Genomic DNA, 72,089 nt, shown 5'->3' with positions numbered 1-72,089 from the left:
TCAACTGTAGGGCTATCCGCAGAATGGTCAGAGTTTGGACTCCTATGTTTAGTGTGTTCCTCAGACTTTTTTTGTCTTTGGAAAATCAGTAGCATACTCTGGGGGTTGCAGTCAGTAACTGCTAACATCCATTTGTGTTTCTGACCTCATATCCCTCAGAAAAGATATGTTACAACTAACCCTGTTACACCAGCAACTTTCTCAGTTTATAACAGCAATATTTCAAATATGCCCCTGTTTTTTGGGCATCTGTCATACAATTATGTCAGGCTTTGTCCAGATGTCATGCAGTAAGAGGTTGATAGGTATGGTATATGATTATTTAGTGCCTACATTCCTGACATCATCCTAGTGATGTATCAGACTGTCAGACATGTTATGTGGAAGAGGCCTTATATGTGAGGGGAAAGCCTGGACATTCTGTGGTACAGTTGAGAGGTCTGTGTATTTCTGGCAATTTTTGACAGACTGTCAGGATTGTGTAGCACTGTACTGTGTCAATGTTATTTGGCCTGTGTAGGTAGAAAGCAAAGAATTGAACTGGATTATTAGAATGAAAGCTAATACGGGGAAAGGCCTTAATGATAAATTTTCTATTAAACCGGTTTTAATGAATATGCCCTTAGCCAGATAGATATTAATTATGTTCAGTATTTTTATAATGTTTTTTATGAATGAAATGTTCCATATGCTTTTTTGTATGAAATGTTTTCATGTTTATATAATAAGTTCTGCGCTGCATTTTTTGGGTGTTGAATGAAATGCTTTATATGTTTTTATGAATGAAATGTTTTTGTGTTTATACAATGAGCTTTGAGCTGCATTTTTTGGTGTGGCTTTAAGGGTTCTTTTTAATTCCTAATTGTTTTTGCATGCTAATTGGCAGCTTTGCTGTTTAAAAGTACTACAGTTTGGATCTTTATTTGTCTGATGAAGCAGCTGCTGCTGCGAAAGCGCTTACTGTTTGTTCTACTGTTTGTTCTGAGATTAAATTCTTGAATTTTACTGCTGTGTTCCGCTGCCTCCTTTGACTGTGATATTGTAGATATATATATATATATATATATATATATATATATATATATATATATATATATGGGTCTACTGCTCTACATCGAAAGAACACTTCGAAATAGAGCAGGAGACCCACACTTCAGTGAAGGTTCACTTCAACGAAAGTGCACTTTCGCTGAAGTCTAGTTCGCTGGACGACCCAAAAAAAACCCCACTAAAACATGTTTTTGCAAGCCCCCCTGCACCCCCATGTGGAAAGGCTATGCCCCCAACACTCCCCTACTTAAATATACCAACTCCAAGATCACACTACAGTGGGGAAAAGGGAATATTCCCATCCCGTGCTGTAGTGTGACTGCCAAAGTCAATATTTGAAGTTTCACTACTTCGAACAAGTGGACTCTGTGAAGGGAGTTCGAAGAACATCTGCACGGATCCCATATTTATATATATATATATATATATATATATATATATATATATATATATATATATATGTGTGTATAAATACAAAACCTGACTGAGTCTATGGAATCTTTTCCTTACTGTTGAATGACCCTACTGCATGATATGTTTGGAAAAAAGCATTAGCAGTCTTTACGACTCAAATGGTGTAGTGGTACATTGCTCTGACTATGGTATACAGGGCCCTGGGTTCAAGTCTTGACAGGGCTGGTTATTTTGTTATTAGGCAGAACAGTGGATGATGCAAACAGAGTGATTAAAGCAGTTTTAAGCAGTTGTAAGCAGGTTTGCGTGGGTTTGTGTGACGCTAAGCAATGCCAACACACGGTTAAACATACAGATGCTTAATTTGTGTTGGCTTCACTTAGTGACATTTACCAGTGCGCAAATCGCTTAGCTGAGCTACCTGCTGCTTAGCATCCACTTTACTTTTTCTTTTCCCTCTTATTATTCTTTACCATCGAGCAGTCCCCGTAATTTGTCTTGTATTTCCGTACTTTGTTGTAGTGTTTTCATTTACACGGGAAAATTTCACCTTATAAGTTGTATTTTTAAATACGAGTATTTGTGTGGAACTTTTCATCTAGATCTTTGAATATCTGTTTTTCATTTATCGTTATCATACAGTTTTGTTGCTCATTGGCATTAGCTTCCTCGGTCACTTTCTCTCACCCAAAACAATCATGACTCTCCGCACACCCCTAGGAACAAAAGATATAAACGTTATGTCTGCAGACCCCACTGATGAAAATACACCTCCTTTTATGAGTATGACATGAACACTTGCCCTGAAAATGTCCTGTTGGATTCTAAAAGAAGCGGACTCTCCTAAAAAAAAAACAAAAAGAGTTAGCTGAAAAGAAAAAGGAAGTAAATGGTGTGCAGGATGAGCCGCTGTTGCAGGACAACCCTCGTCATTTTGTCATCTTCCCCATCCAGTATGAAGATATTTGACAGATGTACAAGAAAGCAGAGGCATCCTTTTGGACGGCAGAAGAGGTTGATTTGTCCAAGGATATCCAGCACTGGGAGACTCTGAAAGACGAACGTTATTTGCTGTCACATGTTTTGGCTTTCTTCGCTGCTAGTGATGGCATAGTAAATGAGAACCTGTTATGTTATGGTGAAGTGTGTCATTGCCCAGATAAATGGACTTCTAGGCTTTCACTTTTTTTTTCCAGCATAAATTAGATTTGGTGATGGTGAGCTCAAGTTTCTAGTGTTTGCTTGGGGTCACTTGTGACCCTTGATGACAAAAATTTGTGAAGCAGGCTGTGTGATTTTTCTTTTGTAGAATACATGAGTATGAAAGTAGACTATAGCAGGGAGTGGTATAATTAACTGCTAAAGTCCTAAACGCCTGTTGAGGATCTTGCTAATACTTTGAAAGATCACTGAGAGTTAAAACCGGGGGCATTGGCAAACAAGCCAAACTTGCAATCTTTTTACCCAGTTGCCTTCATAGGCTGCACAATGTGCTGTGAAGCCACAACTATGATGATGATGCTTTCAGATCAGTCCTATCCATGTCCATGCTACCTTTTTCAGCCTTGTACCACTAAAAATGTCTAAGTTCGAACAAGAAAACTACAATGTTAAGTTTAAGTATGTATGTAATCCAAGTATGCATATAATCCTATAATTCTGTACTGATATCTATATGTGACTGTATAAAACTGCTACTGTTTAACTCTTATGTAACTATCGACATGTGGAGCTTTTCTCCCCGGGCCTCCGGTGAAAATCGACCTGCATCCAGTCGGACTATCCCGGTTAACAAATGTAAAATAAATAAAAATAAAAATCCACATTTAAGCAATGCTTAAACCTACTCAGCATAGCTGAGCACTGCTAACCATTGCTCACAGTTCATTCTCATAAAATATATTTTATATATATATATATATATATATATATATATATATATATATATATATTATATTATCATAATTACATTATGTCATTATAATATTATTATAAAATTATATTGTATTATATATTTTTGTATATATATTTTTATATATTTCTCATAAAATATAAAACGTGCCTTCATTACAGTAGCAAGGGGTGTAACTATACTGTATGGGACACATGTATACATGGGTAGTTTTGCATGTTATATGCATTCACACTTACACCAGCTACACTACCCTGGGTGACAAAAATAACTTACCACATATTTTAATATGAAAATAGTACTTGTAACACTGCTTTGCTATGTAAAATTGGACTGCCTGTTGTAGTACTCAAACCGTGCACACCTGCATGCAAAGCTGGGACTCTGACCACTACACTACCTTGGTTTGGGGATTTGAGTTGTATATTTTTATCTCCTATTGCATATTAATATTATATTATTATATTAAATGGGCAGTATTGAGGTTTTCGGCCATGTCATTGAGGACTGCTGTCATGATATAATAGCATGCATTTCAGTTTCAGACTTGCAACCTTCAGAACATTCATGCTAATGTATAACCTGTTTTCTATCAACTTTTTGTCTATCCTTTGTGCAGATGAGATAACACCGGTGATCAGGCTGTGGTTGACTACACTGCAGAATGGGTCTGAGAGCACATGTCTGTGTTCATGTAGGATGCAGCCAGGAATTGTATCAGGCCTATGGAGACCTCTATGTGTGGCCTTTGAGAGGGCATTACAAACCTCCTTCCTGATCTTGAGGGGAGGGGGGCAGGTGCTGTACATGTACATGTGTACCTATGGGGGACAGGGGGTGAAGTTTACACTTCACCTGTTTGTGCCGGTTGCCTATATCTATGGCATATGTGTATGTGGTGTTATTGACCACCACTACAGAGCAGATATGTGTGTTGCCTCTGGAATTGCAGACACATGTCTGGAGGTCTAGTGACTGGCCTTGGTGGATGTATCCAGTTTTCACTCAAAGACAGCTTTAGTGTACATCACCTATGACCTTATTTGCTTGTGCAAAACAAGGTGACATGGCTACCAATGATGCACCTCTTCCTTCTTGGCCTGTCCTGCGATTATTTCCATCTATGATGGTAGTTTTGTGTTGCTGCTGTCCACCACAGGCATTCAGCCTACCTTGAGGGGGTTGATGTCCTGTCAAGTATTGCTGAAGCCATACAGCTATGTAGGTACCCACATAGTATTGTGTTGTGGGTGTGGACACTGCTGCTAGTTCCAACATATTGGGCATCCTTCATGTGGGCCTTGACCCTTCTCCTTGCCCATGCAGGGGAAATTATGGAGGTGTGGGGGCTACAGCTTCACAGACAGTAGGTGAGAATACCTCACAGGACAGGACATGTGGAGACAGCCCAACAACATGGGGGACAAAGCTCCAGAAATGGGTACAGATTGTATGTCATTAGTGCTGTTATACACATGGAGGGTTGCTAGATTGACAGGGTTCATCTGGACATGCATTTATGAGTGACTTGACATCTGACAGTGATATGCCTCTGACATACCTCTCAACTGGCATGTTGCCCACAGAATGGCCAGAGGTTTGCCTTTATATTTGGTCAGTTCCTCAAACAACATCTGTTTTTGTGGGGTTGGTAGGATAATGTGAGGATTGTAGTCACTAACTGTTGACATCCATTGGTGTTCCAGATTTCATATCCTTCAAAGATGTTATGTTACAAGAACACATGTAACACTAGCTACTGTTTCAGTCTGTAACACCATTATGTGTGATATGGCCCTCTTTCTGGCCCCCTGTCCCCCAAGTACATTGTCCAGATGTCCTGCACTATGAGGTGTAGAGGTATGGTATATCATTAATTACCAACTGCACTTCAGTTATCATCCCAGTGACCTAGCAGACTCCTGGCTGTGATATGCAGCAGTGACACGGATTATGGTTCCAAACCCTGGAAATTCTGTGGAAATCTGTATATATGACAGTTATGTATGTCTGTCCATTGTGAGCAGACTGCCAAGATTGTATAGCAGTGTTGTGTGTAGATGTTTGTTGAGCTGAGTAGGAAGTGTAGCAGATGTGAGTGCCATACATCCTTTACCTATCTGACTGCGCATCCTCCTATGGCTGCTGGTGGTCTGTCAGGTCTGTATGCTTGTAGGGGCAGAATGTGAAATGTCCTGTAACACCTCATGATTTCTGATACAATGTGATTTTGGCCAGTATATGTCAGTGTAGTGTGTGACTGGCTATCAGGATATGTTTGTTCAGTCATTCTACTCTAGAGTTCATTTTGGGTACTGGTATGTTGCTGTGACTGTGGTGCAAATGTTTTTTGGGTGGACATTTTTGCATCACTATCTGCTTTTCCCTACAGTTCTATCCCTGTAGTGCATGCTATATTTGAATATATATGGGTAATTGCCCAGAGCTGATGTGGGGGAGTGTCATGTTGGTCTTACTGTGCTTCATAAGGTGCTGGGTGATATGTTTGGCAGCTGTCAGGGGATTTTCATTCTGTTACATGACTGCAGTCATACCTCTACACTGTCCAGAGGCCCATAAACTGTCCAGAGGCATGGCTCATATGTTTGGTCTGTCTCCCAGACAGTTGCTGTCTTTGGCTAATCAGTAGGATACTCTGGGGAATGCAGTCAGTAAATGCTAACATCCATTGGTGTTACTGACTTCATATCCCTCAAAAAATATGTGACAACAAACCCAGTAACACCAGCAACTGTCTAAATTTATAACAGCAATATATCCAATATACCCCTGTGTTTGGGCCTCTGTCCCCCAGTTATGTCAGGCTTTGTCCAGATGTCATGCACTAAGAGGTTCAGAGGTATGTAGTATTATTATTTATTGCCTTCATTCCTGCTACCATCTCAGTGATGTCATAGACAACCAGACATGTAACAAGGAAGCAGCCATAGATATGAGTCCTGTGCCTATACATTCTGTGGGAAATTGCTCATTTGAGAAGTCTGTGTATGTCTGGCCATTATTAACAGACTGTCAGGAATGTGTAACAGTGTAGAGTGTACTTGTTGGTTGGGCTGTGTAGGGAGGGGGTACATGTGAGTGTCATGGGTCCTTTCTATCTGACTGTGCATGCTGCTCTGGTTTCTGGTTCCCTATCACCTGTACATGTTTGTACGGGCAGACCATGGCATGTCCTGTAACACCTCAAGATTTCCACTACACTGGGACTTGGGGCAGTATATGTGGTGGTAATGTGTGAGTAGTAAATGGGATATTGTTGCTCACACAGTCATTATACTGTAGTGTTCAGTTTGTTTACTGGTATGTGATTGTGACTATGGTGCAATTGGTTGTGGGTATGCACTTTCACCCCAGTGTCTGTTTTCCACTAGTGTTGCATCCCTGTAGTGCCTGTTATATTTGCAAATGCATCTGTACAGTCCCAGAGCTGGATTTGGGTAGTGTTATGTCAGTCTGATTCTAATTTGGATGTTGCTTGGTAGCTGAGTGTAGTTTCCCTAATGTTGTGATGTCCACACATCCGTAGGATGTCTAGTTGTCTGGCTGATATCTTTAGTCTGGTCCCCATAACTGTTGTGTATTTCTGGCACATCAGTAGGATGATGTGGGGATTGAGGTCACTAACTAATGAGAAGCAATTGGGTCCCAGACTTGTGATATTTCAGTCAATATATGTTAGGATATACAGTGTGCTACATCAGCTTTCTCAGCTTATCTACTCACTTATTTTGGATATGTCCCTACTTTCATGCATTTGTCCCCCCACATTGTCAGGCTTGGTCCAGATTCATTGCACTAAGGGGTTCTGAGCATATCTCTCCACTAAAACAAACTGAACTACTAAAAAGAAAAACAATCAAGAATGCTCAGGTAAAGCCTCAAAGTATTATTGCTTTTTAATCCAATGTGTGATGGTGTTGAGGTTTTACAAAATATGTTGGTTAGTCATGAACAAAACATTTCAAAATTAGCTTTAACAGCATGCATGGGTGTTCCAATTAACCCAAAATAACAGATTTGAAACAGTTGCAAACAGAACACATGCATAAATGGAACAACAGCAGGCATCATAATGGCATGCAAGTTACATTGATAGCAACAAGCCACCAATGACAGTATTTGAACAGGGCACATTAATAATCAAACGATTCAATATTTGTAGAACAATAGGACACATGTCCCAACAGTAGCTTTGGAGAAAAACATACCCATTGACTATGTGTAGGAATTATTGGTGCAGATAGGGTGGGGGAGAGAGAGAGATGTCAATTAACAACTGTATAGGCTTCAATTGTTCACAATTGCACTGATCATTACTCTACTCATTAATCTCCAGGTATGACCTCACTTTACATCTACCTATGGCCTGGGGTTGGACAGTGGAAGTGTTGTACACAGTGTATTAGTACAGCCTTCTTACAGCTAATAGAAACATTTCCTTACCTGGCAGACCTGTGGAGGAAATTTCTGTTAACACTACCTGACTGTTTCTACACATATTCTTGGGTGAAATTAATCATGCAGCTTACTACCACTCCTAGGATTTGAACTGTGCCTGTTTGTGCAAAAAAGGTACAACAAGCCTGTGTTTCAACACAATGAGCTATTGAGAAACTGCTGCCAATTGTTTGACTGTTTTCTCTCTAATACTCTCTTGGTTGGACAATCTGACATTCATGCATGGCAGATAGTTCTTGTACTGTGTAATAATACTTTGACATATTACAATCTGGAAAGCAATGGTTAACACAAAGCACTGCTATAGGGATACAGTATAAAAGTTTACACATTACTCTTCAGGAATCAGATCTTGGTGCATGGAACATTTCATATAGTTGATCTCCTGTTTTACAGCTCCACAATCTTTGTCAGATGAGCCTCAATTAATTCATGCTGTCAGAGCCACAGATGGTGTGCAGAATTAGACTCATACCACCCCATACCAAAGTAAACACAGCAGTCTGGGGATTTTAGTTTTTTTGAAGGGTGCTGGCACTTTTATTGATAGATATCCTGTACATCAGCATTACTCTGCTAATGTCTGATTTATTCATTACACACAGTACACATTTTAACCTACTGGCAGTTGACATTCTACTCCTTTCTATTTATTTTCCCTGAATACTGCATGCTAGATTTGTACTCACCAGCCTCCTGGCACAGCCTTAGCAACCTGCTGGCATGGGCATCTATGTTTGCAGCCCTCTCATATGCAGCTGTACAGGAGATAAAGAAAGCTTTATGCATACCTATCAATCACATACGCAGGTTGGACTTTGGTAAACACTAACTGATACTGATACTTACACACTTCTGGGACATTCTGTGCCCATGCATCTTGGGTCCACTGGTCCAAGACCTCCCTCTTCCTATGCTTGAAGTCAGTGAAATGGTGCCAGACCTGCTCACCAGTTCGAGGGATGCCAGTAGCACTGGTGAGATTACTTGTGTGACAGTCCCAGGCCTCTGCTTTGTATTGTAAGCACTGGTACTGGCCCTGCAGCAGTCTCTCCTCATGGTCTTTCACTAGGAGTCCAACCATGACCCTGGACTCCTGAATGCACCAGCGTTGCACCTAAAAGCGTGATGCCTCTTCTACACCAGCCATAGTGCCTGCAAAGATGAGCTACAACTGGTTATGGCTGTATTCCCACTTGTGAGGTTTAAATAGAGCCAAATTCCCACCCTTTGCTGTCATTGGACTATTTTGAATATGCTGAGCTAAGCTAAGCGATGCACAAACCCATTTAGATAAGGTTGGCAGTGCGTAAAGGGATAGACATTGAACAGTGCTTACCAGTGCGCAAATCCACTTAGCTGGGTTACTTATTGCTTAGCATTTACATTTAAGCAATGCTTACACCAGCTTAGCACAGCTGAGCACTACTTAGTATTGCTCAGATTTAATTTTTTTGAGTATCAGGATTGTGGGATTGATTCATCATTACTGACATATAATTTTATGTTTACTTTCCATGACATCCCCCTATGTGCTTTCATTAAGTTATATTCTCGTGTGACTATACTGTATGATGCATTTGTGTTTATATGCGGGTTTCATATATTTTCTAGACTGACATCTCACTTTTGGACCTGCTACACTACCCTGGTTGACAAAAAACAGTTGCTACATAATTTAAGCTTACAAAAATAATTTTAACACTACCCTCCCATAGGAAAATAAGCTGCCTGTTTTGGAACTCGAACCGTGAATGCCTGCATGCAAAACCAGGACTCTAACCACTACAATATCTCAGCTTGGAGTTTTCATATCTATATTTGCATTTATCTCCTATGGGATGTTTAAGCTATGGTAAGTGAAGGGTTATAATGTGCACACACACTTAGCTCTCTTAAACATTTCTTAGCCTAGAAAAAAAGTATATATTATTATTATATTATTGTGTTATATAAGTAAGTCTTCTGGTGTTCTGACAACTCATTGAGGACTGCAATCATGAAATAATGGCATTCATTTGGATTTCAGGCTTCTATCCTTCAGGGACTCCTGCTAATACATATCCTGTTTTCTATCAACTTTCCAAGTGTGTGAGGGCAATTTTTCAGACGTGTCCCTGCTTTATTATTTATTCCCCCCATTATTTGTGCCTTTGTTAACATGCACTGCTGTAAGGGAATACTGGCATACATTTGCTTTCACACTTCTACCCTTCAGTAATTCATGCTAATGCATGACCTGTTTTCTATCAACTTTCTAAGTTTCATGGCCAATATCTGTGTTGTGTGCCTTTTGAGGGATTTATCCTCAATTATTTGTGCATTTGCACTCATTTCCTGCTATAGCAGGTTGCGGAGGTGTCGTACGGCACTTTGGCAATGCAGGGGGTGTGTCACAGAACCTGTCACACATCCCTTGCATTGCTTTCTTGCTGCAATGTTTATTTCAGTGTCTGCAGACACTGAAATGATCATTATTTCATTTCAGTGTCCATGGACACTGAAATACTGGCACAATATTAGAGTAAATCTCTAATATTATGCCAGATCAATTAGAAAGTGCTGTATGGCACTTTCTGTGTGCAGGGGGTGTGTTCAGTGTCTGTGCACTACTTGGACACACCTCCTCCACTCGTTCACAGTTCATGTCTGTATAGGTAGTACAGCAGCGCGCCTTCATGAATATGCAAGGCACGCTGCTGTGCTATACGGACATGAACCATTCCATGCAAGAATAGTCTTATTCTTGCATGGAATTTATTGACTCCCAGGGAATGTGAGTGGGACAGTTAATGGTTTGGAAGCAGTTGGCGTTAACTTAAATTGCTTTAATACTGGTACAAATGGATTTTCAAAAAGGGATCGCTCTCGGAATACAAGTGTTTTGATACTGCAAATTATATTGTGAATGATTTTGATATTGGTAGAAGAGATTTAGGCTGTTCAATGGACAATTATGTGAGTGGGGATGACAGTAGTGAACATGGTCATCCTAATAGGGCAGAAGATTTTGATTATAAAACCTGCATTAATAGGGCTTACACTTTCTCTGATTTTGTTAAACTAAAGTGGCAAGCCTTCTTTTGACAAAGTATCAATGAATAGCAATAATAGTTTAAAGGAATGTATTTCTGAATTTAAGAAAAAACAGCCAAAAGAGAAAGGACTGCAAATGGACAATGGTTATTTATGAGAATATATTATTAAAAAGATTGTGTCCTTAAAGCTTCAGATATACAAATTTCCAAATGGCTTGGAGGGTACAGACTCTGTTTCCTGAACTTGTTTCACTGTTTAATCAGCATGGTCTTGAGCTAATGGAATTAATTAATACCTGGAACTCTAAGCTTATTAATGAATTGTTGAAAGACATTTACTGTCAAAATGAATTAATTCAAAATATTTATTTTTTGATAATTACAGGTCATTGTTTTTTAATGTTTTTTCAAGAGCAGATAAAAAATGTGAAGTGATAGTGAAAAGAAAACACAAGAATCCGGTTCATGACTTAGACCAGTATTCTAAGAATACAGCCTACCTACCATTAAGAGGGAGGAGAAATATTAATAATAATAGAGTCAGTTATGAATATTACAAGCAACTGGGGGTGAGTGATGATCAAGAGGAAGTGGACAACAATTGTGATGCATTAGAACAGGTTGATGAGTATGAGATTAGTGTTGGGGATAGAGCTAGTAATAATGACACTGGTAAGGATTTTCCCCCCATCAAAGGTCAGAGAGGCTGGTGAACTGGGGAGGAAACATATGGACACGGGACCAATAAATTATTTCAGGGAAGGATATTACAGTCCCAAGGACAATGTTATCAAGTGGAACAAGAATTACAGGCCCAGAGGGAGGGGGCTGAGATATTAGGGTATGATAATAAAGTTGACCATGGGGAATTTTACTAACTAAAAATGGTTTTAATATTTTTAATTATAGTAGTTTAGCCATTGATAACTTTTTTTTTCACTTTTTGAAAAAGGGTTGAAATATATCCCCAGTAGACAGTTAGACATTGGTGATGTTTTAATAGAATTTAAGATGTGTATATAAGAACATTGAATTTGATATTGTTTTTTAATGAAGGTGGGATGGAAGTGAAGAAGTGACCTAAAGGTTTTATGAAAAGAAAGAGTGTTTTTAATCCATCATTGCACTCAGTTTTAGCATCCTTTAAAATAGTTTGCATGGGTGATATTTATAAAATATTTGTGGAAAATAATAAAATCAAGAAGAGTAATCTAAGCAAAGCAGAAGTAGAACTATTAAGTGCCCTGGTTAATAATAAACCTAGCAGAGTGATGAAACATTATAAAGGTGGGCTCTAATGATTTGTGACACTATTGATTATGTTGCTAGTATGATAGAAATGTTGATAATTGTGATTTTTATCACCCAGTTTCAAGAAACAAAGCTATTGTGACATATAAACGGATTGATCTTTATTTGGATGACTTATAGCTAGATGAATGAATTTCTATTGAATTGCATCAGTTTTTGTTGGTATGTAAGCCTGTTATTCCCACTATATTTGGGATTTACAAGGTATATACAAATAGTATTAAGCATCCCTTTAGGCCTATTGTTGCTGCTCCAAGACTCAGCCTTTATTGCTGCAGGTGGATCCAAGACTCAACTCTTTGGTATCTATATAGACAAGATGTTGAAATCTATCTACAATTCTGAAAGGCAGTTGTTGAAGGATCCTTGGGACTTCTTGGAAAGGATGACTCTAGAAGTCTGGGATAGATCTGCAGTTTTTTTTAACTGTGGATGTAGTTGATCTTTTTAATTTAATTCTAGAGGAGGCGGGGTTTGCTTTATTTTTGGACACAGTAATTGAATGTGAATTCCCCAATGTTGAAAATATTAGGTTGTTATTAGAATTTGTTAAAATTGTACTTGACAGCAACTATATATTTTTTGATGGAAAGGTTTTCCAACAGATCAAGGGGGTGGCAATGGGTACAGCGTGCAGTTTGCGTATCCATTTATGCTAACATTGTAGTATTGGCTTCAGAAAAAAAGTAGGATATTCCCATCAGAATTTTTGAAATACATGAAGATTTTTTGAGATTTTTAGATTATATATATTTTTTATGGGTAGGACCTGATGAAAAAATTATAGAATTTATTATTTTTTACATGAATCTATTGTTTTTTTTAAATTCACATTTAATTATAATAGGGATTTTTTTAATTATCTGGACATCCAGGTTGAACGTACGGACATTGGATTTAAAAACAGGGTATATAGAAAGCCAACATTCAGTAACCCTTTTTTACATTTTAACAGTTTACATCCTTTTCACTCAAGCATAGTTTAGTCAAAGGACAATGTATAAGACTGACTAGAATGACTTCTAGTTTACAAGATCTAGACATTGAAATGGAAATGTTAAGGTGTATGTTTAGGGAATACAGTATCTTGACAAAATGGTAATACAGAATACCAGAGAAGTTATGAATGAGAGGGAAAATAGGTATACCCCCATTACTGGAGAAAAGGAAAGATGGTTTATTGAAAGATAAAAGGCATGATATAGCTTGTGCAGTGATGTACAATGCAATGTCAAAGGATATAAAACATGTCATAAAAGGGAATTGAAAATTTCTTGAAGGAAATCCTGACATGGTAGGAGTTATTGGGAGTGAGCCACTATTCATAAATAAGACCATGGAGAATCTTAAACATTAATTATTCCTGTGTTGTTTAAATTTGGAGGCTTTTGCAGTTGCCCGCCCCCACTGTAGATTTGATCTGGGACACTCCCCCCAGTCCCATCTCTTTACCTCATTCTACCTAATAGACTCCTTCTGCACTTGTTTTTAGTAATTTTTAATTTAATTACATTTTTTAAACTGTTTGGTCTAACATTGCTACATACTCAAGTGTGCTAGCTTGCACTGCATTTGAATTGTTTTTACTGCTGTTTTAGTTACTTTTCTGTTCTGTATATCTATATCTATATCTATATATATCTATATCTATATATATATATATATATATATATATATATATATATATATATATATATATACCTTTCCTGTAACTAGTGTAGTCCAGATTCAGATTTGCTGTATCCAGGACTGTATGTAAGCTTCTGAGCCCCCCAAAGCTTTCTGTGTTGGAGGGAAGCCTTCTAGCTTATCAGTGGGAGTGGTAAGCACTAGGTAACCTATCTACCACATAAGGAATGGTTCTGACCCAGAAATTGTAGTTATTGGCCGTTTGGGCAGTTTTTCCATCTTTCTCAACTTTCTGATTTAAAAGCCCGCATTTGCACTTGTTTCCCCCCTTTCCTGTAACTAGTTTAGTCCAGATACAGATTCTTAGTTTTAGCACTTGAATTTGCTTATTCGTGATCAGCACTTGTTCAGAACTTGTAAGCACTAAATAACCTGCTAATTACTACAGCACTCAACCTTCCTCATTACCTAGAGGAAAATAGTTTTGGTACTTACTTTCCTCACTTGCTTAGAGAAAAACAGCTCTTGTACTCACTTTCCTCACTTATCTAGAGGAAAATAGTTTTATTTAGGCATGTCCAAGGGTCAGCTCCCAGTGTTTTCTCCTATCTGTTGAATCTGGGCATCTTGGGGCAATGTAGAAATTGCCTCATGTACACAGACAACCCTCTCCTCCTACCACCCAACACTACAACCTGTGAGAGATGCACTTATCTAGCCAAACTGGAGGTATCTCTGCTACCTTTAAACTAAAACAAAAAAGAAAAAAAAAACAAAAAAAAAACATTGCTTTTTTCCCACTTTCTGAAATTTAAGAAAGTTCAGTTACAGATTTGCTGTTCTGAACTGTTTGTAAGTTTCTTGGAGGCCATTGCTTGCTTGGACTAAAGGGAAGTCTCTGTGTTCACCAGTGGCAGTGGTTAACACTGAACAGCCTGCCTGTCCCTGTAGGAGTGGTTACTGTCTAGAAGCTGTAGTTTTATTGGCCATTTTGGGTCAATTCTAAACTCCTTGATCTCTATCTCTTAAAACCCTGCAACCCTGTTTTAGCGTGGTCTTGCGCACAGAGCAGCATTGGGCAGCGCCGCTTAAACAAGCTTAAACTATTCACGGCTCCACAAAGTTTACTCTTCACTTTTTCCCTTAGAACTACTCTAAATCTCAAATTAAGCACTCTATTCTCATTCTAAAGCCCTGCACTTGCTCGTATAAGTAATCTCATAGGTAAACACAAACTAAAGCACTACATCCTCTTATACTCCTTCAAAGCATTTGCTCCATATTGGTTCTTTCTGATCAGTCAATAAGTAGTTCCCTATATTATTCAGGCATGTCCAAAGGTCAGTTTTGAGTTTACTCTCCAGTCCAGCTGGTGAATCTGGGAATCTTGAGACAATGTTACAACTGCCTTATGTATACAGACCACCCTCTCCTCCTCCCAGCAAGTTCAAATATATGTGAGAGATGCAACTATATAGCCAAACTGGAGGCTAAGCTCTCTCAACCCAGTACTGGCACAGCCTGTCAGGAGGAGAAGGTAACCACACACACCACAAATCCAGTCTCACATAGACCTATCGCATCAGCAAACCAAACACATAAACACACAAAAACATACTCGGAGACTCTAAATAAAAATCTGCCTAAGCAGCAGAGACCTCCAAAGCAGACATCCAAGCAACACCTACCACGAAACAATATCCACGTAGCACATAGCTCACAAAGTCAGTGTGCCACACAGTCACAGCCCTTAAGGCTAAACAACACACCTAATACACTTGTAATAGGTGACTCTATTGTCAGACACACTGACGTCCCACTCACCAGGCTGAACAAGGAGAAGGTCACTGTAAGCTGCCTGTCGGGTGCCAGGATCCGCCACATAACACAAGCACTCGGGTCACTCCAAAGCAAGTACAAGTATGACTCCGTCATTGTCCATGCTGGTGTGAATGACCTGAGACGTACCTCCCTGGACTACATGAAAAAAGACGTACATGAGCTCTTTGATCATGTAGCCCAGGCCGGTATGACCCTGACCTTGAGTGGCATCTTACCCTCACCAAGAATGATGCCACAGTATAAAGACAAAATGATCAATTTTAACAATTGGCTAAAGTATTGGTGTCATTCAAAGGGGATCCAGTGTCTGTCAGCGTGGGATGACATGCTCGACAAGCCACGCTGCTTCGCTAGGGACGGCTTGCACCTGTCACCCCTGGGTTTTCGAATACTGGCTAACGCTCTTGCCTCCCCCATAGTGCCTTTTTAGGCAAGGCTCAAAAGACAAACCCACCCCCATAGACAACACAAAGAAAAAAACTAAGGGTAATGCTGCTCAACGCCAGAAGTCTAAACCTCAAGATGCATGCACTCGAGACTCTCCTCAGTATGGAGAATATCGATATCTGTGCAGTAACAGAAACCTGGTTCAAGGCTCCCGAGAGTACCCCAGCACTACCAGGCTATACTTCATACCATGCTTTCTGGCCCCAAAACTCGGACCTAACCACAAAAGGAGGGGGAGTATCCATATTTATCAAAGATACCCACACCTCCAGGCTAGTGGCACTGCACGAAGCTTCGGAGACCATCCATGTGCAACTAACAGTGGGCAAAACTGCCTTTCAGTTTGTAGCCTGCTACAGACCACTCTCCCAAACACAGGAACCTCACTCGGCTTTCCTGAGAACACTGGAGAATATGAAGGTCTCTCCAAACACTATTATATTGGGTGATTTCAACTACCCAAACATCGATTGGGAAAACTACTCAAGCCCAAACACCCTCGCCCAACGGTTCCTAGAATTTATAAACTCAAATGCTATGGAACAACTGGTCACCACTCCCACAAGAGGGGAAAACATACTGGATCTGGTCATCACCAACATGGGGTCTCTATGTTCCACACCAGAGGTATACACCTCATTGGTAAGATCAGACCATAAACAAATCTCACTGGACATCCATATTCCATCCCCACCCCTAGCCAAGGAAACCACGGTGAAGAACTTCTCAAAAGCAAACTTCACACTTCTCAAAACTGTGGTGGAATCCTTCAAAGCCCCCGGGCCAGTGGACAATATGGCCCAAAATGCAGAATCCTTTACAAAAGCATTCTATGGACACCTACAGGAATGCATGGAGCATGCTATCCCAAATAAAACCAAGACTCACTCCTCCAAAGGCAGGAGACCTGTCTGGTGGACCCTGGCCATAAATAAGCTATACAACAGAAGGAGAAAGCTACTACATGACAGAGCAAAATCTCAAAAAGGGAAGGCGTCACTGATCAGTACTAGCAAGAAACTACGATCCCTCATAAAATCTTCTAAGGCCAGCTTTGAAAGAAGAATTGCACAAGACACTAAAGATAATCACAAGGCCTTCTTTAGTTATGTCAGAAACCTGGGAGGCAACTCCCAGATATGCTCTGAGTTAGTGCAAAATGACAAAAAATTCACTGAACCCACAGACATTGCCAACATCCTGGCAGAAAGGTTCAGTGCAAACTTCTCCCCCCCCCTTCCCCCCAAAAGAGCAAATGTCTATCCCAACAGAGTGTAGTCTTCCTGAGATCACAGATGCACAGGTGAGAGCTGCCCTCTCCAAAGCAAAAAACACAGCATCAATGGGACCAGACGGTGTCCCGGGCTGCGTCTTACATGAGCTCCAAGAAGAACTAAACCCTCATATAAAGTCACTGTTCAATCTCAGCCTTACTACAGGATAAGTTCCCAAGGAATGGCGTACAGCAACAGTGGTCCCACTCCGCAAAGGTGGTGCCACAACAGACCCCGGAAACTATCGCCCTATAAGCCTGACTAGCCTGGTCTGCAAAGCTATGGAACATATCATCATGGAAATCATAAACAAAGACATTGGGAACCTCCAGACACTGGATCCTACCCAATTCAGCTTCGTTAAGGGCAGATCTTGCCTCTTGAACCTGGTCAACTTCTTTGAAACAGTTACCATAACCATAGATGAAGGGAAGTAGTCCACACAGCCTACCTGGACCTCGCAAAGGTCTTTCACACAATACCCCACTCGGGCATCATAAATAAGCTCACCAGCTTAAATATCAACCCCTATGTCACAAGATGGGTTGCAAATTGGCTCAGGGATAGAACCCACATGGTCAGAATAGCAGGTGCCATGTCAGACTCTAAACCAGTTACAAGTGGTGTCCTACAAGGCTCAGTCCTGGGACCTCTCTTGTTCGGTATATATTTCTTTGAGGTACAGGCTAACACGGGTGGACTATAGCTGACCAAGTTTGCAGATGACTGCAAACTGGGTGCTATAATCGATTCTCCGATTGACACAAGCATCCTCCAAAAGGGTCTCACAGAGATGGATAACTGGTGCCAGAGCCATGGCCTAAAGCTAAATGCCAAAAAGTGCATAGTCATCCCCTTTGGAAAAAACAAAGTGCCCACAAATTACCACATAGGTGGTAATCCATTAAGTACGGAAGAAGTAATTAGGGACTTGGGGACCCAGGTAGATAGCAATCTCTCCTTTGACAATCACGTTGCCAAAGTGGTTAGAAAGACCTTCTATATAGCCCACCTTATCATGAAAGGGTTCACATCTAGATCAAGAGAGGTCATTGTGCCCCTCTACTCATCACTTATCAGGCCCATAATTGAGTACAATTCCCCATTTGGGATGTACCTTACCCGACACCTTCAGCAACTGGAAAGACCCCAAAAGTATCTCACCAAGAGGATCAAGGGGCTCAAACAGATGCCCTATGCAGTTCGGCTAAAGAAACTCCAGCTCTACTCAGTTGTGTACCGCCTACTCAGAGGTGATCTGTGTCTGACGTATAAAGCCATGTCCAACCCAGAATTAATGGACATGCTTCACCTCAGGAAATCTAAATCCCTTAGAGCTACATGCTCCAGGGACCTGAACCTCAGCACAGAAATAAATAGGACATGCTGGAGGGACATATTCATATCCCAGAGGCTCCCCTCACTCTGGAACAAAATCCCAGTCCATGTCAGGCAGAGCCCCTCACTGACCCTCTTCAAGAGAAATTTTGACGAATGGATGGGAGATCATAAGTTTACCCCTGGGATCTCTTCTGTGTCGCTGCTTGACAGAGGTAAAGTAAACAAACCTTAAAAGGGCTACCTTCTGTGACCTACTATACAGAGGCACAGTCAATTAATCTAAAAGGGTGGCAAAAGCCAAACATACTCTGGCTAGGCTTATAAATGCCCTAGGGCAGATAGCCTAGTATCAACCTATGAACCTATGAACCTAAATAAAACTTAGCATATGAACATGTCCCTGGCTTACACAAAGCTCTGTAGTGTTAGTGGTTCCCAAAGAGAGAGTTTTAATCAGGGACAGATAATTTTAGACCCATCAGCTATACCAGTATTTTATGCAAAATTAAGGACAGACTCATAGTGGGCTTACCTAAAAATGACACAGGGAATATATTTATGTTAGATATAATCTTGATGTTATTTTCCTTGTGGCATTCACTGAAGAGATAACAGTTTGTGTCTTTCGTCTTTTCCCGGTTAGGGGTCGCCACAGCGGAACACCAGTCCGCTAATGATTGGCAGTAGAGTTTTACGTGCTGGCTTGCCGGGCCTAACACACAACCTTCAATGAAGGAACGCCCATTCACGCATGTCGCCACACAGAAGACGCTCTAACTGAGAATCGAATGGGCAACGTCTAACTGTGAGGCGACAACGCTACCGCAGCACCACCACCCGCAGTAGTAGCATTTGTTAAAGGACAGACAATGAATGTTGTATATTATGACCTCTACTAAGGCAGTCAACTATTGCTATTCACGGAGGCTCTCAATAATAATCTGCTCAAGCACAGAGACCTCCAAAGCAGAAACGCAAGCAACCTCCACCCCCAACACAACCCAAATGACACATAGCCCACAGAATCAGTGTGCCAATAAATGACAGCCCATAAGGCAAAACAACTTATCCAACACACTAGTCATAGGTGACTGTATAGTCAGGCACATTAATGTCCCACTCACCAGGCTAAATAAGGAGAAGGTTACTGTCAGCTGCCTGTCGGGTGCCAGAATCCGTCACATAACCCACGCACTCAGGTCACTCCACAACAAGTACAAATATGACTTTGTCATTGTCCATGTTGGTGTGAACGACCTGAGATGTACCTCCCTGGACTACATGAAAAGAGACATGGAAGAGCTCTCTGATCTTGTAGCCCAGGCAGGTATGATCCTAGCCCTGAGTAGCATCCTGCCATCACCCAGAATGATACCGCACTACAAGAACAAAATGATTGACTTCAACAATTGGGTAAACTTCTGGTGTCATTCTAAGGGGATCCAGTATCTGTCTGCCTGGGACGACATGGTCAAAAGACCATGATGCTTTGCCAGAGATGGCCTGCACCTGTTGCCCCTAGGATTCCGGATACTGGCCCGCCCCAATAGTGCCTTTTTTAGGCAAGGTACAAATGACAAATTCACCACTGTAACAGGAACAGGCAAGCAAAAACTAAGGGTAATGCTACTCAATGCTAGAAGTCTAAATCTCAAAATGTACTCACTCGAGGCACTCCTTAAAATGGAGAACATCGATATCTGTGCAGTGACTGAGACTTGGTTCAAGGCTCTAGAGATCACCCCTGCATTCCCAGGCTATAACTCATACCACACTTTTCGGCCATCTAACCTGAACCAGAACATCAAAGGCGGAGGTGTCTACATATTCATTAAGGATATCCACACCTCCAGGCTAGTTGCACAGCATAATGCATCTGAGGTTATCCAAGTGCAACTAACTCTGGGCAAAACTGCAATCCAAATTGTAGCTTGCTACAGATCTCCCATCATGCCCCAGGATTCCCACTCCTCTTTTCTTGATATACTGGAAAATATTAGGGTTCAACCAAACACCCTAATAATGGGTGATTTCAACTACCCCACCATTAACTGGGAAAACTACTCATGTACCAACTCCTTCACTCAACACTTTCTGGAATTCATAAATTCCAATGCCCTGGATCAACTTATCCATGCTCCCACCAGGGGCAGCAATATCCTAGACCTAGTCATCACCAGCATGAGTGACCAGTGTTCCACACCTGAAGTCAACTCCTCGTTGGTCATATCCAACTATAAGCTAATCACCCTAGATATCTGCATCCTGCCCTGCACCCACCATTAAGGAAACCATGGTAAAAAATTTCTCCAAAGCCAACTTCATGCTTCTTAAGACAAAAGTGGTGAACTTCACGACACCCATGCAGATGGACAATACAGTTACAACTGCTGAATCCTACACCAATGCACTCTATAAGCACTTACATGAGTGCATGGATCGTGCTATCCCAAACAGAACCAAGAGGCTATCCTCCAAAAAAAGAAAGCCAATCTGGTGATCCCCTGCCATAAACAAACTCTACAACAAAAGGAAGAAACTGTTGCAAAAGAGAGTAAAATCCCATGAGTGGAGGAGCTCCCTGGTCAGCCTCAGTAAGAAGCTAAGATCCCTTATAAGATCCTCCAAAGCTAGCTATGAAAACAAAATCACCACTGATTCTAAGGGCAACCACAAAGCATTCTATAGCTATGTCAAGAATCTCAGTGGCAACACCCATATCTGCTCTGAGTTATAGCACAATGGCACGAAAATTACAGAACCAACTGATATTGCCAACATCCTGGCAGATAAGTTCCGTGCTACCTTTACCCCCCTCTCACCCCCTAAAGGGCCCATATCTATACAGGAAGAATGCAGAGTCCCTGTAATCACATCTATGCAGGTAAAAGCTGCACTCACTAAAACCAAAAACACAGCATCCATGGGACCGGACAACATCCCAGGTAGCATTTTACATGAACTTCAGAATGAATTGGCCCCCCAAATAAGCACCATGTTCAATCATAGTCTCACGTCAGGCTTTCTTCCCACTGAATGGCACACAGCAACAGTTATCCCACTCCACAAAGGGGGAGCCACCACTGATCCTGGGAACTATTGCCCCATTAGCCTGACGAGCCTGGTCTGCAAGGCCATGGAACGTATCATCATGGAACTTATAAACAAAGACATTGGTAATCTGCAAACTCTGGACCTCACCCAGTTTGGGTTTGTAAAAGACAGATCATGTCTCCTAAACCTGATAGACTTCTTTGAAGCAGTCACCAAAGCCATAGACAAGGGTAAGGTGGTTCACACAGCCTATCTAGATCTTGCCAAGGCTTTCGACACCATCCCCCATTCTGGAATTATAGATAAACTGACTAAACTAGGTATAAATCCCTATGTCACCAGATGGGTTGCCAACTGGCTCACTGACAGAGCCCACACTGTGAAAGTAGCAGACTCCAAATCCGACTTCAGACCAGTGACAAGTGGAGTACCACAGGGTTCAGTCCTGGGTCCTCTCCTGTTTGGTATCTACTTCTCTAAAGTACAGGCTAACACAGAAGGTCCTTGGCTAATGAAGTTCGCAGATGACTGCAAACTAGAAGCCATAATCGAAACTCCTAACGATGTAGACATCCTACAAAAGGGCCTCACTGAGACAGATGCCTTGTGTCAAAGCCATGGCCTCAAGCTCAATGCCAAAAAGTGTATTGTCATCCCCTTTGGTAAAAACTCTTTACCCATGAACTACAACATAGGCAGTAGTATACTTAACACCGAAAGTGTGATGAGACCTTGGGGCACAGATGGACAGTAGTCTCTCCTTTGATAATCACATCACCACAGTAGTCAGGAAATCCTTCTACGTGGCACACCTCATCACAAAAGGTTTCTCATCCAGAAAAAAAGAGGTCATTGTTCCACTCTACTCATCACTCATTAGACCCATTATAGAGTACAACAGCCCTTTTGGTATGTACCTCACAAGACATATACAACAACTGGAAAGGCCACAGAAATACCTAATAAAGAGGATTACCGGCCTCAAACAGATGTCCTACACAGACCGTCTCAAAAAACTCCAGCTTTTCTCCATCACATATCGCCTACTTAGAGGTGATCTCTGCCTAACATACAAAGCCATGTCAAACCCAGAGCTGTTGGACATGCTCCACTTAAAGAAATCCCAATCCCTCTGAGCTACATGCTCTAGGGACCTAAACCTTGTCACCACAATAAACAGAACATGCTAGAGGGATAGATTCCTGCCCCAGAGACTTCCCATACTCTGGAATGAACTACCTGTCTATATCAAACAAAGCTCCACATTAGCACTCTTCAAGAAAAATCTTGATGACTGGATGAGAAATAGGAAATTCACCCCGGGGATCACCTCTGTGGCTCTGCTTGACAGTGGCACAGGAAAATAATTTTCTTGGGTGGCAAAAGCCAGAGTACCTTTTTGGCTGGGCTTGTATAAGCCCCAGGGCTGATGGCCTAGTACCTACCTATGAACCTATGAACCTATGTGCATACAATAAAAATAATGAGGAAAAAGAAGGGATTAGTAAATGTGGCTTTTGTAAACAATGCCCTTTTATTACTGAAAATAAATATGCCATTTTGAAGAATAGGTTGGATTTTAAAGTGATTTCATGGAGATAGTGGCTCATCTGGGATTGTTTATTTAACAAGATGTCCAGGATGTGATGGGTTTTATGTGGGAAAGACTGAGACGCCACAAAGAAAGTGAATTTATGAACACAACTATGATATGAAGAAAAAAAATAATAATTCCTTGGCTAAGAATGCTGAGTGTGGTACTAATTAAAAAAAATACCTTTGTCATTATTGACAATGTGGAAAAAAGCCCTAGAGGAGGGGAATGGGAGGAATTAATTAAATATAAAGAGATGCTGTGGCAGTTAAGACTAAATGCTGAGAGAGCTCCAGGTTTAAATGACAATGTATCTTTGCAGGCAGTTTTGAAGCTTCAAGCAGCCAAATTATGAATTGAAACATTAATAGGTAGTCTTTTAAATGCAGACTTTGTAAAGTATTTTTCTACACTGTTGATATGATGTTATAATTACAGGAATCTTTATTATATTTTGTAGTAATAATATAATATTATATTAATGTTTAGGTTTCCATAGTTTTTATGTAATTTTTTGTGTCCTTTTTTAAAATGTTGTAGTTGTGCAATTAATGAGCTTTGAGAAGGTGATGAAGTGTTTTAAGTTGTTTTTATATATTTTGATTACAAATTTAGGAGGTGGTATATCAGCGTTTTAATACAAAGGGTTAGGAAATGTACTGTTCTTTAAACATTTTTTTATGCCTAGTTTATAATGAAGTGATGTTAAAGACTGCACCACTTCTGATGAAGTCACCCATGAGAAAGATCTAAAAATGGAATTGTGTGTTGCCTAATTTACTTATTTTATTTTATTTATTTCATTTAATAAAATGTATTCACCTACTTTCAGGTGTCTGCGTTTTTATCACTGCATTGTTTTGGGTTCTTAGTCGAGTGAGCAGTGCATGCCCCATATGTTTAAAGTTATTGAACTGTGATTTGTCCCTTTCAAGCTACATGCAACACATGAAAGGCACTATTGTGAAATATCAGCACTCATAATGCAAAGTGCCAACAGACTGATAATAAAAAAATCATACATCCAGGAGAAAAGCAAATCTCGAACATTGCTCTTCCACTTTAAGCTCTTTTTTTTTGCATGGCTGAATTTCCAATGTACTCCTGATGTGGGGGGAAGTCCCACACCCCCTGAATTTATGTATATCAACTCAAAGATTGCCATACCATGAAGGAAAGCAAATATTTTATTAAATTGCCATCTTCGATTTGGTATATGTAAGTTCATTCTTTCAGCCAATCTCCATGTTTCAGAACTCTTTAACAGGTCCTGACATTTCAAATGGTTACCCACCAAACCTACCAAAAACAGGAAGCAAGACTAACCAATGTGAAATGGATGCTCATGCCACAGGCTAAGTATGCCTTTTCTCTAGTAGTATATATGCTTTATCAAAGAACCAGCATTGGATACAAATAATGTGCAATGGGGTCTGCAAGTTCATGCTGCTGCCTCTAAGGTGAGAATGTCACTATATGTCACTGAAAAGGGGAAAGCACCTATTTATACTGGAGAGACCAGATATGTAGTCATACTATTTGTTGCTCAGACTACTACAGCAGTCAGAAAAACATCTTACCTTTAGGTAGGAACCCACTCAAAGAACAATACAGTACCCTCTGATATCATACAATAGTAGGGCAGCAACACTACATTGCCCTCTAAATGTAAAAAATAATCATGCTTTCTTATTATATGTTCCAATAATTTAGGATAAACTACTCAGCAATAGTAGGTGGCCTAATAGCACAGAACAGTGTATATAATTATCACTTACTTAGCTGAATGAAGAAGGACCTCTTTTTGCTTTATACATTTCCTAACAGATACTGTCACCATTCTGTATTATACATCCTAATACTTTCTTTTTGCTAAAACATGAGTCCATATGAGAGTAGTTAACTGATTTTAGTTAACTTTTACTGAATCACTATTTTAATAGCCAGTAATATTTTTCTGTATTTTACCCACTTATCCTACTGTTATGCCTGATCTGTAGTTTTCCATCATATAATTCTACTATTCTTTGGCTGTGGGTAGCTTGAAACTACTTTTGCCTCTGTGTCTGCATTACCTTTAGAAACTTATGCATCATGTAGAGAAGACTTTCTTGTTGGAATGTGTCTTTCATCTTATCTGTTGCTACATGCTAGTCTCTGTTTATGTAAGTTTCTTGAAACAGTGCTGAATGTCATAGTATCTTAGAAAACATTTTCAATATGACATAGCATTGTTTGCTTGCATACCTTTGCTATGTTATGTAGTTGTGCTTTATGCAAGTGTTCGACTGCTAGACTAATCTGAATGTTACACAGAACTGCCTGATCTTGCTCCTTTATTGTTTGCATGTAATTAGCTTTCTGCCTCAGCAATAAATAAAATGGATCCATTTTGATTCAGATGACAGTGCCATTTATCAATTAATAAATAAATAAACATATCAATGCAGAACTCACTTATCCAGATATAAACAACTTAATTGATCTTGACCCTAATCAGTTTTTATCTATCTATCTATCTATCTATCTATCTATCTATCTATCTATCTATCTTTATTGATTCATTCTTTTATTCAGTTTGTTAACCAGGTAAGTGATCTGGTCGGCAGACTCTTTTCAGCCACAACCTAGGTACAATACTACATTACAATATTATAGAAATACATAGATTAACATTTGAGCAATAAAAATGACACTTTTGAATTTATGAGTCAATGACAATGATAGAACATCTGTTGTGTTTGTATAACAATTAGACACATTGTTGTCATTTTACAACTAATTAGAAATACATTTAAGATATATGCACTCCACTGATATTTATTTACAATATGTACAATTATTAAACAATTTTGCATAAGAGTTTATTCTTACATCACAGAATTAGCCTTCATCTCTAAATCATGACTACTTAGTTACAGTTAAAAAAGTTAGTCACTCAGTTTACTTCTAAATAAGCCCAGAGCGTTTTGCTGTTTAACATCAGCAAGCACTCCATTCCAATGTGCAAGGTCTCATTTGATAAATGCTGTTTCACCTGTGCTGGATTTAAAATGTGGCTTCTAATGAGCATTAGACAATGGGCAAACTGTACATTAGTACCCTGATTGGAGAGCGAGTGTTCTCCAGCAGGGTATTAATGTACAAGTAATGCCCACTGAAAAATGAGTCTGCTACTTCACAGCACCATATCAAGCTGCCGTGGAGCTTGGACTGAGAAAACAAAATGACCGCCATTATTTTACACTTGCTAAACAGCACTTTTGCTGTTTAGTGAGTGTAAAATGTAAACAAAAAAGAAGACAACAAAAAAATAGGTGTGGTTTTGTGTGTGTGTGTGTGTGTGTGTGTGTGTGTGTGTGTGTGTGTGTGTGTGTGTGTGTGTGTGTGTGTGTGTGTGTGTGTGTGTGTGTGTGTGTGCACGTCAGTGAAAGTGAGAGCGAGCGAGCCATTATTTTACAGTCTCTAAGCAACACTTTTGCTGTTTAGCATGTGTAAAAAAAAAAAAAAAGAAAAGCATGTCTGTGAGAGTGTATGCATGTATGAGAGAGAGACAGCGATCGATTGAGTGAAATAGAAATGTGTGTGTGTGTGTGTGTGTGTGTGTGTGTGTGTGTGTGTGTGTGTGTGTGTGTGTGTGTGTGTGTTTATGTCTGTGTGTGAGTGTATGCATGCATGTCAGTGAAAGTGCGAGCAAGCGAGCCATTATTTTACATTTGCTAAGCGATGCTTTTGCTGTTTAGCGAGTGTAAAACAACAAAAAAAGAAAAAAATGAAAATAAAGCATGTGTGTGAGAGTGTATGTGTGTATGGGAGTAAGAGAGAGAGAGCAATCAATCGAGTGAAGCAGAAATGTGTGTGTGTGTGTGTGTGTGTGTGTGTGTGTGTGTGTGTGTGTGTGTGTGTGTGTGTGTGTGTGTGTGTGTGTGAGACAAAGAGAGAGTGAGTGAAGTGCGAAAGCTATCCAACAATCCCCTGTTAGCATGTGTGAGAGAGAGTGAAGTGAGAATGATCTCTGCCAGTGCTTAGAGAATGGGCTCTCTGTACAATTGTTGTTTTTATACTTACCTATGTATTTTATAAGTACTATTTTATTTTTTTTAATATATTTTGTATGTAAAATGCTTCCTCCAACACCATGAACATATACTACAGCAAGTATGAAACATTAGGCAGAGGAACGATTTTACATCAAAAATATATTAAAAAAAATAGTACTTAAAAATACATAAGTAAGTAAAACACAACAATTTTACAGAGAGCCCATTCTCAAAGCACAGTAATGCCATCCAGGGTGTGTGTTAATGTGTAATTAATGCCCTTTCAGTGGTGTGGAGGCCCTCTGCCTGTGACATTAGGCCTCACAACACCCCTGGGCAGGAATTAATTACACATCCGATTCCTAACCAAGGGGGCTAGAATCTCCATAGCCAATTCCCAGCTAACCTCCACCGTACTCTATGCATCCCCCATACTTACCTTAGACAGACAGACCTACACAAACTGGATGCTTGTCACAACAAAATTGCTAAATTTGCCACTGGAACCTCCTACCACAGCCATCATTGTATCTCCCTTAAAGAACTAAACTGGCTAGAACTCCCACAACTCATTCACTTTAATCAACTCACCCTCGCTCATAAACTTATTAACCACCCCCTTAACATCCCTTCCCTTCAAACCCTTCTCCAACCCTATCACTCCACTAAGCCCCTAAGATCAAGCAACAAAAATCAACTCACTGTTATCAAACCCAAAAACACAGCAGGGGAAGCCATATTTTCATATACCATATCTAAACTTTGGAACAATCTTCCATCCTCTATAACTACTCTACCTTCCAGCAGCCTTTTCAAGACTACACTCAAATTCCACGTAAATTTGCATTGACTTTGTCCTTGTTCTAATCCAGACTAGCACCCCCCTTACCCCCCCCCCGCCTAGACTCAACCCAACTATACTACTGCCACTACTAACCACAGTCAGAATTAGCTAGTTGTCTTTGCATACTTTAAAATCTTGTCTGACAACTTTGCTACTAATATTATAAATGATAAGAAACTATCTTAACTTGCAACATTTACTGTATATACTGCTGATAATCAATATCGTGTTATTATATTAAAGCCAACAACCTGTAATGTTGTTTACTATTGCTGCAGCTTTGTATATCTATTTATCATGTACATGATGTGGAGCTTTTCTCCCTGGGCATCCAATGAAAAAGGACCTGCGTCCAGTCAGAATTTCCCAGTAAACAAATGTAAATAAATAAAATAAATAAATGAATACACACCCTGCCAGGAATTATTGCTTGCTTAATCATTCTTCTTGACTATTTCTCAGTGTAAGGTAGGCTGTTTAATTTGCAATTTTGTTATAAGTGAGGGACAGTGGTCCATTTTTAGAAGTTTGGTGATCTGTGAGCTGAAAGAGAAAGTAGCTTTTTCAGTGACTGGTAGCAAGTTAATATGCTGCAGCAATTTGCAATGATATGTACGTTATTTGGCTAGTAATGCAAAATGACTGAATTTATTAATAGCTATTTATATTTTATTTGTGTTTGAACTTGAGGGAGAGCAAACAGTTGCAGACAGTATTCTAATTTAGGGATTAGTATGTTTTTGGCTATGGACAGTTGAGCTAGGTGGGTAAAGAGATATCTTAAAGCACAGTTTTAGTTGGTGTAGTGCCTTGTTTATAATATTGCCTGTATGCTTGGTTAGTGTTCGAGTGGAGTCTAAGATAATTCCTAGGTATCTTTGTTCCATAACTAGTTGTAGTTGGTGGCCTTTTGTGTCTGTAATTTTGATTTGTGCTGTCTTTGGAAGTTTTTGTTGAATGCCCATAAGCATGATATTTTAGTGTTGATTAACAGTATATTTGTATTTGTACAGTGTCATAATTGTGTAAAACTCATTTGCAGTTTTTGTTGAAGGGATTTGATGTTCCTTCTTGATTCTAACAATAAGATGTCATTGGCATATAGGGTTAAGTTAAGGGGGAGGTCAGCAGCTTTATCATTAATAAAGATAAAAAACAGACTTTTAAAGCAAATCTTGATGATTGGATTGGTAGATACAAATTTACACCAGGATTATCATTCATAGACCTTCTCAATTTATGAGAGCTGAGCACTATTAAGTGACAAGAACCTTTAAATGTGTCTACTTAAAGGTGTCACATATGGTTAGGCATCTTATGGACTTCATGATTACTTGCTTAGTATTGCCCCTATGTTCCTATTTATTGGGTTTGCACACCAAATATCACCTTTTTTTCACTACATAACATCACTATCTGTATTGTATTAAATATATATATTTAACCACTATGGTTTGTAAGATAGGATCTAAGAAGACCATATGGAAAACTGGGAACATAACTATTGAAACCTGACAGTATTTTTAAGTTTTGAACAGTTAACCAAAACCCATAATGCACCCCTTCTTTAGATGGGAATAGATTGTTGGAATGAAAGCAATCAGGACAAACATGCAAGCAGGCTGAAAAATACAGCTGGATGTCTGAACTTAAAAAAAATGCCCGTTTTCTCAGATGTACAATGCCCACAGAGGTGACTATATCAACTAGATGGGTGATGCAAGGAGCAGAGCTGTATTAATTCAAGTGAGGGTTTTTATACTACAGAAAAAAACACGTTTGATTCATTTTGCCATATTTTTTACAGACCTTGAACTTTCATGCCATTTTCTCTCATCCAGACAACAAAAATCCTTCTTTAGAATATCCTTTGAATGCAATAGTAGTTCTCAGCTTTCAAATCCATTACTGTGTTATGTCCCTGTTTCTTATCCTAACTGGAACCACAGAACTTGCATTTCTTCTCTGCTTCCATACCACCTCTCAGTTTCCATTTAAACTTAAAGGTGTGAGTCTGGCAATACACATTTTCAACCCACTCTTGAACATTTCTGTCCTTTCTAGACTAAAAAAAATTCTGGCCCTAACATAATGTTGGCCTGTCCTCCAGATACACCCATTCAATTCCTGTACCAGCCCTAAGCATTTCTAACTTGTTCACTGTTGCAGACAGTAATACCATCGATCCTGTCCTTCCTCAGTGTGCTGACTGCTGGCACAGGAAGGCCTTCTGCAAATGTTATCTCCAACCACCTGTCCTAGCACCACTGACACCTCCATGGGCCTAAGGATCCCAAAAGGCATTTGTACTAATATAACCCAACCTCTTACATTAAAATATGGTAAAAAATGTTTCATTGTACTATTGTTAACTTGTGAATTTATAGTTAAACCACAGAACAGTGGACCAAGGTCAATGTAAAACCATATGAGTAATAGTGATTGTTTTTATACTGAAAACTACCTACAAAGACTGGAGAAAAGCTATAGCACTACAGCAATAAAAAGTATAAATAATACTCGAAGGCTGTATAGTTAACCTGAAAAGAGAAATTAACTGCAGATTTTTGTCTGAAGCTTGAAAGCGTGTTCATTAAAAGTATGTTCATTAAAAGTCATATATAATTGATCTATTTGTAGGGTGCAAGATTAATGTAATTATCTCTGAGTTGTATGAAATTTGACATAGAGAATGAAGACTATGAGCTGTTAAGGAGCTGCTTCCTCAGGATTTGATTCCTTCAGCCTCCATATGAGAAAGTCTCTTAACCAGCTGATGCCCCGAGACAGTTGGGATATTGGGCTAGCCTCTTCAGTAGTTTTCTTGATCACATGACTAGTAACTGCCTATGAATCTATGAGACAGCTGTTCTCTAGAAGCAACCAAGTACAACCTTAAGAGTTCAGCTACCATGTCAGTGGTTATTTAGGGCATACAGCTGTTGGGTAACAGCCTCTGGTGTATTCTTTATCTTTAAACATTAGCAGGATGCAACTCCAATAGTACAGTTTGTCATGTTAAATAACACTATGTGTATGAGCATAATGGAAAATTCAGAAGAAAACCGCTATGGTGGAACTCTCAGATAAACCAATTGTAACATGAAGAAAAGATGTACAATTTCTATGAATAAAATGTTCCACCATAATTTACAAAGAGTAGTATAAGCAGGTATGCAGGAATCTTAAAAAGCATTATTAGTAACAGCAAGGCTGAATATGAATTGAAGGTGGCTATCTCTTTGAAGGATAATCACAAGACTTTTTTCAACTCTGCTAGGAGGATCAGAAGTAATGCCCAATACTACCTCACACTTGAAGTGAACAGTGCTACTATTTTGGATACTGAAGCCATACCAAAAGTCCTGGCTCACAAATTTAGCTCAAGCTTTTCACTTCTTTCACATCTCTAATAATGTTCCCTCCTTTAAATCTTTTAACACTGCTCCTCCCATTATCACTATCGATCAGATCCCAGAAGGTATTACCAAAACTAAAAATAACAGCTCAATGAGCACAGCAATATACCAGGCCACTTGTTGTTAGCACAAAGCATACTATTGCTGAAAACCCTTCTTAAGCTTTCTAATCTTATTCTGTACACAGGGTATGTGTCTGAAGTCTAGACAACAGTAGGTGTGTTACTTCTGTAAAAGGGTGGTATTGTAATTGACCCTGGAAATTATGGTCCACTTAGCCTCCCTTGTATTATCTGTAAAACCATGGGGCAGATCTTAGTTAATGTCATTAGCAGCAAAACAGCCAACTTATAAACACTCAGTCCTAGTCAATACAGTTTTGTGAAGCCCAGATCTTCATTTCTTAATCTGGTTAACATTTTTGAAGCTGGGACTGAGGCCATGGATGGGGGTCATCCTGTTCTTGATACTTATCTCAACATGGATAAAGCAATGAATACATTTCACACACAGGCACTGTTAATAAACTAAGAAGCTTAAATATTAACCTGTTTATTGCACTCTGATGATACACACAGAGTGAGGTTTGGGAGTACCTTCTGGTCTAATAAATTAATCGCTAGTGGGGGGGGGGGTCCCTCAGGGCTCCATGCCAGGTTCTCTTCTCATTGGTATGTACTTCCATTTTTCTGATGTGACGGTAGTGAGGTTTGTGACTGACCAAGTTTAAAGATGCTACAAAATGCATGCCATTATTGATTCCTTGACAGAGTCTTACATTCTCCAAGAAGGTCTGCACCTGGTGTTTTGACCATGGCCTTAGACTTAATGCAAAATATGTCTTTACCACATAACAGGAACATTGCCTAAGGCTCATACAGTCTTTAGAGATGTAAGCTCTTTCATTGACAACAAATTATCCATTGATCATCAATTATCAGTTACCGTAAAGAGATCTTTTTTCATTGCCAAGTTAATTATCAAAGGTATATCCTCAAGCTCTAAAAAGTTCTTAGTCCCCCTATATTCCTCTTTTATCCATCTGATCATTGACTATAATGCTTTGATTAATATGTATCATAACCAAGTACTTATCCCAACTTGAAATAGCTCAACATTTTCTAACCAAAAATAAAGGAATAGGCTCCCTTAGCTGTCTGGATAGATTAAGAAGTCTTTCACTTTTTTGTCCCATAGAGGCTCCTACATGGAGATCTCTGTCTTGTTTTTTGACTTATGAAACATCCTGTTTTACCAGATCCTTTCCACCTCACAAGCATTGATAAAGTTAGGAAGATACATTCCAGAACTGTCATCTTACACTGTAACATAAATTGCGCTTCTGGGGGGAGAGGTTCATTATCTAAAAGTTTTCCAACTTGTGGAGCAAACTTCCTTTGCATGTTAAATGGTATAACACATTAGCCTCCTTAAAGTCTTGATGACTGAATGAGCTCCTATGCATTTATCCCAAGGATTAATGTTTATCTCTCATAAAGAAGGAGTGTGTGTGTAAATGCACAGCTTATACTTCAACTTTCTAGGCTGCATAGCTATGCTACGTATGGTTGTTCAAACTGCCTGCTTACCGCTAACATATGAGTCTATGAACTCACCTACATATGTTACTTATAAGTGCAACATATAGGTTCATAGGTAAATATTAGGCTATCAGTCTGAGGAATATTACAAGCCTAGTCAATAACCAAAGATCAAAATCAAACTCTGCTCCTTGTATCTGTGAGGAAAAGACCTGAACCATAAAGTCAAGCTGACACTAAACCCTGGACCACAGGAAGCAACTCATTAACAGCTCCCGAATACTCTGTGCTAAATGCCAGACTAATCTTGTGTGACACGTGCCACTGTAGCTCTTAAAAAAGCCTTTGGGCCTATTACTTTCCTTGAATATGTATCGTATTGCAATTTGTATAATTAAAAACATGTCAAGACAAATTCTAAAACAAATACAGGTAAATCTGATTGATTTATAATGTAAAATAGTTTACAGAAGTAAAGACATAATATTGTAAAGTGAAGTACTGGCATATATCAAAAAACACACAAATAAAATGTATACACACTCACACACAGAAAAGTGCAGTGGACACTGCTCTTATGTTGGATTAATACAATTAAGTAATGCCTTAAAGTCTGCAAAAACATGGACTGATATTTCTTTAAAACTATTACATTCCTAAAAATGTTATTTATTAAATGTCAGGTTTCACAGGTGGAATGACTCTTCTAGGTGCCTTTTTAGATTTATTTACTGTGCGGATAAAAGGATTGTGTTTGAAGTGCACTGCTGAGTTCCATTTGGCTATATCCCTTCCCCCTCAGATGCAAGTCTTTCTGTGACCTTCTAGAAGAATGGAGGCATAGAATTCTTTAGATAGCTACTTCTAATGAGAGAAATACCAGCAAACACATTGAGAAGCCTTCCTGAGGATACTGTATGTTCAAAGACTAGGAAAAACTTAGTGCTGTTTGATGCGAGATAAATTCTTCAAAACACAGTGTGAAATAGTAAAATGCAAACCAAAACAAACACATGGATACTGCAAAGAATGTTTTATTCATGAAACATTGGATGTGTAGATGTGTACCAGTTCTGCAAATCACATCATCAGGTGGATCATTGTAAAATAAATTGAGTGACATCCACAAATTCAATTCAAATTTGGTGATAAGCTTAAAATATAAACTCTACGATGAAAGTAACAACTGCCATTTGTGAATATATTTGCATGATACATTTGTATCTTTAAAATGAAGGTAATAAATGTCACCCCTAGTGGATTATTTAAACTCTGTCTTGTATGTATTCTTGGGGGGGGGTCAGTCTGCCACAGGAAAAAAACTGCTACAACAGACTGTGCTACAGGTTCTAGAGACACTGTGGTCTAACAGATAAATAATATATCAAATGACTGAATTTAACTAGGAAAAATATTTTGTCACTTTAATGTAGAAATGATACACTTGTAGAAATATGACACATGTGTAACAGTAAAACCTCTACACAGAAGGCATACCATCTACCAATTAAACACAGTAAGTCTTCTTTATTGTATAACCATGTATATTAGAAACTCTGGTAGCTGAATGCATCCATGAAGAGATGCAGAAATATAATTTAAAAGCCTATGTTTCCTAATGCTCACATGCTTCTGACTATTCTGCTTGTATTTATGTTTTTGTCCATTTGTTCACTTATTTGTGCATTTATTAACTTATTAACAGCAAAGTATTGGGTTAGTGTGACTTGGCATAACTCCTTCACAAGCAGTGACATGCACAGAAAATATCTATAAACGAACGATATACAGAACAGCATTAATTATGAGTACAATATAAAGATAAGCAGTAAATATTAAACAGTTCTTAAATCCATTACAGTTATCTTAAACATAGTCACCTGGCAGTTAACGGATTCTCTTAATATTGTAGCATCATATTTAAAGCCTACAGTATATTAACCTCCACTGATATATTCATGTAGCCAGAGTATGGGTAAATACATGCATAGAAGGGGTAGGATTAGAGGGTTCAAGTGCAAGGCACAAAGTTCCCTACATAATCACAGAAAGTGTGGTTTAAGGATTATTTTTAAAAACTGAGTAACAAAAATGCCTAACATATGCTGGTGAGAGGTTTCATATTTATGAAGATGTTAAGGTAAAAGCACTGTCTCCACAACACCTGGTAGTCCTTTCCAGTACTAGTTTAAACTGGTCTATAATAAAACATAGTATATTATTTAGTCAAGATGCAACATGTCATAAATGAAATCACTAAACTGGAAAAAATTAGCTCAACAAATTGTAGTACAAAACCTCCCAAACAGACTACAATACAATTTTTATGCTGCGCCTCTTTCTGCTGCCGCACCCTTCATTTCTATACATACAACCTCTGAGCTCATACAAATTTTGGGAAATAGAAAAATATTAAAAAAAAAATAAACAAGAAGCTCTTCTCTGAGTCATGTGACTATATATTAAACTATAGCACCTACAACAAGGCAAGGTTTAAAGGTCAAGAGCAAGTGAAAGAGATTGGAGAGCTGTGATATAACCTGACCAAAAAAAAATATATATGGTTAACAGTAATACTACCATGTGAGCTGATTCTGGTACATTGCCATCCTGACAGGTGACATTAACAAGCTTTGGAATTAACATTTCTGTAGTCTTTGCGCACTACAGGGAAAGCTATAGCATTAGTGAGATGGAGAAGATGCTTGTGGAATGAACCTTGCTTCTACATGATCTAGACAGATACTGTAAAAGACCTGGTTGTGGCTTGCACATGTTCTCACTGCAAATAGTAAATGAGGTAAGAGCATGAAATGCAAAATGCTGAGCACCGCTGCCATGGTAAGGTGTTGCTTCACCTTGCAGTAACACCTAACTATTGGTAGATATAGCTATGAGAGTATCATATGACAGCTGCTAGGAAAGCGTAAGTCAAAAATATTCAGTTTTGTACAAAGTGGAACTAGGCATGCAGTCCTTGGAAATGATAGAAAGGAGTGAAGCTCTATGATGGTGCAGGGAACTACCACTGAATAATATTGTTGTAGTTTTAGAAAGATTCAGTAATAGACCACTATCAGAGGGCCACACTTGAACTTTGTATAAATTTGACTAACCTTTTCCACTTTTTTAATATTTGCTGTTTGTTGTCTCTAAAATAATAATGCAAACTAGCAAAATACTTCAAACAATGTAAAGAAGATAAATTACCAATAAACATCAAAAGAGGTTGCAAATGAAATTGATTGTATGAGATTTTATAATTATTTTCCAGGCTGCTCGGTTGTTTCAGTATACTGAAATACTGAAACATCCAGGCAGCCTGGAAAAATAGTGCAATGTGCTAAGGCACCTAGTGGAGACAGGACAGAGACTCTTCTAGTCTAGCGCTCAGAACCTGAAGCTCAGTACCCAAGTTTGTTAGGGGTAATAAAACTTTAGCAGCACTCAGAAAATTCTTTCTAGATCATCATGTGAAGCTTCGGGTGCATGTGAGCTGGAAGTTTAGGATGATCTTTATACCGCATAAGAATATGGAAAAGAAGATAAAAGATATGGCATGGCATGGCTCCTAAAATGGTAGGATGGGGTATAACAGAGAGCTATCAGCCTGACAATAAGAAGCAGTGGCATGTCACATAAAATGGCGGCATGACATGACAAGGTACCCGTTTGACTGACCAAAACCAGAAGGCAGTTATTAAACGGGAGCTGTAATCAGTAAATAATCAATTCAGTGGTAGGATTAGTCCTGTTTATAGGTTTATAGGTAAGTACTAGGCTAGCTGCCCTTGTGAGCAATTTTAAGCATTACAAACCTCCTTTTCAAAGGTGAGAATGAAGTCTTATATTTTGTGCTTATGAGGTCAGCACCTTAACCACCATACCAACCCCCAACCTCCCAAAAATAGTCTGAATACAGCTGGATACAACAGCTTGAATCTCACACATCTCTTGACATTCCCTGATTGCTGGGATAAATTTGCTTCTCTACTGCCTTGTGTACAGTGAATAATCATTTTCTCCAAACACTTTACTGTCTCCAGTTTTTAATACTTTCCCTTTCCACCACAGTTTTGTCAGTGCTCCATAGGTTCATAAATAATTACTCATCTAGCTGCTCCTGGCGGCCATTTTAAGCCTAGCCAGCTTTCCTTGTAAAGGTGAGAATGAATACCCTGTATCTTGTGTTTATGAGGCAAACACCTTAACCATTATACCAACCCTGGTCATTATATATGTCAGATGCCACAATGAGTTGGAGAGCCAGATCTTCATGTATACTGATAATATAAAGATTGGTGCAGTTGCCTCAGATGGGATAGTGTTCAGAGAACTTGGACAGTAGGCAAGTACGTTTAAGGTGGAGTTCATCATAAAATATTCATGGCTGTGAACTTTGTAGAAAGGGGAACCATCAGAAATACATAGCACTACTGAGATTAGCCAAACACTACAGAAGATAAACAGGAGATGGGGGTAATTATCACATTTATGCTTTAACATGCTACTCAAGTGTGAATTCCAGAGTTGTTCCTTTGTAGAGGAAACTGGCATGTTGACATCTGGAGTACTGTGTACAGTTCTGGAAGGCAAAGAGGAAGAAGGCACATTAGGATTACAGACATCATGTGGTACATAGGTACCTAGCTGGTGTAGAGAATGGAAGGGCTGGTGTATGAGGACAGACTTAGATAAGTGGGCATGTGTTCATTAAAAGAGAGGACTGGCATATGAGGGAAGATTTAAATAAGTGGGCATGTGCTCATTAAAAGACAGGGCTGGCATATGAGGACAGACTTGGATAAGTGGGCATGTGCTCTTAAAAGAGAGGGCTGGTGTATGAGGACAAATTTAGGTAAGTGAGTGTCTGCTCATTAAAAGACAGATGAGAATAAGGATATGAGCTGAAAGGGGTGGAATTAAAAATGAAGGCCAAAGGGGGAAGGGGAGGCCAAGATGGTAGCTGGATGGACCATGGTTCAAGGTAGGCTTAAGGAAATACTACTACAAAGAGTGCAATTGGACCCTGAAATACTGACTTAGGCACTGGAACAGTGTAAATCTTAAGAGCAATTCAAAGATGATTAGAAGAGTATAAGAAACAGATGGAATAAGACTAGGAGAGAGGAACGAGAGGCAGTAGAGGCAGTAGAGGCCATCTGTAACACTCAAATGGACTTGAGAGTATATATGACTTGCAGAATATTCAACTGGCTTGTAAGTCAGTGGGACTGCTTAGCAACTGAGCTTTTATAGAATTTCCTTCTCTCTTTTTAGCCTATATTACAAAGAGCATTTCAATGTGCACACACTCATTTTGATAACCATTTGAAAGATCTGTTTAAACGTATAGTTGCTTGGCTGGAATCTAAGGTGAACTTACAGAGTTACAGAAATTTGTTAACATTCAGATGCCTACAGTCTTGGATGAAACCCCTTATTTATTAAAATTGGCTGTGGTCATTGTTATTCACACCTAAAAAAGTAAAGGTGCAAGTTCCCTTAGGTGGACTAAACACAGTTGCTAATGAGTAGAGTGCCTTGCCATTAGCCTTTAGGTATAGCAAAGCCCTACCTAAGACTAATATGTAATAAGCCTATACATCTACCTTGTAAAATGTGTGTTCCCTATCACTATGCATTGTGTATGTTTAGCCAAGCCTTGCTGGGGAGGAGGTAGCATTTTTTAGGAATAAATCCTTTAAACTGCTTATCCCTAGCCTGTAGTTGGTCATTCTGTGATCAGCGCTGTACCTTAGTGACTAAAATGTAAATAAAAGAAAAGAAAAGTAAATAAGCCCTTATCAAGTATCCTCATGGTTAATACAATCTAGTTAAACTACTGAACACTGTTATGAGAAGTGGTATTTACATCTACCTCACAGTAATGAATGGTAATGGATAGCACCCTTTTCAATCTTGTCCTACTGCCATCCACAGTGCCCTACCCTATACTTAACATTTACTTCTATAGCCACCGCTTCCATCTGTCTAGCAATCATGCTGCTCCACCCTTACATAAATATATACTTCTGTAGCCCCACTTTCCATCTATCTACCAATAATACTGCTCCACCTTCAGATAAATCTATATTTATGTAGCCACACTTTCCATCCACCACTCTAAGTCTGTCCTCAGACACCAGCCCTTCCATTCTCTACACCAGCTTTCATGTCCCCACTATTTATTTCATCAGCTTAGCACTCTAAAAACAAGTTTGTAAATCGCATAGCATCTTTATTATAATACTGCTTGATCTGGGATTGAGAATTAATAATAGCTTATTATTGGGGGGGCTAGAGATGTTTGTGTTTTTAAGGATGCTGAGACTAACTGTATCATATTTAAGAAATGTTCATTGAGTTTCTATGCTGTATAAGTGATGAGCTGAAGGGTGCCAAAAGAGAAGTCCAATAACCTCCCACATGAGACATTAAAGTTTAGCATGTAGACCGTGGATGTATTTGATGTATTTCTCTTTCACAGTTGTACTTCTTATATCCCTCAGAAACATTGTCTTAAATAGTCCTTTTTCAATTTCTCCAAATGCTTAGGTTTTTTACATAACTTGATTGGAATGGACCCCATTCCTATGGCCGGACATAAATGAAATCAGTTTTACTTCAGTCTTTCATATTTGATACAGATCTTCAGCCATGAGTGTATCATATCCTGCAACAAGATATGTAACTGTTTCTAGTTATCACAAAACCTACATTTGTCTGTATCTCCTACTTTTTCTATGGATTTTATGAACCATCTAGTACATAATCCACTATCTTGGGCTGCCATTATTAACCTTTCATCTTTTGGTCTACATTCAACTAGTCTAAGTCATTTGCATGACAACTCTTGGTCAACCTGCAGCTGTTCCAGCAGATCTCTATACTTCTTGCTATAATTGTGAGCTTTCCATTTAAATTTCCTTTTTTTCCCAATCCTGTTTTGTATTCTTTTCTCTTGCTTTTTTGCACTTACTATTGCCACCTATTTTTTACCCATGTTTGGTTGAATTTCCATGCCTGCTTTTATTCCTAAAGGCTTCTTCTAGCCTTGTTCATGTTTTAGAACTTTCAGTAGGTTTGGATCGGATGATGTCAATAAATACATATGCAGTCCCACAATCACCACCCTATATTAATCAGTTTTAAGGAGGTCCATGCCTACTTCAGACCAAGAGATATATAATATTGGCAAACACTAGTTCTTGTACATCATTTGATGGGCATGGAGTAATTTCTTTGTTTTCCTGTCAAGCTGATCCATCTCTGCTTGTAGCTTGTCAATCAGCCTAAAGCTGTAAGTAAAAGCAGAAAGTGCCAGTTGATTTATAGCTTAAACTTTATTCCTACATGTCAAAGCAGTTTTCAGTATTCATTTTATTCTTCTAAAATATTCCTTACTGAGCTTTGTTCTTATTTTTTCATGCTGTATTACTGCCCCATTATCTATTCCACGATATTTGTACACTCCTTCTTGTTCCAAATCTTTTATATTACAGTTTCAAACATAAATACTAATCTACATGCCTTTGTGGGCCATTCTAAGCATAGTCAGTTTCCCTTTTTGTGTTTCAAAAAAAACAGTCCCATTTGATTATAGTTTGGCCTTATCCATCCCATGGTCGATAATTATTTATCACCCCTAATGAGAATAGCTAGGATCATACCATAGATAATATGAGGGGACCCATGCATGGGATAAAGCATTTAGGATCCATTACAGTGGGCAGCCTTGGGGTAACATTTCTGTTTCCCACCCTTCGATCTAATTTGTACTTGAATATAGACAAGGATGAACATTGTTTTATATGGATAGGCAGTCAGTTCCACAGCAGCATTATCCTTTTCACGATATACCTGTCCCTCAAACACATTCTGTTGATGTTGCAGAAAGGTTTAGATCACTCAACCAAATATTTTTTTATGCCATTTGATTTGCTGATGTGTAGTAAATCCATCAGTAATGGGTTGGAGGATACCTTGTATTCCAGACACAGGTTACCTTTTAGCAGGCTGTAGGATACTAAATATAGGGACAGGGTTTTGAGTTGGTCCATGTAGGACATGTTGTTTAGGCCTTGTAACCTTTTAATAAATTATCTCTATGGGTGTTCCAGTTGTTCCATGTGTCTTTATAGATACAAGCCAAAGGGGGCATTATATTCAATGATTTGACTAATGAGGGCTGAGTAAAAGGGAAAATGACATCATTAGATCTTGGCACAATCCCTGTGTTTATAAGCTGTGAACTATAGAAGGCTTTCTTACAACAGACATGGGTTGGTCAAAAGTTAGGTCACTTTCCACATACGTTCCCAAATCCCAAACAGCTGGGTTAACTCTTACGGGTATACTGTCAATGTGGTAGTTCTCTGAGGTAGGTGACTTCCCAAAGGGTACAATAATGCATTTCTTGATATTTAGTTTCAGTCCATGATTTTGGCACCAGTTATTTATTTGTGACAAACCTTCCTGCAGTATGGCTAGGTCATTTGGGGATTCAATGACTGCTCCTAGCATGTAGTCATCTGCAAACTTAGTCAGCTAGAATCCTTTGGAACTGGCTTTTACTTCAGAAAAGTAGATGCCAAACCAGGAGAGGTCATTGCACAGAACCCTGGGGGACTCCACTGGTGACTGGTCTCTTTGTGGAAGTAACTTCCCTTATTTTGATTATCTGCATCCTATCTGTGAGCCAGATGGCAGTCTAGTGGGTGATATAGGGGGTTATTCCCAGTTTATTTAGATTTTCTACTATGCCTGAGTGGGGAGTTGAGTCAAAACCTTTGGCCAGGTTAAGGTATTCGATGTATACCATTGTGCCTTCATCCACTGCTTTGGTGATCTTTTCAAAAAAATCTACAATATTGAGTAAGTATGCCCTGTCCTTGATGAATCCAAACTGAGATGGGTCTAGAGTTTGGAATTTCCCTATTTCCTGATTGATTACTTCCCTCATAAATCTTTCCATGGCTTTGCATAAGAGGCTGGTTATGGTTATGGGCCTGTAATTACCTGGGGCTGTGAAAGTTCCCCCGTTATGCAGGGGAATGACTGTAGTTATTCTCTATTCGCTTGGTACAAAACCTGTATGGAGGCTGAGACTGAACAGTGTTGTTAGGGGTGTGGCTAAGTTGTGCATCATGCTATTTAAGATGCATGCAAGGATATTGTCAGGACTCACTGATGCAGTATTTTTGATTTTTGACAGCAGTTTCAGGACTTGGTCTTGTGTGATCGTTGGTGGGAAGCCAGTTTCAGGGGTATCTTGAGGGACAAATGGAGGAGAGAGAGGGGTAAAGTTAGAGCTAACTTTATCGGCCAGTAAGTTCGCTATATCTTCAGCCTCAATGTGGCATTCCTCCCCAAGTTTTATATTTTCTCGAGTCTTCAGTTTTCCTCTTTCAAATGTTGCTTTTGTACATTTGTCAAGAACAAATGACATTCCTATGTCATCTGAGAAGATTTTAAGCTGATCTTTCAGGCATGTATCTGATAATTATACATATTTAGGTAATCCACAAAAAGTTAATGACATATTCTTTCATTAATATTTTTTCTTGGAGTCAGACTGAATCAGTAACCTGGGCTGTTGAGTAAACAGCTTAACAAATTGAGAGCAAGAAAAAACTGTAATAATGGCAAAGAATCACCCTGTAATATTCCATACTGGATTTTTACACTCTGGATAACAATTTGTCCTTTTTTGTGGTTCACTGCAAATTGGTTTGCCATTTCTTAATAATAACTGCAATACAATTTTCCAATGTGTGATGGATCTTGTACAACTGTAAGCATTCTGTAACCCAGGAGTGCTGTCAGGAATTTGTTTCAAATCTAACAGTGTTTCAGCTTAACGCAAGGAACAAAAAGTGGAAGAAAATTAGATAGTAAGTCAACAATTCAACAACAATTTATTGTCATGAATAATAATAAGAGATTTTAAAGTCACCACACAAAAAATTACCGTAATTTCATAAACACTCGATCGTTGGAAAGAGCAGATCCGGTAGTTAAATTCTTCCTCTTGTTTGTCATCCATCCTCTGTTCGTTTCCCTGTTGGAAGGTCCCTTCTGAATTTTTTTTTTTGTTGAGATGACTTTGTACATTTCACCACTTCCTGATTCTAATGTGTTGTTTGGGTTATTTACGGGCATGTTGGTGTTGTTTTGGATTGCCTTTCAGCGCCTGCCTTAACCCTATATTAACACTGTTTCACTTTACATCTAGTTCATGTGTAATGTCTTTTCCTATTATCAAATGCTTTTTGTACTCTATCTATGCCATACTCCTGGGGTTTACAGTTAAAATTCCTTGAATGGTAGGGGGTTTATAATCCTTAACATCTCGGGCTATTTTCTTAGCCTTAGTGTTCTTAATTTTCGTCATGTGTTCATCAATGCTACTGAAACATCGTTCATATTCGAGACGATATCTCAAAAAATTGACGTCAGTTTTAATAGATTGATCAAGTTCTTCTAGTTCCAATAACAAAGAGTCTACTACTACTTTATAGTGAGTACACAACAAGTCCAACAACTCAAGACCATGCTTGTCGAATAGACCCAACAAAGCTTCATAAAATGGAGTCCCCTCTTTCAAACCTGAGGGGAATTGCCACTGTCGCAAGCCTTTTGGTACAACTTTCAAGTTAATGCATGAATTAAAGTACGCTATTTCTAACTGTATATTGTGTACCTTAAATAACTTTTCATCAAAGTCATTCAATTTAACTGATAGGTCCACGCTTACCTCATCAATTGCAGTGCTTGATGCGCTTTGAGGACCGTTGTCAAACACAAACGGTCTGTTTATCCATGTGTTGAAACTTGCAAAAGAAACTGGTGCTGCTGGTACTCCTAACCAGTTCGCTGTACTGTTCGATGTTTCCGAACCATTAAGAATTGCTCTTCCATCATTGGCAACAATCCGCTGGTCCTCCGTAACCGTTCCTTGCATGCGTTGTAGCCCTCGCAATTCAACCGGAGGGAGTGTCTCCACGGGACTAACATTAACTGCTGAGGTTGCTGCAATGATACTATTAGAACTGCTCGCATACTGCGAGCCTGTTTGAAAGTTAGTGGCTGCGTCTACCTTTTGAGACAACGCTTCTACTTTCTGTGTAAACAAATTAATTAATAACGTCAGGTTTCCATCCTTGTTAGATTGATCGTGTGAAGGCAATGGACTGCTCAGTGGTGAGGGCTCCATACAGACTAAGCAGACAAACTCGTGGAAATATAGAAACGAACCTCTCCGAACACACAAACCAACTCCACTCGAACTCCAATGCCACAAAGTCAATAGTACTCCAGTCTTGCAATATTGCAGTAATCACTGACTACTTTTTCTTCTTAAAAAAGCAGGATTTATTATATTATAAAACTTTGAAGTGCGTTTACTCTACATACACTTTTCGTCAGGGCGCCTGCCCCAACTTCATCAGAAAACGAAGCACCACTAACAAAAAGACACTTTATATAGTTAATTAGAACATCATTAACTAATGTAATTAATTCTAAATAAGCTTGCAAGCAATTAAAACAACACCATCATAACGCTGGTATGAACCATCCTAAAACTTGTCTGTTATATAGCAAACAGCGTTAGAAATGTTTACAAATAATAAATGATAGAATATTTACAAATAATCAAATCAACATGTTGTGCACCATGGATACAAAAATAAATGCAAAAACACTCACGTTTGCAATTATGCCTAAAATTATGAATATAAACTTCTTAAAAAAACATATAATGTCGTAATTTACACTTAACACCTAAAAGTCTAAAAATCTAACTGCCTGGTAAGCAGTAATTACATGAAAACAACTCACTACTGAAGTACAATTAATTGTAATTTTAATTTTAACGTATTTGATATCCAGGTATCTACTGTGGTTATAATATATGACCTAGATGATTAACTATATTTATAAAAATAAAATTGAAGAATTAAATATTAAAATTCATTTATTTAGCTAAGTGTGTACTATGCCAAGCGTTTTACATAGGAAAGACAGACAGGAAGCTAGCAGACAGAATGAGAGAACACATTTATAACATTAATGCTATGAGGATGGACGCATTCCCAGGCCACAATTTCAAGTTTAGGGTCATAGACCAAGTCATCCCCGACAGCAGAGGAGGGAATGAGAGTTTATTATTAGAAAGAAGAGAACTTCTGTGGCAATTGAGAACCAATGCTTGCAGGTACCCTGGCATAAACGAGATGTGTTCCCTTAAATGCATTTTAAGACTGAAAAACTTAGAGAGATGAGAGTTTTTTTAGTTTTAGTTTTAGGTTTTAATTACAGAAAATTAATCAACAAATATTTTACTGAAATCATTGGAAGCAGTACTAAGTACAAATAAATGTGCCTATATTACTGATATTTTAATGAATTTTAATATTTAATTCTTCAATTTTATGTTTATCTAAATGACTCTATACACTATTTTCATCAATTCCCATATATAATATGCATGTTGTTAGGAGACAGGTAATTGGTTAATAATTCTTAGGGTGATCTGCAGGTTCCCTTTTAAGTATGAATATGATTTTCCTCATTGTTAGCCGGTCCGGTATCATTTCAGGGTGCAAATGTAAGTAGTTTTTACTCAAGGCTAAATTACGATGCAAAGATATCAGTACATTTAACTAAAAGTTAGGTACAGCATCTGGACCTGGCATTTTCCAGTTGGTAGCCTTTCTTAATTTTATCTCAGTAGGAGTTATTTTATTCCAATCCAAAATCAAAGTCTTTTAATTGTTCTTTTACTTCTTTCATCCACTCAGTTTCCTTATTGTGCAACTGGGTCCTCATAGACTTTTCACCAGAATGCATTAATTTTCACTATCCTCTGTGGTATTTCAACTACTGCTGTTTTATTTCTTAGCTCCCATTAGAATTTCTTTGGATCATCCCTCAGCTGTTTGTTTTGTATCCCTTCCTCATATTTTCAGTGATTATCCTAAGTTTTTCAGCCTACACAAAGTTTTTAGTTTATTGCTGGGGAGCATATAATTCAAATCTTGATCTATTTTTGATGTTGTATTTTTGCTTTAGCTCATTCACTTTTCTAATATTTTTTAGATTGATTTCCTTTTCTGTACTCTTCCAATAATGTCACTTTTTTCTTCATTGTTTTACAAGTGTTTCTAGATGGTGCTTCCATGGTGATGATCTCTTTGCCTTTTTATTTTCCTTTACTAATTAAGTATTTCTTGGTAATGCTTTGTGCTATTAGTTTCATGGCACAGTAATGTATTCTGTTATTTTTTGTTATATTGTGTGGATCTCCCTTTATAGTTCCAATTACTTTATTATTTTGGCTCATTATATTTTGACAATCTGTGTCTTATTCACTTTCGGCAGGCTCTGTCTCTCATATGTATTATTATATTTATCCATTTCTATCAAATCCAGCAAGTTTTCTTTTAAATTCTTTTCTTCTTGATTTAGAGTTTCTTCAACTGTTTGCATTTCCTGCTCTTTCTGCCTTTGTGTGGCAGTATCTTGTCTTTGAATTGACTGTGATTTTGTTTTGTGAGACATCTTTACTGTTTTCAACATTTAACTGAATTAACAAGTGATTTTCATTACTACTGTATTGCTGTACTTCCTCTGTCACTTCTTCAAGCTGCACCTGTTTAAAAAAACACACCATTCTGAAGTGACCTTTTCATCTGGGATTCCCATTCAGATCCTTCGCTCGGCACCTAATCTATCACTTCATTTTCAATTTCCTCCATTTCTGAATCAAACTGCTTACTTGTCACTACATTAGACTTATGTGCTACTATTTAATTTCTGTAACATTTACCATGTCTGGTTGCCTTTCCTTAGGGTTGCCAGCTATCTGTTTTTTTTCTGGACTATCTGTAAATCAAATCGATTCTCCGGTAGTCTGGAAAATACTGTACAAACTCCAGTATTCTGTTTCAAAACAGGAAACAGACTATCAGAGTTTGTTAAATTAGCTGATTTACTATGCTTTTTTACAGAAAAACTAGTAAATTGGCTGAAAGCAGGCATCAGGAATGGAAAAAGAGGACATTCCTGTTAGCTGATGTAATTGTGACATCAGAAAATGGATGGAACATGGATGGGAGAGGGGGTGGGAATGGGCGGAGTTATGGGTGATGCTGGGAGTGTGGCCTTAGTCTGGTTTTAGCCACAATGAAAGGAGGCAACCCTACCTTCCCTATATGCATTTTCAAAAATGTTTAACTTAGCTTTACAATTATTAGTTAACAGTGATTTCTTTTCTGTGCATAAGCTGCATCATATTAGGTCTCACTTCTTCTCTTGAGTCCATTCTTTTCTCTTTAAAGTTGCAAATAACCGTGGACTTTTTCCTTCCTCTCTTAATACTTCATTTTTTGTTTCCTTTTCCAGCTCACTAATTGTTTTCTTGTCCACATTTTGTTTGTATTTAGTCAATTAAAGACCTTAAAGTGGCATATGTAATGTTTGACATTTTTTCTATTTAAATTATTTTCTCTTCTGCACTTTTTCCCTTACCCTTGCAGTGTAACCCACTTTTGGAAACTCTGGGTTAGCTGCATAGAAGAAACAAAACATAATTTACTTTTTGTCCTCAAGTGTCCATTTCTCCGATTATAGATATTTGGTCTGACTGGTCAGTTTTTTTACATTTTGTGGCCTGTTGTTTTCTATTGACACAGTGGAGCCTCATAGATCATCTTTCGTTAAGGGTCTAACAAAGCAGCAAGATTTCTTTCATTCTTGGAGGACTTTGCACTAGTCTTTCTACCAGCCATGGCCTTAATGCCTTTGCTATGTCTGAGCACTTTTTTTAATCTTGGGATGAGTGCATCCAGCTTTTCTTTTTTTCCCTGATTTTTTATATGACAGTCTATATATATATATATATATATATATATATATATATATATAATATATATATATATATATATATATATATATATATATATATATATATATATATATACATATATATATATCAGTTCTGTCTTGGTAGCATTTAATAAACAATGGGCCCACCACATGAAGGGCCCCACTAAGGCTTGTGGATGATTTAATTTCAACACAGAACCTCCCTTGCCTTTTTTTCTTTTTTGCACTGATTTCATCTCTCCATCCAGAGATATACTATGTAATATAGATAGTATAATGTAGATGATGATGTTAAAAATTTAATCATTTGTTTTTGTCTCAGATTTCCTTTGTAGTTTTCTTATAATTCATAATGATTCAGTAGCTTTTGGAACAACTGTATCAGTTTATTAAACAACTACACCTAAAATTTCTAGTTTTCCGTTGGCCATTTCATGATTAGGCAGCTCTCTTAGTCTGTCCTTGAGATTGTTCATTCCTTCCTGATTGACCACTGGTTAATGTTGGCTAAAACTAAGTCTCTCTTTAGTCAATGCACAAAACATGTTACCTTTGCTGATCTTTGCTTTAACTCAACATGTTTTCTCTCTGTCCCTCTACTCTTCCCTGTCTTTTCAAAGCAACTACCCTTTTCTGAGGCACTCATCTCCGCCTGAGTTAGTCTGTTTACTACATTCGTCTTTTCCCCTCCCCTTTATCATGATCCAGGTCACCATGTTTCCCCAGTTCAGCTTTCAGTTTGGATTTCAAGCACCACAGACATTTGAAGGTCTCCTGTTGTTCTCTGCTCTCAGTCTTAGTCATAATTTGATCATATCCAGTCCCATCCTGATGGCATGTCTGTTTTATAGTATTAAGTTATAACCGTATACTTTGGTGTCCTCCATCTCATCAAGATGTCTCATTTGGTTGTCTGACCTTCAGGTATGGAGTAATTGTTTATCCATTATTCCCACAGCCTACTTACCAAAATATTCTGAATTCCCCCTTTTCATGGCATCATCAGCTGCCATTCCACCAGGTTATCTCATGGAGTGGCCTCCTCTGCATCCCTACAACCTTCCAGATGGACATATGTTGTTGCTCTAAACCAGTTAAATTCTCTTCATTCTTCCTGATTTGTAGTTTAACCCTCATTCTTAGCTCCCATTATATAACCACAGTGACCTCAGACAGACAGAGTGAGAGAGAGAGAACAATTAAGTGTGGGGTGATTATTTAAAATGATGTTGCATTTGCTTATATTGCTTATGAGCTCAAATATTTGGTATACAAGTTTTTAAGTACTCAAACTTGAACAATACAAAGAACTGTTGATGGGTTCTTCTGATGCAAGGTCATACAATCTCTGCTGTCTCAAGGAGTTGGGAAGCTGTATGTATATATGTGTGTGTGTGTGTGTGTGTTTGTGTGTGTGTGTGTGTGTGTGTGTGTCTCTCTCTCTCTCTCTCTCTATATATATATATATATATATATATATATATATATATATATATATTAACTAATGTTCTCTCTCTCTCTCTCTCTCTATATATATATATATATATATATATATATATATATATTAACTAATGTTCGGAGAAACGTAATTTCGACAAGTGGAAGTAGGCCTATATATATATGTATATATATATATATATATATATATATATATATATATATATATACATTTGAGTATAGTTAAAAATATCTAAACACATAAATATTGACAGTCTAAATATCAAAAATCCTTAATATGAACAGTTAAATATATCTAAACACTAAATATAGACAATATTTAACCAAATCCTAAAACAATGTTTTTGCAAGGTGCTTTAGATAGTTTTGACTGTCTATATTAAGACGTTTAAATATTTAGACTGTCGATATTTAAGTGTTTATATATTTTTAACTAAGCCCATATAGTTAGATAGATTTACACACACACAAACACATACACACACACACACACACACACATATATATATATATATATATATATATATATATATATATATATATATATATATATATATATATATATGGGTCCCCTTCTAATGGTCGACATTTCACAATGGCTGAGGCCATATGATCGACATTTGAAATGTCGACCATGGAGAACCGGCATTTCCCTATAGTGCGGAATGGAAAGATTTCCACTTCCGCACTGTAGCGCAATTTCGGAGTTCGTATATTTAAGTTCTGGGGGGTGCAGGGGGGGGTGAAGCCCCCCTGCTAGCAGTGTTAGGGTAAGTTTTTTTTTTATGTTCTACTTGTATGGTCAACATTTCAAATGTTGATCATATGGTCTCGGCGATATGAATTTTGACATTGTGAAATGTCGACCATATCAAGTAGACCCATATATATATATATATATATATATATATATATATATATATATATATTCAGAGAGAGAGAGAGAGAGAGTTATACATACATACACACACACACACACACACACACACACACACACAGACATATGGTTTACCTTTAAAAAGTCACAAAACACTTGTGCAACTGTTTGCTTACCCAACTTGAAATATTGGAAACTGCAAAGCCAAATGCTGATAAGAGTGATCTTGGTACACAAAAAAAAGTTGATTCAGGAATGTCAATTTTGTGTGAAGTACCTGTCGCTTTCGGATTTCTCCGGCGACCATTATTTGGGGGTGGGGGCAAGCCCCACTGTACGCCCCACATCCCCTCCTAATTATATATACTAACTCAGAGATCACACTATAGTGAGGGAAAGGGTGCATGTCCTGATCCCACTGTAGTGGGATCTCCACTCAAAATGCCGAATTCACAACAGCGAATGCACACTACCATTAGCTTTTATGAACTCTGCATTTTTACGTTTGCTAATTCAAACTGTTGAAAACAGACTTTTGCTCATCTGAGCATCGGACAAGTGGACCTCGACATAGAGGTAAATAGATAGATGTAGATATATGCATACATACATATATTTTGTTGCACTATAGCCCATCAGTTAAAAATCCATCAACGTTTATACCAGATGAAACTGAGTGAAGATTTAAACAAATTAAAAAGCAATACAAGTTTTCTCTGTATGAATGCATCCTCTCTAACCTCAAAGTGGACCACCACCCCCCCCCCCCACACACACACACCCACACACACACTTCTTTCTTTTATACTAGCTCCTTAGTTTCACAGCTGAGGAAAAAAATGAAAGTTCAAGAAATCTTTGAACCACTGCCACTGTAGAAATGGAAACCACGCTGACAATAATTCTCTGTGGAGATCATCAATCAACAGGTTTCTGAATAAAGAAGTAAACTCAGTGAGTTGAAACCTGACAAAACAGACACAGAAGGAAATACAGGAGTTATTAAAACAGGAAAAAAATACGACTGACTGAAATCAGAAACTGTATCTGTATGCTACTCATGCAGAATAAGCATCTAAATTACACATTTTCACACAAATTATTAAAAAGATCTTTCGTGAGATATTTCTCACTGACCACATCAAGCCTTTACTATAGTGTCTATCTTAACACCCTTTAATGCTACTCATAACTCAGTGTCTTTTGTATAATACCAGCTGACATGCCACATATTACTTACTGCTAGTGGAGTTTTCTGCATGACACCTCCATTGGCAGGATTCACGAAGCCTCCGTGTAAGAGTTACAAGGCTTACACGGAGGCTGCAGTTAAACAGTGTGATGTCAGTATGCCATGCATATTCATGAGGGCATGCTGACTCACACCCAAGGCTAACACGATCCATGTAAGAAAGTAGGGGGTGTGTCCGTAGGGTGAGCCCTGCAAATGGACACGCCCCCAGAAGAGTAACAGTCCCGAAAGTAAACCCCCACGACAGAGTCCACGTAAATGTCAATAAACACAACACAACACATGCCCCCACAGACTATAAACATAAAATGTAAAAATGAACATGATATATATTTTTTTATAAGTTTTAAAGATGTTTTCCCGTGAGTGCGCTTGTTTGTGTGGGCGTGCCCGTCACTAAGCCACAGTTAGCAGTCAGTGGAAAAGCATATAAGATCTAAATATGCAAAGTAAGCCAAGAAGCAATAGTGTAGCGATAGAGACGTCTGCTGAAGAGGAGGCAGTCATGGTTCGAGCCCACACAACATCAGTTTTTATTCCTAGTGAAATAAGCACAAAACAATTCCCTGACATATATGTACATGTATAAAATAATTTTTATGTAAAATATAATGAAATGGGCCACGTATTATGAAGAAATGTGTGAAAAAAAAAACAAATGTCAGAAGTGCCCATAGCTGAGCTACACTCTAACAAGCTGAGTATATCTGCCCATAGGTGAGCAGTGGTTTAACAGGTGTAAAATGAGTGCCCGTAGGTGAGCAGTGGTTTAACAGGTGTAAAATGAGTGCCCGTAGGTGAGCAGTGGTTTAACAGGTGTAAAATGAGTGCCCGGGGTTGAGCAGAGTTCTAGCACACTGAAACTGTGTGCCCGTAGCTGAGCTGAGCGTAATATGCATGCTGACAGCCAAACGATGCGTAAACCAGTGTGACCCATTTGCGCGGAGCTGCCCACCGCGCCAACAAGCTAATCGATGGGCAACGTTGAGCAAGCTGTATCAAAACTGTCTTTACACAGACACACCTTCTAGCCTGTGTAGACAGTCATAAAATATAAAAAGCAATGGCCAGGCTCGAACTCAGGATATCATGCACCATAGTCAAAGTACTGAACCATTAAGCCATGACAGTTGCTCTTAGAAATGCAGTAATAGCATATATATAGGAATGAATGGAAAGAGAAGCATGACAAAGCAGGTTTTGTGAAGCTGATACATTTCCAAAATGGCCAATCACAGATAAGTGCGGGAAAAACAGCATATATAAGCCCTATAGGCAGGAATACACAGCATAACTGATTGTGGAACCGATTTGCAGTCAGGATGGCAGGTGTAGGAGAGGGTAGTTGCTTCCGAGCACAGAGGTGGGGCATTGAGGAATCCAAATATATGGTTTGGCTCCTCGTCCACGATCATGAGGCCCAACTCATGCAGGGCCAGGTCCTGTGGGGAGCATACAAGGCTGAGGCATGGGACCGGTTGGCACATGATCTCACCAGTGCCACAGGAATACCAAGGACTGGTGAACAGGTCCATCACCACTATGCGGACCTGAAGTGACAGAAGCAGGACCAACTTAACCGTTGGATCCAGGAGGCCCGGCAAATGCCCAACGCCCCACTACTGAGTAAGTTACATGTAATTATTTATGTAGAAAGTTAACCTAGCTGATATTATGGAGATGTGTATTTCAATATTACTTCATTTATATTGCAGCTGCAGGTGTCCGTTCCGCGAATCGTCGAGCCTATGCCGATAGGCTTGTGCGGTTGCGCCACCAGGCAGGTTAGTAATTCTCTCCTTGTAACTGTTAAAAAATATAAGTATGACAGCTTGCAAAAGAGTGCAGTGTAGTCACCTATTAATATAAAGTGCAAGTAAACAGTGTAAGAGAGATTCTGCTAGTACTGTGTGATTACATAAGTGTGATGCAGCCTGTAATCCAAAAATAAAAATGAAACAAGTCTGAAATAAAGATGTTCCACCTGTAATATAATAGTACATAACCTGCAGCTGGCTGAAAATTATAGCTACACAAGTTGAGTAAAACACGTGTGAAATATATCCCCATTTAAATTCTGAAACATGACACAAGTGAGACTGTTGGAAAGGATTGTTATAACCAAGTAAAACATGTCAATAAAGCCTAGAATTAAGTACCATCCTGAATTGTAAAAATAAAACAAGTGAGAGTGTGAGAAAGATGTATGAATCCACCAATAAAGTTGTAATAACTCCTGAAGAGAGTATACTGCAGTCAGTACAGAATGAAATGAATGTGACAGGCACAACCAAACAGCGAAATATGTGGAATAAAGTATTGAAGCTGGAATGTGTGTCCCACAATTTGGATATGTTGCTCTCAGTTTGCAATATGCAGATAGTATGGTTGTATGAAATACCAAACATCCACAGTTGTCTAGAGCCATATAAAGCAAATGTAGCAGGATGCTGTAGCTGAACAGAGCCAGATATGAATGTGTATGAATAAAAATGAAATGTATATTGATGTAGCAGTAACATTCCTATCACCAGCATGCATAAGTTTACACATAGGAAACTGTAGTCAGACCTGTAGTGTGTATATATCTGCAGCTAGTAGAAATGTACAGCATATGTATAGGTATTTGAAGTTGTTAATGAAATATTTCTTCACCCTACCCTATAACCACAAATAATCCATTCCACGTGAAATGGGTATGTATAATCACAATTAACTCCCCTGGACAATTGTTCTGTTGGTTCATACATATTTGCATGTACGTTGATGCATGTGCCCTGTTCATACATCCAAACCTGATGGCCTGTTGCCATCAATCAACCCTGCATGTTGTTGGATTGTGTATTGTTGTTCAAATTATGCATGTGTTATGCTTGCTGTTCAATGGCTTGAATTTATGGGTGTTTGGTTAATGGGAATACTAATGCATGCTGTTACAACTAATTGTGAATGGTATTGCATGTTACTAACCCAAACTGTCATTAAATAATGCAAAACATAGGACGACAGGGAAGGCGGGTTCCAGCGGACCCACCTCTCCCACCTCAGCTGGCGAGTGCACCTGGCAGTAGTGCCCAGGCCGGACCCTCCTCCGGTGGCCCTGTGCCACCTGCAGGTGGAAGCGCTGCAGAGGATGGGGCTCGTACCCTCTCTGCAAGCGTGGCCAGAGGAGAACATCCTCTCACCCTCCGTAGTGTCCGGACTGTGGTGCGTAGGGAGATCAGGCACGCTGTGCTTGGGCCCCTACGCCAGCTTGAGGCATGGGTGGCACAACTCACGGGTGTGCCTGCTGCCCGTCCTACACAGCCCCCAGCATAGCCCCATCCTAGGCAGTGAAGGCACAGTGGCAACTGCCCATGGGTGGGAATCTCAGTTCCACTGTTGCCATCTTTGGGCTCATGGACTCGAGATATCCAAACATCCATCCCAGTCAATTGTGTAACCCCCCCCACATGTGTCATACACCACCCCTCTATGCATCTTGTTTGTCTTGTCTGTTAACCTCCCCTACCTACCTCCCCAGCTATACCGACTTCCTGTACTTGACATACCAATCTCACCTGAAAAAAAAAAAAAAGGGCACTCTGTACCCACAAAAAACTTACGCCCCATACATAGCTGCCCATTTTGCACACATTTCTGCTGGACATGTAAACTGGCAATTACAACTGGCTGTACAACAAATATTGTTGTCCTCACACCTCTCTCAGGGGTGGAAGGTTTCAAACTTCACACCAAATTACAAACATATGCACAGCTGTTGCCGACGAAGAAATGGGCAGCTATGGGCCTTTCCTACATCCCTCCTGCAAAATCCGAGCTTGTTTTCCTACTGTCCTACCCTCTTTGTGACCCCTTTTTCACCACTTTCCTATCTCCCCATTTTCTTTTCTTTAAAAGAAAATAGCGCAGGTGTGCGTGAGAGTAAGCACTTTTAAGCAGTAGTAAGCGGGAGTGCGCTTCTGTGCACTTAGCTAAGTGTGTGTGCGCGAAGCTAAGCGGCAGTGTGCATGCGTGAGCTCCGCGCAAACCAGTGCTAACCTGCTTACAACTGCTTAAAAGTGCCTTAGTCACTCTGAATGACAAGGCCTGTAGTTTTCTTAGCAGCAAAATAAAATACCGCCGTCATTCTCGAACCCAGGACCTTGGAAACACTAGTCTGCATGAGTTACCACTAAGCCATGACTGCTATACAAGAACAAGAAATATATCATAAAATAGTAGGAATTAATGTAAAGGGAATATAGCAAGTCTAGTACGCAAAGCATGTCATGTATATTTACTGTCAAATCTAGTGGATTTGTAAAATAGTACTGTGTGATGATAAACAGCCATGCTAGTTGGTAGCTAGTAGGTAATAATGTCACAGTAGCATCTGGCAAGCCACACACATACTCAGAGCAGGAAAAACACTGCCATAGTTGAATAGTTAAGAGCCCAGACATAGCAACTGTGACTGAGTTACAGGGATGTCCCTGATGTGAAAACAAATGTCAGCTGTGCCCCACTGACACCCTGTGAAATGTACTAACAGTAGGCAGAAAGGTGTAACTACACATGCAATGGTAACTATGAATTATTGAAAGTATGCACCACTTGCATGTCACAAATGGTGTAGTAATACATATGCTCAAAATAACCCACAGACACGACTGCAGAATATCAGAATATTTCATTGGAGCATCCCACTGATATGTACCATTCCATGAGGCTGATAAAAGATGCACCTGAGAGTATCTGAGGCCTGCTCAGCAGCATGATCAAATACCCTTGTAAGTGTCAAGGCCCACACCATGGCCAGACCACACTGCATGCAGTAACACCCTACCACAACAAACACATAGGGAATTGCTGCCCAAACGGATATAGCAAGCATTACAAGCTGTGAAAGTAAATGGAAAATAGGAACGCCATAGCAACACATCACAGGAAAGACACCTAGCAGGCATACAAGTAGTGAATGTAAAGGCCAAATATTGAAGCCATAGCAACAGATTGCAAGAGCCAATGCTATATACCAGTTACACCACAATCCCCACAGGAAAGCACACACACCCACATACACAGTATTACTAGTCGTAGGTGTCAGTTTACATACACACGGAGAACAGGACACTGGAGGAAGGAATACTCAGCTTACAGAACAACATGCATTGCAGTGTCTACAACACAGCCTGAAATATGAGAGACATACCAACCCTTACACTCACAGAACAGTGTCCACAGCAAACCAGCATGGTCCCCACCCTGATAATCTGAAAGAGCTACGCCTACCTAACAGACCTTTTTATAGCACTGTCCTGAAATCACATTGGGAACTGCAATCACTACACAACAGGCTGCATGCAATTAGTAAATGCTGGCTAACAACTGGTGCAGAGGCCATCACATGGACATGTGCAGATACCTACAAAAGCATCCTGTACTCCCAGTCCACACATGCAATACTTTCATTGCACCCTCTGAAGGTAGAGACAGAGAGAGAGAGAGAGAGAGAGAGAGAGAAAGAGAAAGAGAAAAAGAAAGAGAAAGAAAGAAATAAAAATATTAAAAAAAACAGTAACAACAAAACAAAGAGGTTGACAGCAGGCCAAGTAACTGCAGGCCTATGCAAACAGCTGCAACAAACACAGGCAATGTAAAGTACTAGTATAATAGTCTACATACTGTGAAACCTCCAGATGTGTTATTGGTCTGTATCTATGTATATGAAGATGTGCATAGGACCGGGGACATACTGCAACTGTCACTGAAGGCTCTACATACATATGTATGTGAAGGTAGCTATGTGCACATAGCAATGTAGGTTGTAGTGTAATATACAAGTAGGTTGTACAGTAATGGATGTTCATCAGTACGTTACTGTGTGTATACATATGTGGAACTAAAAAGGAGTATATATATATATATATATATATATATATATATATATATATATATATATATATATATATAAATATATATATATCATGTGTATACGTATGTATATCAAGATATGTATGTATATACATATATATATATATATATATATATATATATATATATATATAATATGCCTATGTGTATACATAGATAGAGAGGGATGCAGAAATACATAGACATATATAGTTTCACAGTGTCATAGTTTAGTACTAGGCTATCTGCAGACAGTGTACAGAATAGATTTAACGAAAAAAGGTGACCAAGACCAATGTACAAACACACTCAAGAAGTTTAAATTAGCCCCATTCCGACATCACTTGATGGAAAGCTGGTATTAATCTTTATTTAAGGGTGTTGTATTTCATTTTAAGTTGCTCTTGCGTTTTAGAATCTTCTTAAATACTGTAACTTAATCATGTATTCATTCTATTGTTATTTAGGTTTTTAAAAGTATGCATTATTGCATTTTAATGTTTTAAGCAAAGACATTTTTGTAGGTGGTTGTTGTGTGTTTTTTTAAAAAAACTTAATACCAGCTTTCCATCAAGTGATGTCGGAATGGGGCTAATTTAGCAATTAATTAATTATGCACTAATCCTTTAAAAGCCATGTGATTTGTTTATTTTGAAGTTTGTCTGAAGAAGGAAAGGCACTGACCGCTTTTCCGAAAGCGCTTACATTATTAAACTTCTTGAGTGTGTTTGTACGTTAGTCTTGGTCACCTTTTTTCGTTTCTTCTTAGTTTGCTGTTTGGTGTTTCTACAGAATAGATTTAGAAAATTGTGCCTCTGTATAGTAGTGACACAGTGAAGACCCCCTTACATAATAGCATTAGTTTACTGTGCCTCTGTCTAGTAGTGACACAGAGATGACCCCTGGTGTAAACCTATGATCTCCCATCCACTCGTCAAGAATTCACATGAAGAGAGTCAGTGAGGGTCTCTGCCTAACATGAACTGGGATCCTGTTCCACAGTATGGGAAGCCTCTGAGTTATGGATCTGTCCCTACAGCATGTCCTATTCATATTTGTGCTGAGGTTTAAATCTGTAGCTCTTGTGGTTCTGATGGATTTGGATTTTACGAGGTGGAACATGTCCATCAATTCCTGATTGGACATGGCCTTGTACATCAGGCACAGATCACCTCTAAGTAGGCGGTATGCTATGGAATAGAGCTGGAGTTTCTTTAGTCTGGCAGCATATGACATTTGTTGGAGACCCTTGATCCTCCTGGTGAGGTACTTATGGGGTCCCCCTAGCTGTTGCAAGTGCCAGGTGAGATACATACCAAATGGGGCATAGTACACAGTCATGGGCCTGATAAGGGAGGAGTATAGGGGTACAATGACCTCCTTTGATCTGGATGTGAATCCCTTCATGATAAGGTGGGCAAAGTAGGAAGTCTATCCAACCACTTTGGCAACATGGGTGTCAAATGAGAGGTCAGTATCTATTTGTGTCCCCAGGTCTCTGATTACTTTGTCTGTACTCAGTGGGTTACTGTCTATGTGATAATATGTGGGTACCTTGTCTTTCCCAAAGGGTATGACTATACATTATTTGGCATGCAGTTTAAGGCCATGACTCCGGCACCAGTTGTCGGTTTCAGTGAGGCCTTTCTGTAGGATGTATGTGTCAGCTGGTGTATTGACTATGGCACCTAGTATGCAGTCATCTTTGAACATTGTCAGCCACTACCCTCCCATGTTTGCTTCCACATCTGAGAAATAAATGCCGAAAATGAGGGGTCCCAGGACAGAGCCCTGTGGGACACCACTTGTGACTGGCTCTGAGTCTGACATGGCACCAGTGATTTTGACTTTAGGGTTTTTATCCGTTAGCCGGTTTGCAACTCATCTTGTGACATATGGATTTACATTTAAGCTGTTGAGCATGTCTATGATGCAGAGTGGGGTATTGTATCGAAAGCTTTAGCCAAGTCCAGGTAGGCTGTATGGACTGCTGTGCCCTCGTCAATGGCTCTAGTGACTGTTTTGAAAAGGTCAACCTGGTTCAAAAGGCAGGATCTGTCCTCTACAAAGCCGAACTGGGTGGGATCAAGTGTCTGTAAGTCCCCAATGTCTCTGTGTATGAGTTCCATAATGATTCTTTCCATAGCGTTGCAGACCAGGCTGGTTAAGCTTATGGGGCGGTAGTTACCAGGGTCTTTAGAGGTGCTTCCTTTGTGGAGTGGGACTACTGTTGCTGTATGCCAGTGTCCAGGTACAGATGCTGTAGTAAGGCTATGGTTAAATAGCATTTTATGTGTGGGTTTAGCTCCTCTTGGAGTTCACGTAGCACGCATCCTGTGATACCGTCGGGTCCCATTGATGCTGTGTTTATAGCTTTGCTGAGGGCGGTTCTCAGCTGGACATCTGAGATGACAGGGAGGTTACAGTCAGCTGGGATAAGTAATTCCTCATTTGGGGGTGAGGGAGGGGAGAAATCTGCACTGAACCTGTCTGCCAGAATGTTGGCAATATCTGTGTGTTCAGTGTAGTTTTTGTCACTGTGAACTAACTCTGAACATATCTGAGGGTTTCCACCCAGGTGTCTAACGTAGCAGAAGAAGGTCTTGTGGTTATCTGTAGTGTCCATAGTGATTTTCCTCTCAATGTTGGCCTTGCATGTTTGTATGAGAGAATGTAGCTTTCTACTACTGTTGATCAGAGATGCCTTATCTTTATGGAATTCTGCTCTGTCGTGCAGTAGCTACCTTCTTTTGTTATACAATTTGTTCATGGCTGGGGTCCACCAGACAGGACGCCTGCCCTTGGTGGAGAGGGTCTTGGTTTTATTTGGGATTGCATTATCCATGCATTCTTGGAGATGTCCGTAGAAAGCATTTGTGAAGGAGTCTGCATTGTGGGATGTGGTTTCCACTGGCCCAGTGGGCTTAAAGGATACCAACTCAGTTTTAAGAAGTGTAAAGTCGGCATTTGAGAGGTTTCTCACTGTAGTCTTTTGTGTTGTGGGGGAGGTGGGATATGTATATCCAGGGTGATTAGTTTGTGGTCAGATGTGACTAGTGAGGGGTATACTTCCGGTGTGAAGCACATTGTCCCCATGTTTGTGATGATCAGGTCTAGTATATTATCTCCCCTTGTGGGAGAGGTGACTAGCTGTTCCATTGCGTTTGACTTAGTGAATTCCTGGAACCTTTGGGCTAGGGTGTTTGGGCTAGAATAATGCACCCAGTGTATGTTAGGGTAGTTGAAGTCTCCCAATATGATGGTGTGTGGTGGGACATTCATATCCTCCAATGTCTTCAGGAAGGCTGACTGTGGTTCCTGAGATTGGGAGGGTGGTCTGTAACATGCTAACAGTTGTATAGCAGGTTTGCCTACGGTTATTTGCACCTGGATGGTCTCTGATGCTTCATGTGTTGCCACTAACCTGGAGGTGTGGGTGTCCTACATGAATATGGACACTCCCCCTTCCTTTTTGTTTTGGCCCGAGTTTTGTGGCCAAAAAGCATGATGCGAGGTATAGCCTGATACCGCTGGTGTGCTCTCAGGAGCCTTTAACCAGGTTTCACTTACTGCACAGACATCGAGATTGATAGAATATATACGTACAGATATATGTAATACACACATACATATACAGATATATGTAGATACATATACATATACAGACAGATCTGACTGACAACACATATGTCTGTATATGACTATCTCTCTCTCTCTGTCCCACCCCCTCTCACTCTCACTCTCCCTCTGTCTCTCTCTCTCTCTCTCCCCCCTCTTCCCACATCTATATGTATATATCTATATCTATATATACATATTATATTTATATATATATATATATATATATATATATATATATATATATATATATATATATATATATATATATATATATATATATATATATATATATATATATATATATATATATATATATATATATATATATATATATATATATATACACACACATATATATATATATATATATATATATATATATACTGAGTGAGGCACATGTGTGCAGATGTATTGCAAAAGGTGCCTGGTGACAAAGGCATGGAGTGAACACCAGTGTGGATACTGGAGTTCCATACCCCATTCCAAAACACTGACACCAGTAACCACCACATATGTGCATGCCTGCCCACCACTGCATGTGTCAGGGGGGAACAGGGGCAACAAGTGTACAATAGGCTCCCCATTGATATACACAGTGGCACACTAGTCCTGTAATACCTGTACATGGAATGTGTCAGCGGACATGGTGTGTCAGCTATGGACATGTAGGTCACTGTACCCCTCTACACCCCACAATGTCCTACACGGTATGTACCTCCCATGACAGCTACAGATATGGAGAAGGACACAGACATACACAAGTAACTGTGTCATTGCACTCAAACACATTACCTATGCAGAGTGACTGACAAGACCACAGAGCGCACACAGACTACCTACATAGAGGTTACCACTGCTGGATAAACATAGTTCGGTCACACCCATGACAGTTGTCCAACAACCATGGTAACACCTCCAACATCCACAACACAAATTACCTATGTCTGTCATCCTTGTCACTGCAGTATAAAGCACATGGTGGAGGTACAGGTCCCTACCCACAGATACGACATACCCTGGAGTAAACCACACAGAATTAAGAAGCAAGGCTCCCCATGAGTAGATGTCAGACATACCCCTGCTGAATTTTATGCAGATAGGTAATATGCCATATGAGTCACCCTGTGTAACTGTTTGTAAGGAGCAGGTACGATCATAACACATGTGTCACAAGGGGCAGGGTAGCATAACACTATGCTGCTGTAGGCCCAGGGCCAAAAGTATACTACCTACCTAAGACACAATGCACACCCATGAACACATTACAAACCAAATATGTGAGGTGGAATGAGTGTGCCAGTGACTGCGTGCATGTTATGTACTGGTGTGATTGCTCACCATGACTGTCTGTCTGTCATGGTAGTGTGTGTCCTTGGTGTGAGGCCAGAGACAGATGTGTGAGGTATTGCGATCAACACATACAACATTGCCATATGTTGTGCTGTGTTACCCTGTAATTCACTGTGGTGTAGGTAGGGTTATGGCAAGTAAGAGTAGTGTGCATTACCAGTGAAATATGTAACGTGCATTGCATGCAGTGCATGGGTTGATAATGTTCCTCATACAGTACCTTGATACAAACCCCCAGTGTGAGGCTGTGCATTGGACCTGAACCAGTGTGCTGACTGCTGCAGTATACTAGTCTGTCGTATGGAGTGTGCCAGGTACTGTTGCACAGTTGTCGGATGAGCACTGATATCTGGTCATTTACATGTGTATCCCCCAATAGACAGACAGATGCTATATATGGTGGTTAAGTTATATCACTACAGTCGAGTATTATGTGTATTATGTGTGCCATAGTTTGCTGACAGATATTGCTGACACATTTTCCTTCTCCTTTTCAGGGCTATGGTTCACCAGCGAAACCCTGTGTACTTTGCTGTGGAGGAGGAAGAGATACACTAGAGCCTGGTGCGGGATTTCGCAATACTCTTTTTCCCGCACCAGCAGAACCAGCAGGAGAGGGTTGCACTGTGGCAAGACCTGGTCCATCGGGTAAATGACATAGGCACACATAACCGGACATATGAGCAGGTACGTCATCACTGCAGTGATTTAATTAGAAATGTCTGTCAGCATGCGTCGGATATCCACAGGCAGCAGCTTGCCACAGGTGGTGGGGTGGCTAGACATCCCCCCTCACCAGACTGGAGAGACTACTCCTAAGTGTTGTGGCTCCAGCCCAAAAGCAACAGCAGCGGCATACATGTGTAATGATGGAGGCTGGAGCCACAGAGCATGCAGGTAACATGCCATGTGTATAGTTGACCGTTCCTTACACTGTTAGGTTATGTATGTGTGAGGTGTGTCCTTGGTTTGTAGCTGTAATCTTGGTAATTATTGTGCAAGAGTGATATTCTCAATATCAGCAGTATACTTGTGGAAGCTAACTGTTGCACTACTGAACTGTATCATACTCACAGTATCAATGGCACAGTTGTGCCCACTGACAATAAATGTCTCATTTCTGCAGGTCTCTCTGGTGTAACAGCAAGGCAGCCTATCCATGCTGGTGAGTGTGTAATAACATTACCTTCAATACTCTTGATACTACTAGTAATAATAGGCTGAAGCAGTAGTGCTATGTGTTTGATTGCAGGTGTGTTTGTATCTGTGTGTTGATATCTCATATACTGACGAGTGTGCATGTGTGCATGTGTGCATGTGTGCATGTGCGCATGTATGCATGTGTGCATGTGCCCATGTGTGCATGTGCCCATGTGTGCATGTGTGCATATGTGCATGTGCCCATGTGTGCATGTGCCCATGTGTGCATGTGTGCATGTGTGTATCAGTGGTGACATTGTGTACACATTGTAAACTGTGTTTCCTGTCTTACTCCCACAGGTTCTGGTGCTGCTCTGGTATTGTGCAGCAGGGAACCTGAATCAGCTGCTGTGGATAGTGATAATGATGATACCTGTGTAATGGCACAGGGAGGTGTGCCAGGGTCCGTCATTGGTCAGCCAATTGACAGTACACAGCTGTCGACCCCATCAATGCGCACAGTCATCCTGCCAATACATCCTTTGTCACCAATGTCCCTAGGTGATGGACAGGATACAGTGGGCATTGACCAGGGTAATGTGGTATCGGTGGCACATGCATCCCCACACAGCAGCCATGGCCAGGGTCCTGACATGGTACCACACAGGCAGACGTCCAGGGGGTTCTCGTGGGAGCATCCATTGGAGTACTGCCCCTGTCAGACATACCCACAGAGGTCTTTCAACCTCAGCTATGTTTCGGGCTGTAATGCAGACACAGTCACGTATGGAACGGTACACCAGACAGGGTCTGAGAGAGCTGAGAGCATGTCGCACAGCTATGAGTGACAGTATGTGTGATGTTGCGGCTGCCATCCGTAACTTCACTGAGGTCATTGACAGACATTGGGGGGATACATTAGATCTGTTCCACAACTAATTGTCTATGAGCCAGGGCAATGGTGGACGGTTGAGGCGTCGATGTGGCCGTATGCCAGCAACAGCAGCAGCTGGCAGCCATCATGGACGACAACAGGCCTGCGGCCACTCACATAGTGCCAGCAGCAGCCCCAGCAATGCTGGGTCTTTGCTGTCATCAGACCGCCCCAGGAGACCATGTGCACGTGGCTCTGGACAGTCCCAACAGGGACCTGTCTCCAGTCACCAACCACCTGCTTCTGATGATAGTACCCAGTCTGGCTTAGTACCTGATACGGTCTGTAGCACCCTTGCCAGGCACAGGTACCATGTCCGTGGCCACAGACAGTGATCTGTATGACCTGGCAGGTACAGTCTGTGGCTGTCCACAAACACCTGTATATGGCAGCCATGAGGTGGGACTGTGTGCATACATACACACATGCAAATTGATAACACCTAGGGCTACCGCATACACGCACACACTGCATCAACATTGCCCCATCTTGTACTGCTGTCCCTCACCAACACACTCACACACAGACATGTCAATTGGTTGTATCAGTGGCAGACTTGGGCATACCAAGTACACACCCTGTACATATGATGAAACTGTGCCACCTCCTGCAATCTGTAACATTGGTGCAGGAACAGGTTAACATGGTGCTGATGCACAGGGTGACTACATAGAAGTGTTGTAATAGTATAATGTTGACAACAGTACAGTGTAATGATATAATTGTGGGTATATCCCAGCATGCCTGATGCAGTTACAGTATGAATTTCATTGTATTGTTTTGTACACCCATAGTAATTACCATAGCGTACTGTCTGCACATCTTTGCATACTGGTGGTGAGACTGTCAAGAGATGGCCACCTACATAGGTAGCACAGGGGATATGAAAATGTACATATTGATACTCAATGATGGTCATGTCAACTGCGCGTTGCATGCTGTCCACACTCAACTCTGCAATGAGGATGTTTGAGGATGTTGATATCTGTGCAGTAATACACAACAGGTTCAAGACTCACAAGAGCACACTAGCACTACAATGTCACACCTCATACCATGCATGACAGCACCAAAACACAGAACTAACTATGACAGGAAGGAGATTCTCCATACATGTCAAGGATACTGTGGTGCCAGGATAGGTAGCATACATCATACTAAGCCTGGAACTGCTGAGTGAGGGCTCAGTGTCTATTTGAAATGTGTATTATTACAGGTATGAGCACTTGGGTATCAGGCCAGTTATTCAACATTACGAAGGTACATGGTCTATACACTTGTGGGGGGTGGGGCTGGACCCAGCCCGTCTGACCTGTGAATGTCTGGGTACAGGCTTATAGTGCCTGCATATATGCACTGCTACCTACTGGAAGTTGTACACCTTGTTTGTTGTAGCATAGTCTACATATAGGCCTGCTGACTGTAACTTTGTTTGTATGCATGTTTGCTTGTTATGTTCCTGAAACACTGATTCCACCTGCAGTGCAGATTTACAGTGCCTCTGTGGATCCCTAGTGACATCTGTATTGCTTACTGTACTGATGTCCATGTCTCACTTGACAGAACATCACTGTTTGTCCTGTTTGCATGTAGGTTGCCTGTAACACATTGCATATGACTTACCTCGCATTTGCTCAAGACAGCATTCATATATGCCAGCACTAACAAATCAGGAGCACTACACCCTCACATAATCACCTTGAGTACCTTGTTCCCCATTGGCCCTATGTGTCATTACTTAGTATGGGATTCACAATGCTATGGTAGCATGTGCAAAGGTCACCTGTCAATCTACTCTCTGGTCCAGTTGGTGAATCTGTGAGTCATGTGTCAATGGTACAGCTGCCTCATGTACACAGACAACCCTCTCCCCTTCCCATACACTTACAACACATGTGAGAGATGTAACCACATAGCCAAACTGGGGGCTAAGCTCTCTTAACTCAGTACTGGCATACCCTGTCAGGTGGAGTGGGATACTACAGTGAATACAGTGCCAGTCTCACATAGACCTGCCACGACCACAATCCAAACACAGAAACACACAGGTACATTCTTGGACTCTCAGAATAGCATCCTGCCTGAGCAGCTGACACCTGCAAAGCAGACACACAAGCAAACGTTAAGCCAGAGCAGAGCACTTGCAACACATAGCTCACAAAGCCTGTGTGCCAAACAGTCACAGGCCATACGGCTTGACAACACACCTGCTACAGTTGTATGAGGTACCTCTATCATCAGGTACACTGAAGTCTTGCTCACCAGGCTGAACAAGGTGAAGGTCACGCTGAGATTCCCGTCGGGCACTATGATCCACCACATAACACAAGCATACAGGTCACTCCAAGGCATGTAGAAATATGACTCAGTCATTGTCTGTGCCAGTGTGTATGACCTGTGACGCACCTCCCTGGACTACATGTTAGGGGACATAGAGGGGCTCTCTGAGCTTGTGGCACAGGCTGGTATGACCCTGACCTTGAGTAGCATCTTACCCTCACCAAGAATGCTGCCACATTATGTAGACAGGATGATCAGTTTCTACAATTACCGTATGTTTCGGTGACATTCAAAGGGGATCCAATGCCTGTCAGAGTGGGATTACATGCTGGAAAAGCCACATTGTTTTGCTAGGGACAGTTTGCACCTGTCACCCATGGGCCGTTGTATATTGGCAGAGGCTGTTGCTACACACATAGTGCCTTTGTATGCAAGGCTGACATTACATAGCCACCTACACAGGTATCACACGGGATAGGACACTAATAGTAATGCCACTCAACAGCAGCAGTGTAAACCTCAAGATGCATGCAGTGGAAACTGTCCTTAGCATGGGGTACAGCAATATCCGTGCAGTAAAAGACTCCTGGTACAAGGCTCCCAGGTGCACACCATCACTGCCAGGTCATACCTCATACCATGCTTGTCGTCCCCTACACATGCACCAAACCAGAACAGGGGGGATATATCCAAAGGCACCTCAGATACACACATCCCCAGGTTGGTGGCACAGCACAAAGCATCAGAGCCTATCCATGTGCAGCTAACAGTGGGTTAGACTGCCTTCAGGTTCATAGCCTGGCACACACCACCCTCCCATACCCAGGAAACCCACTTGGCCTTCCTGACAACACTGGGAATATGACGGTCTCTACAAACACTATTATATGGGTGGACTGCAACTACCCAAACATAGAGTGTGAGCATTACTCTAGCTCCAAGACCCTATCTGAAGGGTTCTTAGCATTCATTCCCTGCATTGCTATGGAACAACTTGTTACCACTCCCACAAGAGGTGACAACATGCTGCACCTGTTCATCACCAACATGTGGACTATATGCTCCAGACCAGTCGTGTATCCCTCGCTGGTGGGATGACACCATCTACAACTCACACTGTATATTCATATACCACATGCAGCCCCTGCACAGAACACCACAGTCATACAGTTGTCTAATGCATATTCCATGTATTCACATGAGGCAGGCTTCAGACATGGGAACTATTGAAGTTCACAGGTACATATGTGTAGGTGGCACACACATACATCATGTGTGCATTGACATTACTGATATAATGTATGTCGTGCAATATTGGGAACAACACCCCACACACATGGACAAACTGTGTGACAAAAACACACATGGCATTTGTAGGATGCAACCCCCTACCTAACTATGTTATGCCACTTGTGAGAGATGCAGTAGCAGAGTGTGCTATTTGCATTACTGGGAGGCTTACTTTCTCCTGCTGTACTTATAGGGTGCTGACATCATCAGTGTTTAGACAGTGGAATATGCAGCATGTGTTGTGTTGTAATAGTTGCCAAAAGGGACATTTCTCTTACACAGAGAATTGCACACACACTACTTCCCCCCACACAGTCACACACACACTGAGCACTTGCAGGATTCAAACCCCTACCTAACTATGTTATGCCACTTGTGAGAGATGCAGTAGCAGAGCATGCTATTTGCATTACTGGGAGGCTTGTTTTCTCCTGCTGTACTTATAGGGTGCTGACATCATCAGTGTTTAGACAGTGGAATATGCAGCATGTGTTGTGTTGTACTAGTTGCCAAAAGGAACATTTCTCTTACATGTGGAATTGCACACACGCTACTCCCCCACATACATTCACACACACACTGAGCACTTGCAGGATTCAAACCCCTACCTAATTATGTTATGACACTTGCGAGAGATGCAGTAGCAAAGCGCACTATTTGCATTACTGGGAGGATTGCTTTCTCCTGCTGTACTTATAGGGTGCTGATATCATCAGTGTTTAGACAGTGGAATATGCAGCATGTGTTGTGTTGTGTTGTACTAGTTGCCAAAAGAAACATTTCTCTTATACGTGGAGTTGCACACACACTACTCACCCACACACATTCACTGAGCACTTACAGGATTCAAACCCCTACCTAACTATGGTTATGACACTTGCGAGAGATGCAGTAGCAGAGCATGCTATTTGTATTACTGGGAGGATTGCTTTCTCCTGCTGTACTTATAGGGTACTGACATCATCAGTGTTTAGACAGTGGAATATGCAGCATGTGTTGTGTTGTACTAGTTGCCCAAAGGAACATTTCTCTTACACGTGGAATTGCACACACACTACTCCCCCCCACACACACTGAGCACTTTCAGGATTCAAACCCCTACCTAACTATGTTATGACACTTGTGAGAGATGCAGTAGCAGAGCGCGCTATTCAAATTACTGGGCATAATTTTGTGCTCCTGACATATGTATAGTGTGCTGACATCATTATGTATGAAGAGGTATGTACATCTGTTACTATCCATCAGTACAGGGGAGAGCATATCTATGCATTAACTTTGCACAGGCACAGTGGCCTACTGTACTGCGGAGGCAGATGCCAAATACACTGTGGATAGCCTTCTGTATTCCCTAGGGACAACAGCCTAGTATTGCACTCTACGGCCATATGTTTACCTGTCAGATGCAAGTATCTGTTGCTCATATACTGTTTGTGGGTCTTTATTGCCATAGCTTTCCCTATCTCTATGAACAACTTGTGTACTGTGGAAGATGTTTGCATATGAGTGGGATCCAGTACTTTACTTATTTCTCTGTTGTAATTTCACTGTGTGAACTGGGCAAATTTCTGTATTGTGTGAGGTTCCTGTGTTAACACATACAAATGCCAGATATGTGTGTGCAACTGCTGAACTGTGACATGGCCTAAGTGTGTGAGCATGCCCAGTTCACAGTTTCTATTGCTTCCTGACTGACACGTCTCATTTATCTAAGTGTGCGAGCATGCCCAGTGTGAACTTTCCTTATGCTGGGATCTGTGGTCCACCACATTTGTGTTTGTGTGTGGATGTCATCTATATTTCACATGTACAGTTGAGTGTTGGACATCAGGTTGTGCTCTTACTGCCCAACTGCTTTCTGTCTGAACCTAACAGGCATTATGCTGTGCCTGCAGGGTTGCCATGGGATAGTTTGCATACAGTTGTCAACATCCTTTTCTACTGACCAAACCGTGTATTGTCTTATAGTGTACTGGTGCAGTACTTTCACTGTGGTGGACAGTATCATCGGTTTCAGTCCTATCACTGCTTGTAATATTTATAGTGAGCACACCAGACTGGTTGAGGGCCAGTTGTGCAGATATGACCATGTTGCATTTTGTTCAGATATGGAGAGCATAGTACATGATTGTCCGACATTGTTAATGTATTCCACAACTTGTGTGGACAGTGAAAAACAATGGCCATGTGCCCTAGTCCATTTGTAATGCTAATCAGAGAGTGTTTGTCCTTCAACACACATTTACAGGTGTTTGCCATGACATATGTCAAGGTTAGTGTGTTGTGCCTCTGTCTACCAGTGACATACAGGTGATATCCAGGGTACACCTACCATCTCCCATCCAGTCATCATGATTCCTCTGGATGACAGTCAATGAGGGACTCCCTGGATAACCTGTACTGGGAGTTTAGTCATGAGTGGAGTGAGCTTCTGGGTTATGGACCAATCGGTACAGCATGTCCTGTTTATGTCTGTGCTGGGGTTCAGGCCTGTCAGCTGCATAGGTCACCAGCATTCAGATTTTACATGGTGCCAAATGTCCATTGATACCAGCTTGGTCATGGCTTTATACATCAGGCACAGTTAACCTCCAGCCAGGCGGTATGGCACTGTGTGGAGCTGCAGTTTGTTTAACCAGGCGACACATGGCATCTGTTACAGCTCTGCGATCCTCCTGGTGGGGTATTTGTGGGGTCTTTCCAGTTGATGCAGGTGTCTGCTAAGGTACATCCCTGAAGGGCCATTGTACACAATTGTGAGGCTGCTGATGGATGACTGGAGAGGCACCTTGACCTACCCTGACCTAGCTGTGCTTACCTTCATGATTAGGTGGGTATATGGTATGTTTTACCTTCATGATTAGGTGGGTATATGGTATGTTTCTGTAACCACTACAGACACATGGTTGTCACATGCAGGATATCTATCACCTTGTGTCCCCAGGTCTCTTATTGCTCCTGATGTACTTACTGGGTTAACACCTATGTGGTCATTTCTGGCCATGTACTGTGTTTCCACAGGGGATGACTATACACTATTCTGCATTTAGCTTGTTGACATGGCTGTGGCACCACTTGTCTGTTTCTATGTGTGCCTTTTGTAGGTTGCTTGTGTCAGCTGGAGGGTCCGATATGGTGGGCAGTTTGTAGTCCTCTGCGAACCTGTTCAGACAGAGTCCTTCCATGTTGGCCTGTACCTATGTGACATATATAGCATACAAGAGAGGTCCCAGGACCATGCCTTGTGGGATGCCAGTTGTACCTGGTTTACAGTCTGACATGGCTGCAGCATGTCTGACCAGGTCAGTTCTGTCCTTGAGCTGGTTTGCAACCCATCTACTTGGATAGGGGTTTATAGTTAGGCTGGTGAGCTTATCTGTACTGACCAACTAGGGTATTGTATGGAAGGGTTTAGCAAGGTCCAGATAGGCTGTGTGATCCACATTCCCCACATCAATGACCTTGGTGTGCGTTTCACATGAGTCAGACATGTGTAAGGGGCAGGATCTGCCCTATGACAGCCACACTGGGTAGGGTCCAATGTCTGTAGGTACCCAATCTCGTTATTCCAAGGGATCCATGATCATCCTCTCCATTACTTTGCCAACCTAGATAGTCAGGGTTGAGGGGTGATAGTTTGCAGTATCCATTCAGGCACCACCTTTGTGGTGAGGGACCACTGTTGCTGTACACTGCTCTTTGGGTACATATCCTGTGGTAAGACTGATAGTGCGCAGTAGTGCTATTTGGTGTTCCATTCTTCTTACAGTACTTGTTGGACACAACCCAGGACACCATCTGGTACCATTGATGCTGTGTGGTGTGCTTTGTAGATGCTGGCTGTTACCTCAGCATCTGCAATGTCAGGGGG

The sequence above is a fragment of the Protopterus annectens genome, chromosome 6.part0 (assembly GCF_019279795.1).
Source record: "Protopterus annectens isolate FY-2018-M chromosome 6.part0, PAN1.0, whole genome shotgun sequence".
Taxonomy (NCBI): Eukaryota; Metazoa; Chordata; order Ceratodontiformes; family Protopteridae; genus Protopterus; species Protopterus annectens.
The sequence above is the reverse complement of the archived record's forward strand: the minus strand, read 5'-3'. Positions refer to the sequence as shown.